This window comes from Cavia porcellus, unplaced genomic scaffold, assembly GCF_034190915.1.
Source record: "Cavia porcellus strain 051 isolate PalLab524CR breed Dunkin Hartley unplaced genomic scaffold, mCavPor4.1 scaffold_2, whole genome shotgun sequence".
Lineage (NCBI taxonomy): Eukaryota > Metazoa > Chordata > Mammalia > Rodentia > Caviidae > Cavia > Cavia porcellus.
Window position 1 is genome coordinate 82,839,962 of NW_026947485.1, and position 72,089 is coordinate 82,912,050.

Consider the following 72,089-nt stretch of genomic DNA (forward strand, 5'->3'; position numbering starts at 1 on the left):
GAAAGAAAGAAGCATACACATACTCGGGAAATGACTGATACAGGCAGCGTAAGAACTCAAATATATTTACTCTATGTGCTGCTCCCTTCGTATTAGGGTACTTGATTTCCTAAAGTATGATCTGTCCAAGGAGGGAATTCTTGGTGAATGTGCTGAAATACACAGCCATAGATCTCCTGTTCACTGATCTACTAGTGGTTTTTAACAGTAAGATCAAAAGCTCTTTTCCTGTAAGGACTAAGATGAAGTGGTCCTCACTTCTCTCATGCCCATGGCTTGACGCCAAAAAAATGGATAGTAATTAACTTAGTCTTTAACTGAAAAATTTTAGAGCAAATATGGTTTTTCATTTGGCATTTGGTTCAGTGAGGGTTTCCTAGAAAGAAGACAAATAATTAATATCTAACAGAGTCCTGGGATTGAAAAGGATATGTATTCCAAGTTAGTTCTTAATACCAGCTATCATATCATGAAACAACTGGTTAGCCAGTTGAATAATGTCTAGAAACATAGATGGTCACAAGGTAGAATTGTACACAGAAGGTAAAATGTAAAGCTATATTTCATTGATGATATCACAGGCATCTATAAATTCAATGAAACTCACTTCTGTACACTGCTGACAACATAATAAATTGTTATAAATGCTTGAAAGAATACTCTGATAAGCCATATATATGCGATACTGCTTGACCTAGTAAATATATTCCTTCTAGTGACCATAAAAAATACACAAGAATACAATAAGAACAGAAATAGCAAATATTATCTGTGTCTTTTATGTAAGATCTTCTTGGCTTATGTCTTACACTCTGAGTAACTCATTTGAAAATAATGACTTACAGTGTAATAACTATTTTTATCCTTTTATTTGATTATAAATTTTATTTTTTCATAAAATAAAAATTTTTAAAGGAATTTTTAAAAATTTTTAAAGCAACTATGACTGAAGCAAGTCACTTATTTGACAGCAGGATAATAGCTATACCTATTGTCTTAGTTATTTTTTACTTGTCGCTGAGACAAAATACCTGATGCACCAAGTTGGGAAAGGAAAGGTTTATTTCTTACAGTTTTTGGAGGTTTCAGTCCATACTCAGTTGGCTCCAAGTCAGAGTGACATGGTGGGCTGCAGTTCATGGCAGCTGCAAACAGCAAGGCAGAAACAGGCAAGAGAGCAAGACACCCCTTCTTCCTGCCACTAAATCACATCCTGGCTCCACCCCTATGTGGGTGTAGCACTGACACCATCAATCCAAGCCCTAGACAATGAACCAATCACAAATGCATAATGCAGATGCATGGGGCCTGGGGCCACCGACATAAACCATGACACCTATCAAAGTACAATTGATATGATTGAACACTATCACAAAATTTTAACTATATTAGAAATATATAAACATTGACTTACAATATGACACCAATTTAAGAGCAGGATACTAAATCAGCCTGCATGTTAGCTACAGATGGGAAAACAAGGTTGAGAAGCCACACAGCCTGGGAAGTGACAGGCTTAGTCTAAAGAAAGCACCATGCTTCTGTCATTGGATGCAAATATCCCACCTCCATTTCCAGCTGTAGCAGCTCTGGAGGCTCAACATAACCCAAAGGAATGCTCACTGCCTTTCAGAGAATGAGATATAATTGTCCCAACAGCTTTATTGCCATCTCCTTTGCAGGAGTTTTATGCAGTTTCTGCAACATCAAGTCACCAGTTTCTGATTCAACCCAAGGCAGGGGTTTCTGGCTGCTGATGGGCAGCACCTTGATGCAGCAGATGCTGTGAAAGCAAAGATGGCATATTTCCAGCCACATAGTGGCAGGAGGGCTGTGTCCGATAAGACTCTCCAAAGGAGAGGATTAGATGCCATTTATTTAGCAATAGTAGCAAACATCCACAAAATCACATTTTACTGTAGTTACAATTAGTAAATCTATTCATATTGTGGAATATCTGGAAAGAAATCAAAATATTACTTGGATTCATACATTAACATTTCAATCATCTTTTACTATTTGCTGGTACCATATTTACTTCCATATGCCATCAAAATACATGTGATTCAGGGATTATTCTTTCTTCTGTTAACACAAATACGAAGTTTCTGATTCTAAGTTTTGAATATTTCTTTAGAAACTAAGTATGTCTTCTCCCAGAGTACCTTGAGGAGACTCAGTACTGTAAGGCTCTAGGAAATATTTGAGGAGCGATTCACAAAGGAAATAGGAGGGAAGCAATCAGGAAAGAGCACATGAAATAAGAGAAGCATACATAAGTGAATGACCCATTGTGGAGTTAGAAAACCTGGCACAAGCCTTTCAGGTATTTTCTACCTGTCCTTATTTCTCCTCGTCAATTTCTGTTATCATCAGCATCAGCATCATCATTGTGATCATTATCATCTACTTCATAGAGAATCTGACAAATCAGTTCTGTTCATTTATCTCTATCATACTTTCTTATAAATTTGCCATATAATAAATATAATCTATAAGTCAAAACAAATGGTCCTAGACTCACAGTCAAATTACAACAGTTTTTATACTCCAAAAACACATGAAGAAAACATTTTTTTCATTAAAAATGTTCATCAAGCTATTATAGTAAATAAATGCTTCAATTGCCCTTAAGAAAGAAGCTAAGTATTAAACAAAGTAAGTAGGCTGTTAGTGAAGATAAAATTTCTCCAAGTCACTACTTCTCATCTCTAATTTCTTAAAGTTTACTAATAACAGAAATGGTGATCTCAAAGGACAAAGAGTGGGACAGATTTACCCTTTGATCTGGTGAGGTTTGGACCTGAGCTCAAATTAACTGTAACAGGAGGCCCAGAGAACTGCACCAGTATCTGTGCACTGCCCCTCAGTCGGAAACATTTTACACAGCATGCCCTCCCCAAGCAACGAATCTCAAATGCTCGCCCCTTCATCCGTCTTACCCTTCACTGTGGGATGCCTTTGACTCCACATGAAATTCCCTGAACTCCCAGTGAATCTGCCATTCAGTTCCTGGGTGCCCTCTAGCCAGAGAAACTCCTAACTGGGAACAAAGCTCTGTGGCACAGGGAAAACTGGGAAGAAATCAATCCATGCAATTGATGTGCTCCTCACTGGTTCTGGGCAACCTCAATCTGCCACTAAAATCCAACTCCCAGGGGGATCAATGTTTAACCCCCTAGCAATTACTCTTGGTAAGCAAATACCAACTCCAGTGTTTCACCTAAGTGTACACACAGTGTGTATGTGTCAGAGCTCCTGTTGTTGTTGCTGCTGCTGCTATTTTTTTAAATACTAGCTCATCTGAGATACTATTTAAAAATGCCCTAAAATTCAAGAAAAAAATCTAAAACAAAGATTTTGTATGATCAGTAGAAATGTATATTTAGATGCATACAAAACTTTTAAAGATCAGCTTTTTGCCCTTGAGGCATACACAATGTGAGTTGTAGGTTTAGATAGCACAGTGACCTAATATGGCATAGAGCAATAGTAAAATAATTATATACATATACATACATACACATGCACATGCATATGTATATGTACACAGTGTTGTTCTAGGTGAAATTATGCCCCTGACCACAAATGACATCTACACCCTAATTCCAGAACGTGTGAATGGGCTACCTTATACTGCAGTGTGACTTTTCACAAATTACTAAGGATCTTGAGAAGGCTAAATTATCTCAGAAGAGCCAGTTGAGCCAAATGAAACCATAGGGGTCCTTATAAAAGGAGCAAAGAGGGTCCTTGTCAGAGAGATAGAAGGACAGAAATGAAGGTCAGGGAAGAGTGAAGCTGCTATGCTGCTGGTTTTGAGGACTGAGGAAGGGGCCATCTTCCTCCAGTCTCACAGCCTCCAGAGAAAGAAAGGATGAAGGAAGAATTTCTATCCTGGAGACTCCAGGAGGAGAACAAAGACCTTTCAACACCCTGAGGTTAGCTCCATTAAAAACTTTTCTAACCTCCAAACTCTAGAACTATATTTGTGTGGTTTTAAACCCCCCAAAAGTGATCATTTATCACAGTAGAAATAGACAACTAATATATCTCCTTTTCAGTAATTTGGATCACAAAGACACCATTGTTTACCTAGAAGTCTTGAGGTTGATGGTTCCAGCATCAGGAGAATGACTTCACGGTATCTTCAAAATATCAAATTCCTCGCATTTATTTCTGCTTTTATGGGCAAAGTATTGATTTTCTTACATATGCTTTAACACTAACCAACAAAATATAGCTTATAAAGCCCCTGAAACTTGCAAGGATTCATTCTTTAAAAAAATATATAAACAACCATCATAAAAACAAATCTGAGAAGCAAATAAATGCCTCTGAGTTTGTCAAAACAAAATTAAGAACGTTCTGTCTTCCTCCACCAGGAAAAGCCGTATTCTCCAAAACTTCATCCTTTAACTTTATCCGATGTCCTTTCTTCTTATGTTATCCAACATGGGGTCACTAGGTCATCACTTGCTGCAAGGGACATTAGGAAAATGACTATCTGGTAAAATTCCTAAATATTTCTATTGCCTCTTCAACACCCCCAAAAGGCTTGGTGTGCCTGCAAGCATAAATCAGATGAAAAAATGTCTATGAACAGAAAACTGCCTACCACACAATCATCTTGAATCCAACTCTCAGTGACCCAAATCCTACATTTGGATGATGACCTCATGATATTCTTCTCCATAAGTAATAGTCATGCTCACACTTGACTCGTTAATTTGAAACACCACACAAGGAAATGAGTCTGCTAAACATTTTTTCCCAACTAGTTTTCTCAGAAGGCTGGCCTTCAAACACAGTGAAAGGTAAAAGCTTTTATTTATTAGAAAAAGTAATAATTTCTCAGTGAATGTGCATATCAAAAGCATTGCTAGCCCCTGAGAATATATTTAAATCAATATTTAAATATATTTATTTAAATATATTTAAACCATTATTTACAAACCAATTTTTAAAAAAATTTACAAATACTGTATACTGTCTATCTAACACAATTACTCCCTTGACTACACTTTCAGAAAGTTTGGTAAATGTCCCATAGGAGGCAGACTCTGATCAGATATTTAACATGCAGGCTGGGAGATCTGAAGGTATTGCCTGCAGCCCAACTCACTAACTGCTGCGTGTGAAAAACAGCCAGTGTGCATTCTCCACCCTCCAGTCCGATAAAGCAAGATTAGGCTTCGATGAGAAACCTGCCTTATAGCCTGTCAGTGAGGAAGGCTCTCACAGACACTGATGCATTTACCCCAGCAGAGGCAAAACTGAAGAAGCAGTGCAGAATCTTGAATGGTAACAGGGAAAATGTTTGGTCAGGTTGGAAGATAGGATGGAAAGGGTTGACTGCCAGTCTGAGTGGTGCTTATTTCAAGGGATGCTATACTTAGTGAGTTTAGAGGAGCTGTGAAACTAGGTCCTATTATTTTACCGCCCCTCTCCGGACCCTGCTCAGTACTCTCTACTGTTTCTATAATCAGCCTTCACGTGGATTTAGCACAGCTGCCTGGCCTGTCTGAGGCTCAGAAGCACCCACCCCAGCCCTTGTGGCCTACGGCTGATACACACAAAATGTCATCTTTGAGTCTTCTAACTACACCCCAACATGTTCCTCAATGTGGAGGGAGAGAGATTAAAAGCCGAACACAGTCATCAGGTCCACCATGGACTTCCTGACATCCTGCATTCCCACAGAACTAGACAGCCACACCTCAGTACTCAGCCATGGTGGGGAAAACACGACGAATCCTTTCAGCAGAGACAGCTCAGTGCATACTGAGGCAGGACAACTCCTTTCTAAAACTCATAATGTTCCCCTTACCACTAAACTTTCTATAGTCAAGAAAACTGTGGTCTCCCAACCTCACACTACTGTCCTTCAGAGGCCAAAGCAATCGGGCCAGCAAATGGGAATTTCCAAGCTCTGACCCCATATGTGGAAACTCATATAGCCATTCATTTCCTCTGGAGACCTGGAGTTCCTAGGATTTATCAAATTTGCTTTTCACTCTCCTGTACCTGCACTGGTCACATTGAAGCTGACTTTGGGCTCTGTGGCTAGAAGCCATGAGAGCCTGGAGGGACATTCAGTGGTTGACAAGCATTAGATGTAAAAATATTAGTAATATAAGAATCCAGCTCTTGCTGCCTAAGTGACAAACACACCTGTACATCATTTACCTTTTCAGAACAAATCATTTACACCGTGACCTTTAAACACGGATACCTAGCTGCAAAGTGTAAAACTGAGGTTTGAAAAAGATCTGTTTGCTTAAATGCAAAAACTACCTGTGTTTTTCACAGCTTCAAATAGCAGTGTTTGTAGCTTACTCTAGTAAAAAGTGGCTTGGCATTTTTAAGGCAGGAGACCCAAGATTGATCACTGATACTGGTCCAACAACAGTAAGAGATATCATATCCTTTAAAATGTAGACCCCCTTTTGGTTTTCAGACAGGACAGAGGTGAATGAAAGGTCACCAGTAAATGTAAGGTAACTAATACTGCCATCAAAATGAAAACTTCCTTAGCAAAGAGGAAACCTGCCAATGTCACCTTTGCTGGAATACATATCGGAAAAACAGATTAGAAAAAGACAAAAAAAAAAAAGAGTCTAATTTTTTGCATCCTAGAAAACTATAGATTCTTAACAGGAGCAGGATATTTTCTAGAAGACAGAAGATGATAGAAGAGACTTCCCCCAGAGAAAACTCAAGTCCTTTTCTGCTTGAGCTGCAAAGATCTTAGCAGGTAACCTGGGGTGAGACCACATTTCAAACCCCACTTCAAAGGCCATTTACTCTCTGTGCATTTCTTGCAATCCTATATCTTTGGACCAACATTATCAAGGAACGAAATTCAAGCATCTTCCTCACAAATGGCATCAAGGATTTGGATCTGCTATGACTATTTAATTCAGCTGTCTCACGGGACACTGAGCTAGCCTGGTGCTTTTTGCAATGTGTTTAATTCCTTCCCATCTCTGCTGCCCCAGCTCATTTCATCACCTATAAATTACATTTGTAGTTTATCCTTAGGTCATCTTTAATGACAATCTAATGAATCAAACCTGACTTCTAAACTGGAGATTGTTCGGAGTGGCTGCCTTTCATAACTAGACCACAGTCTTCTTCCATCATCCCAAATCCCATAAACTAGAGAACAGGTTCAAAGATTGTCATCATCACCAGGAAGATTCCTTCCCTCTCCTGGGTTCTCCCAGTTCTTTCATATGTCCGTTTGATGTCATCTATAATCTGTTCAACCTTAGAATTATCTATTTATAGCTGCTCTTCTACTACCACATTCTATTCCCTAGAAATGCTTTTTGTTATCTTTTTTGGTTTCCTCTGTGTCGAGACCAAAGTCTTACACACATTAGAAAATTTTAAATTGTATGTGCATTAGAACACTAATTTAATCTATTCTTGCTAAGTGAAATGTAACTTTAAAAATTCTCAATATTTTTGTAACAATAATATAGAACTAAATATCATCTAAATAACCAAAATCAGAGAGGAGGACTATAATGTATTCATATATAAAAATTAAACATTAGGACCAGACAGCTCAGCCACCTACTAATCATGAAAACCCAATGAATAGGTATAAAAACTCTGTGTCTTAGTTTCTTAAAATCTATAAAATGGAGGTACTCCTGAGACATGCTTACTAGATCTTTCTGTCAAATTTATTGGGAGTATGCCTGTTAAGCAGTTCAGTGTAGCAAATACTCAAGAAATGTTACTACTATTTTTCAGTCAAAGAAGAAGGTATCAATGGAGATCTCTCCCTCTCTTTCTCTCTCTCTCTCCCCAATTCCTCTCCATCTCTCTCTCACTCTCCATTTACAAATACAAAATTATAAGCCAGTTGTCCTTCAGACAAAGGACTTACACCTAGAACACATATTTTTTTTAAAAAATTGGGAACCCCAAGTTCAAAGACCCAACCCAAAAATGGGAATGAGAGATGCATACACACATTTCAGATGAAAAATACAAATAGGAAATAAATATATGAAAAAATATTCAATATCATTGGTCATCTTAGGGATAAAAATTAAAACAACTCTGAGATTCCATCTCACTCCACAAAGAATGATTGTCATGAAGAAATCAACCAATATCAAATGCTCATTTGATCTAGCTATTCCCCTTCTGGGCATCTTCCCAGAAGAACTAAAAAATCAGACCACAGCAATATGTGTTTATATTGCTGTTTATAGAAGCACAATTGGTAATAGCTAGATCTTAGAAACAACCCAAATGCCCATCAATCAAGCAATGAATAAAAAGATGTGGTTTTTAATACAATACAATGGAGTACTACTCAGTCATAAAGAAGGGATAAACTTGAGACTTTTGTAGGTAAATAAATGATACTCAAGACCATACTCACAAGTGAAATAAATCAGACTCACATGTGCAAACATCATGTAGTCTCACTAGTGTGAGAAGATGAACAAGTAAAAAGGATCCAAAGGTAAAATAGATACTGTGAACTGGGAAGAAGCTGTTCAAAAGCAAAGAGAAACCATGATGAAAAAAGGGAAAAGGAAGAAAAAAGGAATATATATATATATATATATATATATATATATATATATATTTATAAATCATATATATATATATAAAGATAGTTAAAATATATTGCTAGTTTCTCTTAGTTCTCTAAGAAAGGACAATATTTCATGCCTATGTTTTGCACTCTGAGTAATTACTTGATGATTAATGCAAAGAATTAATTATTGTTACTCTCGTATTACCTTGTCTTGAAATTCTGCACTTTTTTTCTGTTAAAAATTTTAAAATGCACTGGGTATTTTATATGCAGCCATAGCAGTAAGTAACGAAATACCACCAAAAGATTAAATATTACATTTTAGCAATGCTTGACTCCAGATTTCTGTCTGAAAGTTGCTATCAAAATGAATAACAAATCCAGCCTTAATTAAGAGAGACATTTCTCAGGATGAATACTGCCACCAGGAGGACACGGGAGGCTCTGAAAGTGCCTCAAAGTAAAGCTGAAGAAGTTTCCTGTTTTAAGGGAGAGTGAGTATATTCAGCAGTAACTTAATGGAGACAAGAAACAGTCAGTGGGGACAGGAGACAGCAGGGACTGAGTGGTTCATTAAGAAATGTTCCTCCCCAGTGGTGGGTTATCAGGATGATCTGCCAGTGTAATCCCTTTACACAGGGAACCTTCAAGTTATCACTCATACAGGAGCATGGCAAGAGTATTTTATGGCTAAAGATTTCAAAATCATATATTCTTTCTAATTTTCATTAAATTGGGCCACAGACTGAATTATTTGAACTAATATTTTCTTTTATAAATTTTCAACTTCAGTAATGGCTATAATCGATCAATAGTAGACACTAGACAATCTTTATTTAGCCATAAGGTGCAATTGGCATTTTTCTGCATAAACACAGTAATGCCATTGCAGTTCGCAGGTTGACAGGAACCAGTATTTTCTACTAAAGGTGGTAGATTAAAAGCACTAGATATAAAATCTGGAGAAGCCAGCTGTTCTGTTTGTGGAGCATAGCAGCCAATGGAAGCATTCTGAGCCCAAAGCCCATGACCACAGTAAGTTCTGACTACAAAGAAAAGTGAAAGAAAAATCATCAAAAGCAATTCTTAATTTCAGGAGGAGCAAATATTCTGTCCCTTCCTTCCTACCTTACTTCTCCCCGAAGTCAAGAAACAGTGCGCTCCTAGTGAATCATTGCTTGGGATCCTACAAAAAAGGAAGTCTACTGTATGAAGATGGAGGAGTTGGGAGCAATGAAAGGAGCAAGTATGTTGAGTAAAAAAAAAAGATGAAAATTTACACGTTCATTTCTTTATTACCTTGAGCCCTAAATACCCCTTTGGGGGTCTGTAACAGCCCTTCACTCTCAGGGATTAATAAGAGATTAATTAGGGTATCATTCCTGCTTAATGATAGACCACTGCTCATAAACTTTATCCTACAGATACTTGTTTCTACTAAAAATTGAAATAAGAGGCCATTCTTTCCCTGGAGAAAACCAAAAGAAGGTGTTACTCCTTGGTGTTATGAGATACTCCATGTTTCAAAAAAATTTCACTTGCAGATTGGAAGCTGGATTCCTTGGTATGAGATAATTTCTTCTTTATTATAAGACACTCAGGCTTGTTTGCACATCATACACACACACACACATGCACGCACATGTGCACACACACACACATACACACGCAGTGGCACTGGCAGAAATGACATAACCAAAACGGTTGTACTTCCAAAACTGCTATACAGATTTAGTGCAATCTCAAACTACCAAAGTAATTTCTCAGAGCTGGAGACAACAATCCTAAAATTTACATGGAGTCAGAAGAGACTCAGAATGTGGGGAACCACCTGGACGACTTGTCTTGAAAGAAGACCAACTGTCTCTCCATTTTGGATAAACTTGGTCCTATCTCCAAGTATTGACAGGTAGAGAGCTGGCTAGGGAATTTCTATGTCCCTTCAACTGACTTTAACAATGTAAATTGGGCTGGCTGAGGAGCTGATGAAATCAGTGACTCCTGAGAAAGATCCGTGAGCCAGGTGGGAAGGAAAGCCAAGCTCCAGGCTGGAGCTGAGCCTTGAGATAAGAAGCTATGAGATAAGGGCAAAAAAGATTATACAGTAGAGCTGAAGCACCAACTCCAAAATATTAGTTACTACCTCTGCATATTGCAGAGGTGATCTCAAGCCTCCTACCCAGCCAACTCATGGCTGACACATATTTCCCTCCACTCTCACTGTCATTCATCCTCAAGCCAGTCTCCTCATGAAGGATTAATAAAATCTGGGTTTGGACTTTTGCTATGGTAAATCACCATCTTGGTTGTACTTAGGTCCCCCTTCTCCCTATAGCAATATATATATATATATATATATATATATATATATATATATATGTTTTAGTGACTTTATTCTCACCTTGGGTTGCATTGGAAGGGGTAGATTGGTACTAGAATTCCAGTGACTTTTCCATGGGATTCCAAATATAAACTTCCCAGACCGAGACAAGTTCAAGAAGGACTCTCTATACCAGAATAGCAAAAGCAATCCTGGGTTACAGGAACAAAGCAGGTGGCATCGCAACTCCAGACATGAAGTTATATTATTTTGGAACAGTGGATACATTGGTAGTTTGACAAGCTCAGTCCCCCAAATATCAAATGAAAAAGTCATTCTTTATAGTATAATGAGTTCTATATATAAGAAATTGAATTTGAAGTGTGCTATACCTGAAGCAGTTTGCCTACTTCAATTTTCAGTTTTTACGTTTATAAAATAGATTAAAGTATCTTTTTACAAAGTAGGTGAATAAATTTGACTCAATATGATGCTGCTTATAAAGACATTCAGCTCAATGACTTGTACATAAGTGGAACACTCAGAAATGCTTTATAAAGTGTGTAAAGTCCTAGAACTCAAACTTGTTGACAGACAGCTGCCCTCAGGCCTTCAGTCAGTGAGATTTTCTTTTTTTTTAATTTTATTTTGAAAGTAGTAAAATACAACAGAACAAGACAGAATAAAGCCAACTAAGATCGTACAGTGAAATTGGTACAGAACTTCACAGCAGGTTACCAGGATTAACAGTAATAGGTATCACAGTATATTTCATTATCTTTACAATAGTTGTTCTTTCAATCACAAATATCAAAATAAAATGAAATGCAGAACATTATAGAACTTATCAAAACAGAATATTGAATAGAGCAGTACCATTAATCAGAATAGAGCAAAACAGTAATAAAAATATTTGCCTTCAAAGTGATGATAGAAGGAAATCCCCTTATTTGCTATGGTCAACCTCCCTGGAGATGCTCAGATTTCTGATTCCCATTTGTTAAAGGGGGGACAGAAGAAGGAGGGTAGGGAAAGTGGGATGTTTAACTCTAGGCTGTGCACCAGTAAGTTCACTATTGCTTAGCAGGCAGGCAGGCTGGTTGCTTGGTTTCCCAGCTTTGTAAGTTCCAACATGGTGTGGATCTCAGAAGACACTGGTGGTTCCTCCCCTGGAGGGGCTGTAGTCTGCCACACTGCAGCTACTTACCAGGGAGGGGAGATGCTTGCTTGGTTTCCGAGCATCCTAAGTTCCAGGTAGCACAGACCTCAGGAGACATTGGTGATTCTCCCCCTGAAAGGGCCACAGTCTGCCACATGGCAGCCACTTACCAGGAAGGGGAGCTTCTTGCTTGGTTTCCCAGGGTCCTAAGTTCCAACATGGCACGGATCTCAGGAGACACTGGTGATTCTCCCCCTGGAAGGGCTGCAGTCTGCCACAGCACAGCTGCTTACCAGGGAGGTGAGCTTCTTGCTTGGTTTCCCAGGGTCCTAAGTTCCAACATGGCGCAGATCTCAGGAGACACTGGTGGTTCTCCCCCTGGAAGGGCCGCAGTCTGCCACACCGTCACCACTTACCAGGGAGGGGAGCTTCTTGCTTGGTTTCCCAGTGTCCTAAGTTCCAACATGGTGCAGATCTCAGGAGCTGCTGGAAAGAACAACAGCAGAACTATTTGGCAGTGATATTTCCTTTCCACCTAGCTCCATGACCAAATTCACTACCCATGTAGTTTTTAGTTAAGAAATCATGGAGGACATTGTACAGTGGGGACTTTCCACTGTCATTTCTCAGTACTATACCTAACTCTTCAGGCTCCCTGTCAAGGTAAGCCTCCTTTCCTCCACCTTCTCAAAACAAAACTTTCATTCTCTTGGTACAAAAAAGAAGTGCCACCGTGGCCCTCATTTACTGCTGCATGTGAACACTAAGACCTGGGGCTCTAGTTCTTGGAAAGTAGTATCTGACCAGCACCAACAAGAAGAAATGAAAATTTTCAAAAATGCAAAATGTCGTGCCTCAGCCCAGATTTATTAAATTAGAAACTCAGAGTGAAGACCAGTCCTCCAGATGGTTCTCATGCTTTCCAAAGTTTGAGATCCACACTGGTAAAGGAAAACAATTTGATTAACCTGATTGGCCTGGAAGTGTGAAGACATGGTTAACACTCTTTGCTATTTAAAGAAAGCAATTCAAAATAAATTTCCTAGCCTCCACTTCCCGCTAGACTATTGCTGTTTTTCTGTGATCCATGGCAGAGAGCTTTTAATGCAAGAGTACAGAAATTGAAGTGCAGTGTCTCCATACTGTGCTTTGCTGCCAGAATCAAGAAAGTGATACAAGGACTAAGTTGCTAAACTAATTGCTGCCTGGTTTTATATGCTACAATCCAGTTGGGGCCCACCAGGGAAAATAGTTTAACACAATTTTAAATTAGGAGTCTTCATGACTTTAGCTATGGTAGAGTTTGCATAGACTCTGATTATAGTAATTGGGTTGGTTTTCCTCACCTTTGAAATTGCAAATAGGATGGGAGAAGAAAGGAGAGACAAATGGTTAAGGGAAATTTAATTGGGGGGGGGGTCCCTACTGCAGCATCCACGGAATCACAAAGGGCATGAAACTTCAATGCACATTACAGTGCCATTTTGATTTTCACACATTTGTTTCATGGAAATTTGATATCTTTTATTATTGTCTCAATGAATATACTTTGCCAGGATATAGATATGATGTGTCCAAAGAGGTATGGCTTGAAATTGAGAAGAATAAAGATGATATGCTCTGAGCGCCCATTCATAGGGCAATTAAACACGCATCATCCTAACCAGGAAGCTCAAGGCAATGAATTAGAAAGTACCTGATCACTTACAACCAGAGAAAAAAGGTGCTGCAGCAAGAGATTGATCTGGATCCCAGGCTCTGCAGTTGAAGTATTTCATGACCTTGAACAAGGGATGATCTCTTAAGACATTCAATGAAGATGCCACTCTACAAGCTACTGCTGCTAGGTGTACACACCTGCTAATATATCTATATTTATGACTATGTCTATATCTATATCATGTATATCTATGCTTATTTCTCTATAGCATGCTCCCTTTTCTTAGCATTTATTAATAATTTAAAAGTAAAAAGCATGAGATAGCTTTCATTCATTACAAAATATTGCAGTTATTTGTCCACTAGTCTTGAGACTGATGAATAAAATGACTATAAAATAAAGGTATTTATTTATACTTAGTGAAATGGGGAAAAGCATGCTTATTTCAACTTCTCTGAAGCATAAGTCTTCCTTAGAATTGAGTTATCATTTGATCTACTATGCCACTCCTTGGTATATACCAAAATTAACTAAAGTCAGCTCCTGTAGAAATAGCTGCAAACCCACATGTATTGGAGCATAATATACAATAGCCAAGATATAGAAATATATATATATATATATATATATATATATATATATATGTGTGTGTTTTATATATATATATTCAACCATAAAAGAAAATTTTGTTATTTTCAGGAAAACAGATGCATCTACATATCATTATGCTGGGCAAATTAAGCCAGAAAGATAGACAAGCATTGAGTGCTCTCTATAAAATGTGAAATCTAAAACATAATGACAGTAAAGTAGGAGAAAGACTATTTTTAGACAAGTAAAAGGTAATAAAGAGGAGGAAGAATTAGGGTGTAAGCACGAGTAGTGGGGGGAAAGAGTATGATCAAAATACATTGTATAGATTGAAACAGCCTTGAAACAGTGAGACTAGAGAGGGGGTGTGCTTGGGGGTGACGAAAGGATGATCACAGGTTGCTATGTTGCATGTGCAGTTCTGAAAAAACGAAGCTAAGTCTGTATAACCAATGTATGCCAATAAAACTTATAGAAAAATAATGATCATCAACAAAATGTCCATCAAAATATATAGAAAGTGTGAATTCTATTCTACCCCATCCCCCCACACAAGTGGGATAACAGTGTGTGGGTGGAGAACCAGTTCATACTTGGCACTTTCTTCTCTTTTTTGTTTCACGGGTTTCTGGGAAGATGTATCAAAAATCCATTTCTCATGATCTAGGAGAGCAAGGACATTACTTGAAAATGTGATAATCACAGACCTTTAAAATATTTTTTGTCTTAAACCAAAGGGAAAGAGCAAAACCTTACACAAATACACAATGTACTCATTTTAGCTAAGCCTTGAAGTAGTCCTACAAAGTATTATATAGACATGTTATGAAGTCTAAACCTTAGGTATGAAAAAATAATGCTGTTTAATAGTGTATTCAAATGACAATCTTCATCCAAAACATGAAAATAAAACAAAATTACACATTAGTTGTATCCTTTCAGTGCAGAAGTTTTATCTACCAAGCCTAACTAATTATTGCTTAATACCTACTAACTCCCTTCTTTGTTTGATTTTCTATTTAGTATTGATTCAGGCTTGGATAAAAGTTACATATTAATTCGTAGATATTTAATTGGTAAGGATGGAAATTTGAGACCAATAGAAAAATAGTCACAAATTAAATGGTTTTCTTTATCTTCAGAACACTATCCAACACTTCGTGCATAGAATACTTCCTGACAAGCTGGAAGATCAGTGGCCAGGATTACTAATCCAAATTCTAATCCATTCCTAATGTTTCACTGCTTCTAGCTAAGAAAATAATTCAGACTACTGAAGGAACTTTAAAAAAAAAAAGTAAAAAGCATGGGGTGGCCTTCATCTGCCCCTATGTGCATCTCAGAAGTACAGTAGGGGTATGGGCCACCTACAAGGTATCCAGAGCCTGGAATGTGGTGGAGATGAGGAAAACACAAGACAGAGACTGTTGGTACTGGATGTTGGATTGACCTGATATCCCTTTCACCTTGGTCACAAAGCACACTGCCATATCATACTGACAAAACCTCAGGTTTTTCAATAGAAAAATGGACACTTGCCTGAGGGACTTTAATGTGAGTTTTAAATGAGATAATATGTTACTGCATTCATCACAGGGTTCAGCAATAAGAATAGTTATTGATGTTATTATAATTAGTTTCACTAAATTACCAAATTCACCACTACTGCAAGAGTTTTAGCCTTGCTATGCCAGCTCCAAACATTCTTAATTCCTCCAGAGACAGCAAAGGGTGCCACATCTTGATTAACTCTGCTTTGACTAAGGGATTCTAGGTTTGTTGGTAACTTGGCTGGTTAAATTGCTTGTCTAGTAGCTTTGCGGGTAGATCTGTTTAGGAAGATGGTGATTTCCTCAAAGAACCATGCAAGTAGAGAAACTGCAAGACAGCAATGGAAGAAGTATGATTTCTTTTGAATTACATTTCTGTGATCTGAAGCACTGTTAATAGGGACTGCAATTCGGAGAGAGGGGTCCAACAAGACGAGAACCGATACGTAGCCCAAGAGGTATGTTTCCTTAAACCAGAGCGAAGGGGGCCTAATACAATGCCTTTGGCATGTGGCAAAAAGAGATTTTGTTTGGCAAGGAACACAGGAAGTAAAAACAATGACTCAGCTTTGAAAGGCTTTTAGTGAAGGTTATATTCAGTTCTTTATTGAGATGATTTCTTTCTCCAGTGTTAAATTCACAATACTCTGGGAATGTTCTATATATATATTAGTTTACTTATTGCTATGTTCAAAATTTTGGACTTTGATGGTTTCCTGGGATTAGTTGATGACTCCCAATTGGTTGCAAAAGATGTTAGGCTCTTTCCCTCAACAAAGCAGAAGTAGGAGAGCACATGACTGCATCTAGCTGTTAATCCTCCTCAAGAGTAAGTAGACTCCCTAACAAACAACTGTCTCTCAACGCAGAATCACTCTGAGGTACAGCATCCTAATCAAGGAATTGCAAAAGGATTAGCATCTGTTTCCATGAGATTAAAAAATCACATGTAGAGCAGCAGCTTTTGATACTAACTCAAAGGGTTTGTGTCATCATTTGCCAGGAATATACAAGAACAAGGAATGTTCTGGATGTGAAGCACATTACTGCACATTCCTAGACTATGGTCTCAAGAAGGCTGGAGGTCAGGATGGCAGAATAAGATGACTTTTGAATTTTGCAGACAGATTTTATTCTGGCCTTGCCACTTGTAACCCTGTGCCACTGAGTAAATAAGTCTACCCCTTGTCGGCTCTAGGGTCTTCATAATTTAAATGGCCTTAATAGTATCCACATAGATGACCTATTAAGAGAATATTTATGAAGAAGTTCCCAAAGTGTATATTCCACACAGAAAACCCTATTGGTTTATGGAAGTAAAGTGGGTTCCTATCAAAGTTTAAGGAAAATCAAACAATATCTTTAGTGACATCTCAAAAATAACAGTATTCAAATGCCAGTATTAGGGATACTGCTCTAATCCAAAGAAGAATTATCTATTCCACACATATCTACTATTAAACTATTTCTGTTATAGAGATGATATAAAAATTAATATGTAGACTTCTGAAAACATCAAACAGATTTTTGTGAAGAAAGATGTACATAATTCATTGTAGGAAAAATTACACTCAATTTAGGAAATGATATATAATTATGAAATTTTGTCATAAATTATTAAAACTATTCTTTTTCTTGATCAGCAAATCAAAAGCAAAGTACAAAAAAAGAACTGAAGTCCTCAGTATTCATTTACTGGCCCATGACAACAGGCTTCTTCTTTAAAATGTCATTCCTACTGACCTACACCATTGGTTCTACTTTCTGATGAATTTTGTCATAGGAAATCAGTGATACTTGCTGACTTTTGATATAGTAGATTTCAGCAAGAGTTACAAATTTTAACCTATAAATAATCCAAATTGAGAAAATACTATTTGGGTCATTTTCTTCATTGTTGTGTAGTAAGGCTGGACCTTGCTGACAGCACATCCTCAGAGGCTTTGTTTGGTTTAATATTAAATAACATAAATGATTGGTCCATGCTATTCTCCTGGGATCTCAGCCCACTGCATAAAGAAAACTGAATCTTAGAAAGTACTTGACATTAGAGTTATGGTGTTTGATTTCTTCATGTATGTTCTTATTTTCAATTTCAAATCCACAAAGAAATACAAAATGGAAAGAAGGATAGAAGGAAGGGAGGAAGAAAGAAAGAAGGAAGGAAGTTTAGACAGTTGTAATGGTATGGAAGGTGTGGTGAGATTGTTGGCTGATAGAAGAGAGCGGAAGCAGAGAGTGAAAAACACCCAAAGAAAGGACTAGTGGTGGTAGAGTGGGCTGGGCTGAGGGTCTGGCAGAATGTGACTGTTAATCCTGCTATATCACCTTCATTTGGTTAAGAAACACCTAGCATATTGGTAAAGCACACGTATGAGTATATCCGGGTGGGTCATGGAATAGTGATTTGGATATTTTGGGGTATATGAGTCCTCACCCCTCCTCTGGTGTTGTTCCCATACTCTGTTTCTGAATCACCATAAAGTGAATGATTGTGCTCTGCCATGCCCTTCTGCCATCTGTTTTTGCTTTGGAGTTTGCTAACCACAGATTAAATTCCTTCAAACCACAAGCCAAATTAAGCTTCTCCTTCTTCAAATTGTGGATGTCAAGAATTGGGCCCCAGTAACTAAACAAGGTCATTGCTTTCATTATATTTGATCATGTCACTTAGAAACCTTTAGAACTGGTTTCTAGGAGTTTGGAAAAGTTTGAAGATAGTAGTTAGAGAAGCCTGAGAAGGATGCAAGCATAGCCTGGCTGGTGATTCTGGTTGGAGCTCAGAAGACCCAAATAATGACAGGAAAGCAGACAGTAAAGGTCAGTTTCAAAGTTTCAGCTGGGTATGAGAACTCCCTTGGCAGTAAGACTACAAGAGTGTATGCTTTTCTCTCCCAGAAAACTTGCCTCCGGTGACTTTGCAGGAGTCTGAGATTAAAGGCTATGAACTAATTAATCCATAAAAGAGTCCAGACAGCCTAAAATTCTGGCTGTGGCATGGTCACTGTTGGCTGTTTTTAGCCAGATTTATAATTAGAATCATAGGAAAAGCAGTAGAAAAATTTTTAAATTTTTAAATTTCATCCTAGAAGGAATCACATTGTGAATTTGGGGCCAAAAGAAGTTGAAGGATGAAGAGATTGGTGGTATTAAAAAGAAATCAGATACTTCCTTTGTTAAGTGAGATAAAAGGAAAGATGTCTCATAGGCATTCAGAAGTCAGGAAGACTTTACCTTTTATGGGTTCCAGCATGTAAAAGTGTAAACCTTTCATTTGAAGATCTATCCTGATTGTAGATATGGTAGCACATACCTGTAATCTCAGCACTCAAGAGGCCGAGGCAGGAGGATCACTGTGAGTTTAAGGCCAGCCTGAACTACATAATGACACCCTGTCAGAAGAAGGAGAAGGAAAAAGAGGAGGAGGAAGAAGAAGAGGAAGGAGAGGAGGAGGAAAAAGAGGAGGAGGACGATGAGGAAAAGAAGGAGAAAGTAGAGGAAGAGGAAGGAGAAGAGTTGAGAGGAGGGTAGGGGAAGTCTAAGTAGACTTAAAGGAAAGGCCTGGGAAGCCAGGCAAGGACAAGGTGAGAAGGCAGTGCCTGAAGCTGTGGGAAGGAAGCAAAAGAATTGGGAAATGCCAGGAGCATGGAATGTCTGCCAGGAAGAGCTACAAGCCTTTAGTGGAGCCATCTCAGGAGTCAGACGGTACATGCCGAACAGCAAAGGTCACAGACCAGGGCTGCACAAGCCAATGGGAGCTCACACTTTGCCACCATGTGCAGCAGAGGCCACATATGGAGCTATAAGATTTAATGTTTGCCCTCCTGAGTTTTGCTTTGTTCCTGTTCTTTCCTATCCCCCTTTCCTCCTTTTGGGACTAGAAATGTTTCTCCTATTCCACCGTACCTTGGAATATTGAGATTTGCTTTTGATTCTTACAGAGATTCACAGCTAAGAATTTACCTTATGTTTCAGAAGAGATGTGGCCTGAAATTTTGAAAAATGGTGGAACTGTTAAGACTTTAAGAAAAGAATTATCACTTTTCTGGTTGCATGCCAGAGTCAAAGTGGGGGCCACCTATTATGCATTTAATGCCTTAGCTTCCAAGCCTGATGACAACTCTAATTATGATTCTATCCTCTCTGAAATTCTCCTAGTTCTTCAAAGTCCTCACCGCCATCCACCAAACCCTGCCTACTCTTTTCCTTTTGTCTGTCCAACCTTGTCCCTGACCATCTCCTCTGCACCTTATGTCCTTGGTTCATCATCACCTGCCTTGAAGGTGGTACCTTTCTCGGTGCCTCAGTGGTCAGTACATGCTGCAGTTCGCATAGCTTTGCAGTCTTTCAATACAGTCCTCTTTCCCTGCTTTAACCCCAATTGTGCTCACACTATTGCTCAGTTATTCCAACTTTGTGGAAAGCTTCACTCCCAAGATAGGCCAGGACCCTGTCATTAACTTCACAGAACTTTGCCTCCACAGCAGGTATAACTGACCACACAACCAGGGAATACACAAACAAGGGCGTCCACTCTGCTGGACTGTAACCACCACGAGGACAGAGATTCAGTACACTAGGCTCACCGATGCACCCTAGAGCCTGCTAGTTATTTGTGCAACCATAAATGACTCCTTTCTACAGGAAAAATGATCATGTAGGCTACAGCCAGTGTTCAGAGATAGTTCTGTTTATAACAGGGTGTGACCCCTGTAGAACACACAGCAAGTGTCTCTAGGATGCAAGAGACTGTGGCAATTAGAATAAGTAATAATTACTGTTTTACTTGGGTAAAAGTCACTTTCTCCATGTGGAAACTTGTTTGTTGCCAGTTTGAGTCTTCAAAGCACACTCCAAAGAATTCACAGGTACCTTCTGGTGAGTCTGTGGGTTGATAAACACATGATTAAGAACAATGCAGCCCTCTATGCAGTTAAACCATCCTAAAAGTAATTAACAATCTCCTGGGGATTTTATCCATTTTTCTACTATACTTACTGTAACTTCTTAGAAAACATTATTTTTCTGATTTAAATTTTAATTTTTGAGAACTCACCATTGCTTTTTCATGGTAGTCAATGCCCTGGTAAATAATGCTTACACTCAAGCTTAAGAGTAACAACCAAAGCATACATCTTGGGAAAATTAAGAAGAATTTAAATTTTTTTTATCTTATGTGGAGAATGAACTGTGATGTTCATTTATTTATTTAAATAAAGAGGGAAAAAACTCGGTAATATTACTAGATGATACAAATCCTCAACATCCAGAAGATGTATTATCCAAAGAGATAATAAAAAGACACAGTACATGGGAAACCTGATGATTGCCAGTCACACGTAATAAGCTAGCAATTTGAGGGAAAGAGGGAATTGTACCCTCTGGTTAGGAAATGGGCCATGGAGACTTGAACCTTGGGAGGGAACAGTGTTCACCAGGAAGTGTCTGATCAGGACTGCGATATTATTCTTGCGTGGTGCTAAAGCAGAATGGCTGACAAGCCTTCTGCATAGTCCTGGCCACCACAGGAGAGTGAAAAAAGTAGCATGGAAGGTGATGCTTATGTTCCCAATCTTCCTGTAAGTCCTGAGTAGAAACATGAAGAGATCAGTAGCAGATGATATTACAATAATCCAAACAGTGTCTGCTAGGGAGACCCTTGGTCAAGAGGAAATGACGAGGAAGGGACAGAAAGCCAGGACCTTACCTTCCAAATCAGGCCCCCGCTCATTCCCTCAAGGATCGCTTGTAACCCTCACTCCACTGCTCCTGCTGTTGTACCATTCACCCAGCACTGGAATATTGATTCTGGTAACCACTATCCTTGATACAGAGCTGCCTTGGCTCTGTAGATAGATTAAGGAAACTTGGCCCATCCTCTACCACTGTCTCAGTCACCTCTGTGTATGACAGATGTGGGTGTTGTTCAAGTTTACATCTAAAAATAATCTTGCTTTTTATGCAAATCACATATGCAGAAACCATCAACTTTCTCCTGTCCATTTGTTTTGATATTTCTTTTTTTTTTTTTTTTTTTTTTTTGTCTTTCTCATTTTTATCGGTACCAGGGATCGAACTCACAACTGCCTGCTTGCAAGGCACGGGCTTATGCCGCTGAGCTAAATCCCCAGCCCCGATGTTTCTTTACTGCAAACTGACCATTACAGTTCCACATTTTCAGACCTAGCTGGTTCTGTTACATGACCTCTTGGAACATGAAAGAGGCCACAGCATGCTTCCTTTGAAAACAACTGCAACAGTAGAATTTTCTCACCTTTTGCTTTCCTTTGGTTTGACCACTGTACATTAGCAATACAGGCAGCCCCAGTCATTCGCTGCCATATGCTTTAATTAGCCTTGTTTCTGGGTCATGTTGTTGGCATCCTGACCTGTGTACCTACATACTGAGATATGTGGTTTGTCTGTGTTTCCCTGCTGAAACTTAGGTAGACACTTTAAGGAAGGATTTTTTTTTCAAAAAAAGCTTGATGGCTGGGGATATAGCTTAGTGGTATAGTGCCTTCCTGGCAAGTGTGAGGTTTTGAGTTCGATTCCTGGTACCAAGTAAATATTTAAAAGAAAACATGTTTGAGTCATGTGGGCTTGTGTGATTCTTGCTCCTCTATGAAATACATATACAATTCGAGCTTTCTGGCTCTCCGATTATTTAAAATTTGGTGCACAATTTTATACCAAGATGAAATGGAAAACAAAAAGGTCCATTTTCATTTCTTTTATTAAAAATTTATCAAGAAGGCACCCACTGAAAAATTCTGACATCTCTAATTTCAGCTACGGGGTGGGATAATAACAGAGTGGTGATGAGCTATAATAAATTCATTATTTTTTGCTCTGTTACTAATGACCTTAAACATTCATCTCACCTTTCAAGGACACAATGTCTTTTATAAAATGAGGGAAATGCACAAAGTGAACCATCTAACAGGCTTTCCTGTGAAGAGCACAAATAATAAGGGCTTAGAGAGAAATGTAATGCTCTAATACAGTGGAAGATTCAGGAATGACTAATACCAGACTCACGAGGAATTCCAAAGCCAGTGGTGATGTCCTTCCTCTCCTGCAATGAATTGGATTCTAGTGCATGAAGCCCCACATTCAGTGCAATTACAGGTGGCAAAGAAAAGAGAAAATAGCAAGAGAGATTAAAAAATAATCAAAGTACTTACTTCCCATAGTAAAAATAGGTAGTTTTAACTACTTTGTACATATTTTCTTACGATAATTCCCAATAACTCCTTCATTACAGATATTATTATCTTCATTTATAGTTGAGAACTGAGGCTTAGAGAGGTAAATTGTCCATGGTAATATGAGTGGTAACTATGAACCTCCATAGATTAAATCCAAAACTTTTTGATTCCCTGGTTCTACTGCTTTTTGACCAAAACAAAGCCAGTAAAATGAACAAAAGCGATAAAAACTTCAAAACTCTGGTAAATATTTACTACAAATGATTCAAGTTACTCTTCAAAAGATTCTTTTTTTATTTTGAAGAGATCAAAACCAAAATAAATAGAATAGAGTCAATCAAAACAAAACAATGAACATGGTACATGACTTCAAAACAAAATACAAGGAAATCAATAATGGCTACCATAATGCCTCTTGTTATCTTCAAAAGAACTGGCCATACCATCAGGCATAATAAGATCAAGCAAAATAATGTAGAATAAAACCAATAAAAAGAAAACAATGGAAGCAGTATAGGAATAATGGATATTATGGTTTATGTCTACATGCCCCCCCCCCACCAAAGTCTCATGTAGTTTTAGATAGAACTTTTGTGGTGGTGGTTAAACCTAGGATGTCTGATTGATTGGTGGTGCAAGGCTGGGATTAATGCTGAATGATTGCTGGGTCAGCCCACTGATTGGATTGGCATCGACCTAATTCCAGTAGACTGGGTACAATATAAGAGACAGAAAGAGTCTCGTCTCCTCCTTTTCTTGCTTCTTTTGCTGCCTTCTATCACCATAATGTTTCTCCTCTGGGATGCCCTTTGTCCAGGCCACACTGCCTTGTACCCAGCCAATTACACACTAAACCTCTAAAACCTGTGAGCTAATTACACCCTTCCTCCCTTAACTTTGGACATTGGGGGGTTTATTTCAGCAGTGAGAGTAAAGTAACTAAGACAGTGGTCAAGCATATTGGTGGTGTGGAATACTGCAGATGATATCTTTCCAAAGGAGGCATCCCAGAGGAGAAACAGTTCATGGAGATAGAAATCTGGAGGCAAAACTAATCTATTTTAGCTTACAAGATGAGGCAAGGGAAAGATGGCTTTTAAATGTCCAGGAGGTGCCATGATTATTAATGCTGGGAGCATACCTTTCTCGTGGTGTTTTATTCTGAATAAGGATCTAGTACTATGACTAAATTCAAAGCAAGTACCTGCTGCAGACTCCACGTGTGTCACTTGTTCTATGACTATCAATTCACATTTATTTCATCCTGTTGCTGTAGTTGTCACCTCCCAAGACATTAATTAAATAATTCCAAGATACCTGCCCAAAGACCAATCTGCAATCCATATCTTTCCTCGAAATGTGCTTCCTATTATCTCACATCACACATTTAATTATGCATGGGCTAGGGTATATTTTTCAGTTGATGTGTATCTGAAAAATATGTAAGGAAACAGACTATAGGGTGTTTGATATTTAATCCCTAAAATTCAATTCAATAACTGTTTGTGGTTACTTGTTAGTATATTTAACTTTTACATATCATTCATAATAGTAGTTACCTTTTTGTGTACGCATGCATTGACTTCACAATATTTCTCTTAACAATGAATATTTTATTATAGACCTCTGAAAAGATGCAAAGTTTAACAAGGTCTATCAGTATATTTGAAAAAATTTTAGTAAAAGTAATATATTTGTGTCACAAACATCTGTAATTGTGAAAAGTTCCTTACATCTTACCCACTTTCAGGACAGAATTTGAGGCTGCTTACACAAAATGTAAAGAGCAAGATAAAAGAGAATGAGATATAAAGAGATAAAACTTCTGCAAATGGAAAGGGGACCAAAAGATGGAGGGAAGAGGAAAGCAGGGGAGGGGAAGATGTACTGTGTACTTGTACCAGCTCTCCATGAGGAATGTAAACAGTATGTCCTAAAAAAAGTGTACTAATAAAGAAGAGAGGAGGATAAAAATCTCAGATATATAAGACAATGGTTATAGAGATTTGATCTTTTTTACCTTTATGCTTCCAACATCAAGGACATTTGTTGGCAGTGACACCAAGGGTGTTACGGGTTTTTCAGTGAGTTATTATAGGGCTTCACTATTTTCCACTGGACACATAGAGAGGAGCCCAGCAATGCACCAAAGCAATTGCTGTCCTCCTGGAAGCATTGCTATTATGAGGAAAGATTCTGCTCTTCTCGTTCTCTGAGTAAATAGCTTACTAAATATGTATTTACCTTAAGACAATAATTTCCTCTGACCTGTATTGCATCATATGCTGACCTTGCAAAACAATTTCCAATAATTCACAACTTTGAAGACAAATCAGACCTCACAATGGGAGGCCAAAACCTTCTAGAAGGCAGATGGTAATATACAGATGACTGTGACTTATTTCTTAAATGACACCTATTAAAACCTTTTAAAACAATACCACATGCATGTACTCAGCTTTACTTCATCTGACATAGATAAAAATAATATGAAAGTCCCAGACATCACCCTTTCTTCTGTTTTCCCTGATGTATTTGTTCTAGGTTGCATAAAACACAAAAAGTGCCAGAAGTTACGCTGTATTCAAGACTCATCACAAAGCCAGCTCACAGGACCTTTGCAGCTCACGTAAAAGCTGAGCTAATACAAGTAGCAAGAGAGTAGAGTCTTTACTTCTTCAATCAGCCTGAATCATCTTCTGACTTGAGATCCTAGAATCTTAAAAACTCGTGCAGTAAGTGTGCTGTTCTGTTCCACTTAAAACAGTAGCTCCTTTTCCCTTCTGATTGTGTGACTTTATAGCACCTGCTTGCTGGCAAGTGATATGGAAGACAGTTGTTTTGCCCCATTTTTCCTGGGTGCCTCTTCAAAACCTTCCTCACTCTGTCTCACTGATTCAACTCTTCAGCCTCACTTCCTTACCCTATTTATTCTAGACTTCAAAACCTTCCTGTCGCTTCCCGTACTGCCCACTCTTTTGTCCTTGTTTGTCAAGTAATTCTTCAAAGATGAAGTTCTCTTAAGAATGCATTGGTATCTATTCTTAGATGCCCTATAATTGTGGACACATCTTCAGATGCTCTAGTTACTACTTTTCGTACATGCAATTGAATCCATAGCTCTAACCATTGCCTACAGGGCCTCCCTGAATCTCCTGCCCTGCCTACTTTCATGCTTCATTTCATGAATCCCAGTCCTATCATTGGTTCATGAGCCACCTTGTATTTTTTCTGTGTCTCAAAAGTACCAGCCCTAAGAGCTTTTATTCAGTTTTTTCAATCTGACTGTAGAAGTAGTTCCTATTCTAAATTGTAGAATATCTCCTCGGTCTTATGATAGAAGCATAAAGACATGTAGGGGCAGCACAGCAAGATGGTTTATAGTATGTTCTCTGAAGGGCAAATAGCTGAATTAATGTCTGATTCCCATGCTTACAAGTTTCTTCTTTGGGGAAACATAATCAACCTCACTATAAAATAGCAACAATAAAGGTGAATATTTTGAAGGGTTGTTATGTGCATTAAATTTGATAATCAATAAATCTGAGAAGGTAGCAATTAAATCACATTTAAATCTCTCCATAAACTCTGGTAAAATTAGAGCAATTAGATAACATCAAAATCTCATTAAGTGACAAGGTATCCTCATGAGTGCCAAAATACAAGCAAGTCTGATAAATGCCAATGGCGTTAGCAAATCTGCTAGAGAAAGCAAATAGCAATGGATCATTTAATTAAAGGGATGTCTCTAAAGTGGTAAATTAATATTCACTGAAAACCTCAGAGGACCACCTTGAGATGAGAAGATTTGAACACTCCAATAGCAGAAAATTACAAATAAAAAGACATGAAGGGCTGGATTTCTTAAGCCTTATAACTTCTCAAAGATCTGGATTGAGTTGGAAGTTCTCTTGAAGGATATAGTTCTCAAGTGTGACCATTAATCATCTATCAACTTGACTGAATGAAGAAGTGCCAAATACTGGTATGTAGGCCAGCAAACCAAGGGGAAATACCTACCTTGATTGTGGGTTGCACCATCCAACCTGGATGGAATAAAAAGCAATGAAAGAGAACATTGATGTACACTTAAGGTGTTCCATTCTCCACCAATAGGTGTTTAGAGGGCATCTGTTGCTTGTGAACATCAGACTCCAAATTTTTCAGCCTTCCAATGTACACTAATACCAGTGATTCTTCAGGGAGCTTCCAGGCTTTGGTTTCAGGCTTCTGCTGTATCTTTGATTCCTCTTGTTCTGTGTCTCCCAGATTCTGGGTCCTCCAGCTTTCTGACGTGCAGATGGCTAGTATCAATTTTTCCAGCTGTGACCGTGTAAGCTTAAAGCTACCTAATGAAATCGCATAGATAAGCAAATAAAGTATGATAGCTAGCTAGACAGACAGAGAGACAGACAGGTAGAACAGAGTCTATCAATTCTTTTCCTCAGAAAACCTAACCAGTACATACTTTGGTACTGGCAGTGGTTCTAAAGAAACAGAATTATAAGGATGAATATCTCTATAATCAGTTTAGTGTTCCCTGGAGTTGGCTCTCTAATTTGATGAGACTTAATGTTACCATAATCTCTCCTTCTCATGATGTAGAGTCCTGATAACTTTTTGCGAGAGCTATTAAAATAAATACTCAATGCAGATCCCTGTGGTTATCTTAATTAATCACTTATGAGATGCAAGGACTTTAGTGACCCTATATACAATACTTTTGAACATTTTTGAAATACTAAGAAATATAATAATGCTGGCTGGTTATTTTTGGCATCTCTGGACAAAGTAATAAAAGCAAAGAATAAGCTCAAAGATTCAATTTCCTAGTTCCAGACGTGAATAAAGAACCCGCAGCATTCTAGGCACATCCTACCTGAGAACATTCTCTCCTGTAGCCGTGGGACTGATGTTGCAAAACACCAAACATAAGCTCACATCATGCAATTAGCTAAATTACAGCACAAGTTGAATTCTCAGCCTCAAAGTCTGTTTGCAGCTAAAGAGAGCACTGATCATAAAATAATGAGATCCCAAAATTGGGATAGAGATGTTTGAAAGAAACCTGCTGAGGCTGGGGACACTGAACTTCTGAATTCTTTTTTTTTTTTTAATTTAAGAGGAAAAAGAGAAAAACACAAAACAAAACAAAGCGGTGTAAGGGTACACGTAATACAGAACTACAAAAAAAGAAAAAAAAACATAACAGTAAGAAATCACCTGATAATAGATTACATATTATCATCTTGAAAATTGTTGCTCAAATCACAGTATCAAAGAATACAAAGTGGACATTCAAACAGGGAGACTGCAAACAGCTGTGTTCAATGATACAAAAACATTGATATAGTCAGCTATTTAACACCCCTAAACACACTTGCTGTTATATCCGTTAGAGCTCTTTTTTTCCCCTCTCTTTTTTACAACAAAATTTACACATTTTGGATTTTATTACTCCTTATTTCTTATTACTTTTTTGGGGGGGAGAGAATACAGTCAAATATGGCATAACAAAGCTGTCAGTCAAAACCAAGAATAGACATAGCACATGGTGTAGAACAGAGTACAAGGTTATCAACAATGGTTATCAACGTTGTCTTTTGTTTCCTTAAAAAGAATTGTCTATCTCATTAGATATTATAAAGTTGGACAAAACAGTAGAGAACAAGACCAATAAAACTGAGGCATTGTAAACATTACAGGACTTCCAAAGAAGACAGTAGTCAAACCAGAATGGGCATCTTAGTGAATCTTATTGCCTTCAAAGTAGTTGCCTATATCCTCAAACTTGATACTATCATACAGAATGGAACCGAGTCTAATCAGTCAAAAGAAGATCGTGGGAGTATTACAGGACTTCAAAACAAGTTAATAGGAAATCAAAAAGAGTTACTATTATATATCCTAATTTTTTAAGTTTTTTTCCCTTAATTAAGACAAACATAAGAAATAACTAAATAATTTTTTTAAAGAATAAGGGGGAGATTGAGATAAAACAGGACATAACAATATAACAATAGAGGTCAGAGCATGACTGTTTCAGCAACCTAGTACTTCACCACCATATAACCCGACTTAATAGTAGTTACCATAGTGTCTGTCTTTTTCCTTGAAATATTTGGATAAAACTTCATATACTCTAGCTTCAACTATTTCCACATCAAGAAGCCCAGAATAAAGCCTTTCTAATTAATGAGTGAAAACTTTATAAGGCTTCAAGGCCACATAATGGGGAATCATGATTACCACATATTTTTATATATTTGAATCATTACTTACATTAGGGAAACTATTTGGTATTCACACATGCGAGATTGATTTATTTCACTTATGAGTATGGTCTCAAGCTGCGCCCATTTATTGATAAATATCGCAATGTGATCCTTCTTTATAGCTGAATAATACTCCATTGTATAGAAATACCACAACTTTTTTATCCATTCCTCAGTTGATGGACACTTGGGTTGTTTCCAAGATCTGGCGATTACAAATTGTGCTGCTATAAACATAGATGCACATATATCACTGTGGTATGATGCTTTCAGTTCTTCTGGGAATATGCCTAGAAGTGGAATAGCTGGAATAAATGGGATTTCCAATCCCAACTTTTTGAGAAATCTCCAGACAGAGCTCCACAAAGGCTGTACCAGTCTACACTCCCACCAACAGTGCAGGAGAGTTCCTTTTTCCCCACAGCCTCTCCAGCATTTGTTGTTGGTTTTCTTGATCCTGGCCATTCTTTCAGGAGTGAGATGGTATCTCAGTGTGGTTTTAATTTGCATTTCTCTAATGACCAATGATGATGAGCATTTTTTCATGTATTTATTTGCCATTTGCATTTCTTCATCTGAGAATTGTGTATTCATCTCAGATGCCCATTTTTGGATTGGATCTTTGAATTTTGGAGGTCTGAGTTTTTTTAATTCTTTATATGTTTTAGACAAGAGTCCCTTGTCTGAGAGAGAGTTCACTAAAATCTTTTCCCAGTTTGTGGGTTTTGTTTTCACTATGCTGGAGATTTCTTTTGACATGCAGAAACTTTTTAATAAGAAGTGGTCCCAGTTATTGATTCTGGGAAGTATTTCCCGTGCGGTTTGAGTCCTGTTCATGAATTCTCTACCTACTCCTATGTCTCCAAGGTTTCTACCTAATTTGTCTTCCAATAGATTTAGTGTTTCTGTTTTAATATTCAGATCTTTGACCCATTTAGATTTTAATTTAGTACATGGTGATAGACATGGGTCTAGCTTTAGTTTTCGGCAAATGGAGAGCCAGTTTTTCCAGCACCATTTATTAAAGAGACTGTCGTTCTTCCAGTGAACCTGCTTGGCTCCTTTATCAAAGATAAGATGGTTGAGTGTGTTTGCAGTTGTGGTTGTATCTTCTAATCTATTCCATTGATCTTCGGTTCTGTTTTGATTCCAATACTATGTTGATTTTACTACTGTTGCTTTGTAGTATAACTTCAAGTCAGGGATTGTGATGCCTCCTGCTTTATCTTTGCTGCTTAGAATTGCCTTTGCGATTCTAGGTCTCTTCTGGTTCCAGATGAAATTTATGACAAACCAACAGCCAGCATCATACTAAATGGCCAAAAATTGAAAGCCTTTACTTTAAAATCGGGCACAAGACAAGGATGTCCTTTATCACCACTCCTATTTAATATAGTACTGGAAGTACTAGCCAGAGCAATTAGGCAAGAAAGAGAAATAAAAGGGGTAAAGATAGGAAAAGAAGAAGTTAAATTATCATTGTTTGCAGATGACATGATACTCTACATAGAAGACCCCCTAAACTCCATTGAAAGACTCTTAGATACAATATATAAATTCAGTAATGTGGCTGGATACAAAATCAATACTCAGAAATCAATAGCATTCCTATACACGAACAACAAAATCACAGAGAGGGAAATAAGAGAAACTGGACTATTCACATTAGCAACCAAAAAAATGCAATATTTAGGAATTACTCTTACGAAAGAAGTGAAAGACTTATACAGTGAAAATTATAATACACTGAAAAAGGAAATTGAAGATGATCTCAGAAAATGGAAAGACATCCCTTGCTCATGGATAGGAAGAACAAACATTGTGAAAATGGCCATTCTCCCAAAACTGTTATACAGATTCAATGCAATCCCAATAGAAATACCATCAACATACCTTATAGATCTAGAGAAATCACTCCTAAATTTCATCTGGAACTTCTGAATTCTGATGCAATTGTCCTGCCAAAGGAAATGTCTCTGCAGTCAGCATCAGAAGCATTACCAGCCCCAAGCCCTGGGACAGTGTCAGTGCCTCCTCCCCTGCCTGAGCAAAGCAAACCTGTGCTGCCTACAGAAGCAATAACGCCTTTCCCTGATGCAGCTTCCAAACAAGACAAGTCTGAGGCTCTTCAGGAGCCAAACTTATCACCCCCTTTTTCCCCTAGGCCTAGACAAGGCTCCAATGTCAGAACACACCAACAGGAAATATACACAGCATCACCCTTGAGAAGCATGCTGCACTCCAAGAGAAATTCTTCAGTTTTCCAATTATTATAAGCAGAGGTCCAAGAGATAGGTATGAGATGGATTTTAAAGGTGTGAAGTAATTATAGAAGGAATATAAACCTGGATCAGGATGAATTTCTTAATATGGTGCATCCAAGCTGAGTGTGGTGGCTCACGCCTGTAATCCCAGCACTCGGGAAGCTGAGGCAGGAGGATTGTTGAGAATTTGAGACCAGCCTGGACTACAAAGTGAGCTCAAGGCCAGCCTGAACTGCATAGCGAGACCCTGTCTCAAAAAGACAAAAAAAAGAATATGGTAAGTGCTGTTTGGTTAACTGAATTATGGCTCAAAGAGGGCCCATTGTGAATGAGCTAGAGATGTCTGATATTCCATGGTCACTGTTGAGTAAGCTGCTCAGTGGCTCAAAGAGACAGCAAGGCTGGAGGGGGTTTGTTGAGTAAGCCTATCTCCCCACACAGAAAGGGTCCAGAAAAACATACTCTTTACCAATATCTTAAAAAACAAGTTGGTGAGGGGAGCACCAGCATCTTTTAAAAGATCTGCCATTGCTTTTCTCTGTACACCAGACCTCATAGTGGTGACTGCCATCAGTCAGTTAAGAAAATTCATGTGATGAGAAAAATTAGATTCCAAATGGATTGGGCCATGGAACAGTGCTCAGCTACCAAAGACGAGGCGAGCACACTTATCACAATGGACATCAGGGGAACTCAGTGGTCAGAGTGGTCTGACCAGCATAGAACTAAGGCTTTGGATACTTAATCCTGGTGTTCCCATAAGTAAAATAAATTTTTATGGATTTATATAAGCAGAAGATTTTCAGAGCAAATGAACAAAAATGTATCTCAAATCTTAGCAATAGAGAATCGTAACTCCTCAACTAATTCCCAGACTTGAGATTCACTCTACAGACTTACACTCCCTTGAATAGAAAGGAGGCCAGGTTCTGAGGACCCAAGAAGTCTCACGGTTAATATCCCACCATCCTTCCCCAAAGGCAGTTACAGCAATTTTCCAGGGAAACCACAGAACTGGAGAGAAGAAACTGATCAGACATCCCAGGGACTGATGGGCATTAGCACTGACACCAGAAAGCCCCCCCCAAAAAACACTGTGGCCTTCCAGTAATAGCACACATGTGTTAAGCAGATATCTTTTCTTTCTTTCTTTGTAGCATAACACTAATTGACTTAATATGGGTACTTTAGTCTACATTACAATACTTCAGTTATGGAATGTCAGGAAAAGAGTCAACAAGCATCCCCTAGTGAATGTGAATTCCCATGTTTCTAACCCAGTGGGCCTATTTAATAAATCCCTCTGCACTATATATATATATATATATATATATAGAATGCAAAAAATATATAGAATGCAGAATAGAGCAGTACAGGTATATAAAGACAAAAGGAAGGAAGATTCTGAATAAAAGAGAAAATGGGAACTACAGTTAGGGTATGATGGGAAAACAACATATAGTGAAAATAAAAATAACAGGAGAAAGAGCACTCAAAACCACAATGTGAGATGGGAAGTTTTGTAAAGTTGAGTGACAGAAAATGACTGATGAGAAATTCCATATAAAGTTACTATGAAATTAAAAGAAATCTAATGATATTCCAACAAATATTGAATGCATGCTCTTAAGTAGAAGGGGGAAATGGGAATATGTTAAAGTCAAAACTATTGAATCAAAGTGGAGACGATATAATGACCTGGGTGGTCAGTGGAGAACAGCAGCCATGGGGCTTGACTTACAGAGGGTTTTGTGCATGACTCACATAAATCATCATCTCCAGGGAATCTATAAGACCTGAAGAAATCAAGCATTAATAACCAAGAGGATAAGGAACATGCTCTTAATAAAGTTACAACCTCTTCCTCAGCTTCTGAATCTGAGTTAGTTTTCAAACCTAGAACAAATAACTGAAGGGGAGGCCTAATTCCAAAAGAAATCACACAGTAAATGTAAATGATAGTACCCCCTCATTTTTCCTCAAAGGGATCTATGGCCATTTAATTGAGTAATCATACACCAGGAAAGAGGAATACCCGCACAACTCCCAAACTATTGGACATATGCTTAAAATTAACATGAATATTGGATACCCAAGAAGTGGGGGAATGTCTCACCCAGTAACATAAGCACCTAGTCAACACATGGGGTCATGACCTAGACCCAGCTCAAAGCTAATCCGTTGATACACTGAGGTCTTATACAAAGACCAAAGATATACTGAGGTTTATTCCTGGCCTACAAATTTATCATTGGAAGGCAAACCTGCTGGTTGGTAGAGCTCCCAGAGTAATTCCTTGTCTGATAGAGTAAAAGCTATCGTAGTGGAGAAACCCATGTGAAAAGCACAGATACAGCGCTGTTATGTTCCTTCACTGACCTCCATGATGAAAGAAAGGCTGCTTCTCCTCATATCTCCACTCAACTTATGAGTCTGTAACTACAAAAATCAGCTGGAACCTAGAAGATGAGTGTGGACTAATATAAACACAATCCAATGACAGCCCCAACTGCAGTTGTGGCAAATGAATTTTCTTTGCTAAAGCAAGCTAAGGGCCCCATATGTGAAGGAAGACAAGATAAGAAAATTTTCATTCACTTGGGGTGGACAGCAGCACCTGTGCACATGCAGGAACCACTTAATTAGAAGACCACTACATCCTTTGTATTTCTGAGATTCTATTATTACATCACAGCGAGGGAACATTTTATGCAAGAATGGATTCAACCTTACTCTTGCATTATGACACAAAACTTCTATCTGATCCCAGAAAGAATTCTATTTTTTTGCCAATTCCTGTTGATGATACTCTACTTTGAATGGAAAGGGAAAGAAAGAAAAAAAGAAAGAAAGAAAGAGAGAGAGAGAGAGAGAGAGAGAGAGAGAGAGAGAGAGAGAGAGAGAACCACCTGATACACTAGGATACAAAAAAAAAAAAAACTAGTTAAGGACATTTAAAGATTACTGTGGGATAAAAACCAAAGTATCTCTGTTTGTTTTAATTTTAAGATCATGTGTTTTCCCTTTTTGTTCCTGTCTGTGCCTGATATGCCTTTTTATCATTTTTCCCTTCTATTTTATGTCTGCATTGGACACACAAGGCAAAAATGTCTCATAACTTGGAAAAGCACTTTGTATATTTCCTCTGGGAAGATGTATTAGAGTTTTCCAAAGAAAATTGCAGAGATGTGAGCACAAATGATGTGAGAATTGCCCATCCATCAAATCTCAACTTCTGATTTCTGAAAGAATTCTGAAACAATATAGCTGGAATTTTCTCTTCTGCCAAGGTCTATACTACTAAGCATCTTGAAAGGGACTTTATGGGCAGTTTCCCTGTAGATTTGTTGTTTACATACAGGAGCATCAATCTCCCTAAATGTTGGGCAGAGAGAGCACAGGTTGTGAATTAGGTGTGCTGCTTGTCCAGAAAGAGAGCTAATACAATGACTCAAAGGACAGATGTGCTATTCTGCAGAAACCCATTTCGTATTATGATTTATCTTAACATACAAGCTTTACTGTTTCCTATGTTGTACCTTACTATTTTAGAAAAATGTTTCTAACTTTTAAATTCTAACCCTGAAAAAGCACAAGAAAGACAACCTTTAAGCAAAGTGGAAATAATAAACTGAAAATTTTAATAGATGACACAGAATACACTAGCATCAAAACACAGTTTCTATGTATCAATAAAATTGAACAATTGATGCATATACAATAAATGTTTAAAAGGTATATGCATACATGTGAATGTCAAGTTCATAATGTACATACATTCAAAGATTAAAATGTAACAAATTATCAAAACTGATAGTCTTAAAAATTATTTTCTAGTGATAACACAGTATATGTTTATAACCACATTTCTATGTATGGGTATAATTTTTCTGAAAAGTAGTTTGTTGAAAAGTGTCCTTTGCCTTAAAAATACGCATATCACTTCACAATGCCTCCTCTAAGACTCTGGGGATGTTGCTGTAAATACACTTAAAGTTGTTTATGAAAATGATCATAAGAACATTATTTATATTTTAAGCAACTGTATAGTGTAGACAAGTCATGTAAATAATTCCTACTGTAGACTTACAAGCAACTATTACAATTATTTATATAGTAATGTAAAGTGTAAGAGAAAATACTTGGTGTCTGTGTCATGCAGAGAAAATGCTTCCATGAGGAAATGCTGTTGCCCTTCTGATCTACACGACTTGGGTGTGCTAGTTGCTTATCACTCTCATGTAAGCTTTACAACACAGGCAGAACTTACGTGTGAGAAGCAACCCTCTCCCTGAAAATGACCAGACAAGGAATGTCTCTAAACAAATGTACTCACAACTAGGGAATCCCACAGGCAACAAAGTAGTCCTGTTTGCTCCTCTCACAGGTAAATAGCTATCCTGATTCTTTGGCTTAAATGAACAAGGGACATGGTGATTGAAAAGCAAGTCATTTTATTTCATAATTATAATGCATCTTACAAAAACAGATGAAAATTTCAATAAGCATAAAGGTACTCAAGCCATTTCCCATAACTTTAAAGTGTCTGAGAGCATCATGCTATGAAAATATGGAAAACCATATATTTTATCTATTTGACTGCATCCCCATTATCTTAAAATCAAACAAGGTTAAACATAATCATTAATTTCCATCCTCTTTTAATATATATGAATCTATAAAATATATTATCATATACACATATATTTTTTTTTTTATTTTAAAGACATTAAGATGAAAGAGGACATAACAAAACAGATCAGATCAAAACAATGCACAACACATAATTAACAATAACTACCATAATGTCTCTTTCTTTGAAATAGTTGAGCATAGCTTCATATACAATAGTATCAAATGTAACAAAACAGTAAAAATTCTTTAAAGAGAATGAAAACATTACAGGGCTTTCAGAACCAAATAACAGAGAATGAACAATGGCTACTATATTATCTCATTTTTCATAGAAAATTTGTTTATACTATCACACATAATAATATCCAATAAGATGTAACAGGATAGAACCAAAGGAAACAGAAAAACAAAAGCAGAGTAGGACTTCAAAATAAGATGATACTAAATCATCACTGGCTATTCTAATGTCTTGTTTTCTTTAAAATAGCTGTTTATACTATCACAGATAATACAATCAAACAAACTAGGATGAAACCATTCCAACTAATGAATGCAGACATTATAAGCCTTCAGAGCAATGTAATAGGGAATCATGATTACTATAAACTCTTATGTACTCTTACTATTTCTTACACTAGGGAGACAATATGATATTCATACATGTGAATTTATTTCACTTATGGGTATGGTCTCAAGCTGCGCCCATTTATTTATAAACATCTCAATGTGATCCTTCTTTATAGATGAGTAGTACTCCATTGTATAAAAATACCACAGCTTTTTTTATCCATTCCTCAGTTGATGTACACTTAGGTTGTTTCCAAGATCTGGCTATTACAAATTGTGCTGCTATAAACATGGGTGTACATATATCACTGTGGTATGATGTTGTCAGTTCATCTGAGAATATGCCTAGAAGTGGAACAGCTGGATCAAATGGGACTTCCAATCTCAGCTTTTTGAGCAATCTCCAGAGGGACCTCCACAATGGTTGCACCAGTCTACACTCCCACCAACAGTGCAGGAGAGTTCCTTTTTCCCCACAGCCTCTCCAGCATTTGTTGTTGGTTTTCTTGATCCTGGCCATTCTTTCAGGAGGTAGATGGAATCTTAGTGTGCTTTTAATTTGCATTTCTCAAATTATTAATGATAATGAACATTTTTAATGCATATAAACATATATTAATAAGACATTTATGTATGTGGATAGGGAGGTTAGTAATCTCAAGCAGCCTTTTCTCATTGCTATCCGGGATGTGATAATAACTATTTAATACAAATACAATACTGTTGGTGCCATAACTCATTTCTGGATTTCAGTATGGTTTTACTGATGAGTGACATCACGGGCTCCAGACCTCAAACAGTATGCACAGTGGCATTACTCGCTTCAGCTTGACTGTAAGAACATCTCTGTCATTAGCATATTACAGAGTATAAATATGTGCTGCATGCTACCCACACCCCTTGAGGACAATGCGATGCAGTTACCCGCCTCTTTCCCTCATCCTGCTCCATTTCAGCACTGATCATTTGTAGACTTTGATAAATTTCTCCCACATGTCAAGGCCTTTATTTCTGCTCTGGGGAAATAAAGTCCAGTTAGGCCTCTATCTCATAAGCTACACCTGTACAATATAGATATTCTGTGAACAAATATCAAACCTCATGTTCTCTCTAAAAGACTTTTGAACTTAAATATTTTATTAAATTTGATCAAATCCATGTTTACATGGATTTAAAGCATGGTAAAGATACAGCGTGAAACTTCTTAATTCATGGCTCAGAATTCATAAATTTTGAATCTGGTGTTCTCCCTAAAAAACATCCCATCAAAGAATAAAATTGAACTGACCGAATACATAATTTAATTCCCCTAAAACACCCACCACACAAGGATCTGCCCTTTTTATAGATACGTTATACAATTTTAATAAAATAATGTACAAAAATATAGATGCCAATACTTTCAGAAAGTTAATAATTTCTCACCTTAGAAAAGTGAAGAACTACATAAAAGACTGTAAAAAAGTATGAGGTCTGGATGAGGCCAACTTAGCTTGCTTTAATTTATGAAATACTAGAAATGGGAGGTCTACTTCAAATTTCAAAACAGGCAGCCTTCAGACAGGTGAAGATAATTTACCAAAGCAATAACATGATGGACAATCTAGCCCAGTAACTGGGAAACGAAATTATAAAAGAGAGTCCAGAGGTACCCACTGCCACAAGATTCACAGCTTTTGAAGCTGAAGCAGGACATGAGGAGGAGATTCCAAACGACACAGCCTTTCTGTGAGTGAAGCAGAGTCCTAAGAGTGCTGAAAGACTAAGGCATGATTAATAAATGCTAATGATTAATAAATACTCTCTGCCATTATCACCAACACGATGAGGAGAACTGTGACAGTCACACTAATAAAGTACATAGTGGAAGTAACATCTCCCTTGGGGCAGAACCTCAGCCATTATAATAAGAGTTTAAATGAACCAGCTCTGAGTGGGAGCACTTCTCAAGGCAACAGATTCCACTGAACCCTAGAAAGAAGATCTAGAAATCCAAGAGGGTGTTTGGGTTCCATGAATCACTTTTTCTCATATCCACAACACCTGTGGTCTTATGCTACCTGGGACTCAAGCAATTTATGTCCCATTTCTTCGACCTCTGTTGTCCTTTTAGAGTCCTCTTTTGCCATCCCATTGCCTACGTTTCCCTGTGTTTTGTTTTCCAGCTCAACTTCTAGCGCTGGAGAGACTTAGATTTTTATCTTTCTCTTGTATCTCTGGTGACTCTGAAGAGAACCCACATAAAGAAGTTCACATAGTGAACTTTTGTCCACACATAGACACATCTATTGAATGAAAGCTAGGTTAACCCATAGATGAGAAGATTAGTCACAATTTTATTTATAGATCAAATTGTAAATGTGTCATAAATGGTTTCAGCACACAAAAGCATGATGCCTAATATAAGGCCAAAAGTATAGTGATTAAAATGAGCAGTGACTGTGACACCATTGCAAAGACTTGCACACTTGACATTTTCACACCTCTCCAGTTTATATCCCTGTTACACCTTCCCAGAGATGAAACCACTGTGATATATTGCTTGTCATTCCCATGCCACTCTTCCTTTCTTTACTAATTACATATATCCCTAAGAGCTTACAATATTATTTTTGCACGTTGATGAATGTTATAAGACATCATTATATGTGTTCTTCTACAATAACATTTATAATTAAGACTACCCAGAGGGAAGTTAATGTTGATAAATGTGTTATTCAAGCTGGCATCAAGAAAGCAACTGATAACAAATGTTGGTGAGGCTGCAGGGGAAAAAAGGAACACTGCTCCCCTATTGGTGGCAGTGTAGACTGGTGCAACCACTATGGAGATTCCTCAAAAAACTAGGATTGGAGGTTCTATCCAAACCAGCTATTTCCCCCCTGGATATTTTGCCAGAAAACCTGAAAAGGTCATGTCACATTGATATATGTGCACCCACATTCACAGCAGCATAATTTGTGATAGCTCAATCTTGGAAACAACCAAAATGCCCATCAATTACAGAGTGGGTGAAAAAGATGCGGTATTTTTATACAAATGGAATATTACTCAGCTAAAAAAGGATGATCTTGAGGCCTTTATAGGTAAATGGAGACAACTTGAGACTATCCTTATAAGTGAAATAAATAAGAATCACATTTATAAATATCACATTTTGTCTCTAGTGTAAAAAGTAATAAGAACTGTAGGAGTAATAAAACCCCAAATGTGTAACTGTTATTGTAAAAAAGAGAGGAAACGAAAGTGCTCTAAAGCATATAACTGCATATATGTTTAAGTGTGTAAGATAGATGACCATATTACTAAGTTTTGTTGGATCATTGAACAGACCTGTTTGCAGTCTCACCGTTTGAATTTCCACTTTGTATGTTTTAATTTTGTAACTTGAATGACTATTTCTAAGATGACAATATGTAATGTATCAACTAGTGATTTCTTACAGTGTATTTTTTTGAAATTCTGCATTAGTTCTGCCCTTTATCTGTTTTGCTTTTTTCTCTTTAAATAAAAATTTTTAAAAATAAATGTGTTATTCAACATTGTGTTAATATAACAATACCTGAGATCATTCATTCATAAAGATAAGAAATTTGGGCTCATAATTTTAGAGATTTCATTGCAGGATGGGTGAGCTCCATTGCTGTTGAGTCTGTGTCAAGGAAGCACATCATAATGGGGGGTGAATATACAGCAAAGTCACTTACTTTAGCGACAGCAAATGTAAGAGAGAAAGCGGAGGAGACCAGAGTCCTACTGTCCTTTTCATGGATACATTCCCAGTGACCCTCAAAGAACTAAGCCCTCTCACTGGGCCCTAACTCCTAACTTTTCTACCAACTTCCAAAAGGAGCAAACTGAAAAATAAGATTTCAAACACAATGGCCTTTGGGGACACTTAAGATCCAGACTATAGCAAAGTGCATCATTCTAGTTCAATGAATTGTATTTCATATACCACAATTATTTCTCCTTCATATGTGGATGGAAACTGGGTACTTCTGAAATTTTTTTTACATACAAAGCAGTTGTGCACATTCTTGTCTGTGTCTCTGAATGCACAAGTGAATGAATTTTTATGGAATGCATCCCTCCGAGTGGACTTGCAGGCCCAGAGAGAATAGATACTGTCTATTCTACTGGCGATCACTGGACAGAGCTGCAAAATGAATATGATAATCATTCTCCCATAACTATTCATTTTATAATGATACCCATTCCTGGCCATTTGAACATTGGTCTATTCAGTTGGAAGAGCTCCAGCCCAGCACAGTACAGAGGAATTCCTTCCCACAACTGCATGAACCCATCAGTGTGTTGACTTAGTATGTGAGGCATAGGGTTTTTACTTCTAACGCTTAAGTGTTAGATCCTTTTCATTTTAAACACAAATTCCCAACATGATGGAATACTATCTGAAATTGAAAAGAAAGAAACATTTATCCAGGTGAAATCTGTGTTAGCAGAACTGACTGCAATCCCATACATACGCTTCTGATCTTTCTGTGTCCTAATAATGTTAACATCCATTACATCACACTGTGGGATCATAGCACCCCCAGGTATAAGCATGACTGCTGAGATTCACCCTCACTTTCAATCTACTGCCCCCTCTTGAAAACTGGTTAAATGTGTGTGGCTTCAGTTTAATTCAGTTATTAAACCTGCAGGGTCAGAGTCAATGGGACCTTGTGGTAGATGATTTTTTCCATTATAAAGTTTTGCTGTCCAGAGTAGTTCATCCTGGCTTGTTGCCATATTATATTAGTACTGGTGTTTTCTTTTTTCTCATCTATTTATCTTTGATCTGTGTTGAAAACTACAAGTCCTTAGGAGGTTTGAGGATGTGTGTGTGTGTGTGTGTGTGTGTGTGTGTGTGTGTGTGTGTGTGTTTGGACATGAGCTCAGTATGGGTACAGGTGGCTTCAAACTCACAGCAATCTTCCTGCTTCTCCCTCCTGAGTGCTGGGATTACAGGTGAGTGCCACCATGCCCAGCTTGTGTGGTTTTGAAATGTTTTATTCTTAAATTTTTTGCTAAAAAATTTATTTGAGGTAATTATAATATTTTTGATTTGCATTTACAAAGATAAAAAACTACATTTCTAAAAGTACACTAATGAAACTGTATGTAAAATTAGTCCATCAGCACCATATGGATCAAGAAATAGGTCACTGCACTGGGCACAATGGTGCATACCTGTAAATTTCAGCTATTCAGGAGGCTAAGCCAGGCAGATCCCAAGTTTAAGGCCAGCTTGGGCAACTGAGAAAGATTCTGACTCAAACTTTAAAAGGGCTGGAAATGGAGAACCAAGAGAAAGTAAGAAAGAGAAAGAAGTAAGACAGAGAGATAGAGAGATACAGGGAGAGAGAGAGACAGAGACAGAGACAGAGACAGAGACAGAGAGGCAGAGGCAGAGACAGAAATAGACACAGAGATTACAGAGACATAGAGAGGAAAGAATTGCTTGAACCACACAGAAACTGTTCTGTGCTTTTTTGGGGCACACCACGGGATGACCACTATCTGTGGGTATGCTTTTAGCTAGATGGTTTAATGTACCATCTCCACAAAACTACTGCTTTTCACATGAGTCACTCGAGGTCAGACAGTGTACATGAAGTAGGACTGTAACTCAGGCCTCTTATGCCCCATCCATTTCTCATTCTGTGTATGCAAGCTACCATTATCCATACCTTTGCTTCCATTGAAAAACAGCCAGAGATTCAGTGAGTCATTGAATCTCCATATTCTCATCGATGTCACATTTCTCACCATTATTTTGGGACTCTCCAGCTTGGGTTTTGTAACCTAGGGCTGGTTCCCTTCTACTGAAGTACCACTTGACTTCTGGAATTCTGGAATCTGGTGTCCTTTACTCGTGTAAAACTATATTTTTCTCTAGCATGTGCACACACACACACACACACACACACACACACACACACACACACACATAGATTTATGACCTTCCCTAGGTAAAAAGAAAATATGAGAACATTTGAGCCACAATTCATCTGGTAGCAGCACCCACTTAGACGTTTTATTTATAAGTCTTCAGTCTGAAGAGAAGATATTCTGTAAAAGTCAAGCTTATAGCATTAAAAATCAGGATCTATGTAATCTTAAGTTCAGAAACTCTCAGAATATGTGCTAAAGGTATTGGGGTAATTACAATGTACCTACACAATCTACATCTATTGTAGTCAGGATTTTCAAGGGGAATAATTTAATAAAGGAAATATATTTTATAATAGTCACTCACAGAGTGAAATGCAAAAGTTTCCGGGGATCTGTCCCCACACTAGAGACCCAAAAAATCCAGCTGAGGGCCTGGATTTTGTGGCAATGTATTGCAGATAAGACCTAGATAAGATAAGACCCAGAACCCATGACAGTGCCCCCAACAAATCCAACTGGAGGACAAGAGCCAACAACAATGTCTCATGCAAGTCTGTTTCACAGATCTGACTGGGAAGACTCAAAGGTCAGTGGTGGAAGTTAGAAAGTCTGTGCCAGTAGAATGAAGGATCTGTGCCAGCAGGCACTGAAATCAGAAAGCAATGCTTAAAGGAAGAACCAGACCTCCCCCATAAAATACCACAGCAGCCATCCTCAGGGACAGTAAGGTCCTGAGCTCCTCTGATGATGAAAACCACCAAGTTCATATTTTAAAAAAAGCTCCTCTAGTAGAACCAACAGCACCACCTCTTCCTCTCCAGCTCTGCTTTTCATGCCTTTGGCAACAATCCTATGCCGGACTTCCACACCCAAACCATGCTGATTCAGCTCAGCTGGGGGTTACAAGGTGACCACCAGTTGCGAACCCACCACAACATCCAAATCAAAACCCTCTCCATGACACTAGTTCCTAAATATTCTGCCTAAGTCCAGCTTCAGCATAGTGTTGCACAGTAAAAAGAATGTGAAATTCTGGCATCAGGATGGCACAGTGTTTGAACTCACATCACTTTCTAGGAATTATCAGGGATTGAGTAGCATGATGAGCTGGCATTGGCTCGCATTCCACTGTGGCCACCCTGCAGAGGCTTCGCGACGACACAATCTGCCACCCAGAAAAGGGAACACTGGAAGAGCCATGCAGTCCTTGCAGACTTCTCTCCCTCAGCTGGCTGCAGCTGTGGAAGAGAAGGCAGAGCACAGGGACATCTCAGGGTGTACTGTGCAGAGATTTTGCCCACAGCGAACGGCTCTCTGCCCCATCATTTCCCACCCTTCCAAAAAGACACTGACTTCCGGAAGTCCCCATCACCCTGTCTAGAGTTGAATTTCCCCACACCCTATTGTCAAAAGTAGATCTCTCTTCGAGAAGTAGGGTCACAAGATGTCACACATGGGATGAGAACCCCAGCTCTGCCCCTTACTGTCTGTGTAGAAGGGAAACATGTTCAGCTTCTCCAGGGCACCTGTAACTCTGAGAGAAAGACCCCATATAATTGAAGTACATGGTAATATCTAGTAGGTAATAAGAGCTCAGGAAACTCACACTGGCCCAATTCTTCTTCCTGGTGGTCCCTGGCATCTCACATATATATGTCTCTCCTGCCTGGTGCACAGCCACTCTCCTAGGTACAAGCTTCCTTCGGCTCTGCCCCAACAGGACAGTCTCTCAGTCTCTCTTCAACCAATCCAATGTCTGCCTCTCCTCAGGGTTATCCTCATGTGTAAAACTCTCTCCAGAGCCCCCAATCCATACTAGCTTCTTCCTCTGAAAGGTATTTTCCATTCACCTGGGCTAGCACTTATGCATCAGCTAATCATTTCAGGTGTCACTATTTGATCTTCACTGTCTACTTTAGGAGGACAGTGACATTTTGAGCTTCTAGCAAACTCCCCAGGAGGTGAGAACAGCACAAGGTTATTACTATTACTCAGAGTAAAACCTAGGTGTTGTGTTGACCAAAATCTTAAGGGTGCTGCAGGTTATGGTCATTTTCACTGATAAGTGGTATTCTTCATTCTACCATTTTACACATTTACTTATTGTTTAAGTTCCTTCCAAAGTGATGCACTGGGAATAAATAGATGAAGAAAAGAGATGCATTCCCTGCTCTTGTGTAGCCTGCGCCTTGTGAAAAACAGGCAAGTGTCCCAGACAACTGATGTTAAGGACTCAGCCAGAAAACACTGCTGTGAACACAACTGGGAAAAATAACTGGAATTGTGTGAGCAGGCTTGAAGGAGGGAAATAAGAAGAAATAAGAGGACAATAAGCACCAGCAGAAGATGGAAGGAACCACAACGGGGCTTTTCTATGACCCACGCTCCCGAGCAAATCTCTAGTGATACTTTGTATGACATGGGTGCTTGTGATGGGACACTGTTTCTGTTGATATCTTGTTGAAACCGAGCCCTGACATGAGTTCTGCATTGAGTCTGCCTCCTGCAAGGTGATTAGCCCCCCGCCACATCATCTTCTGCTGCTCGAGGGTCAGGAACAGCTCCCCCAACCCTTCCCTCCTCACCTGAAAATGCCAGGAGGATCCCCGCTGGTATTAGTTGGTAGCCTAGGGAGGGATTAGCTGGATCTAAGAGGCCCAATTGTACCTCATGATGCTGTGAGAGTATAGAATGTTGCAGTGGGTTCTGGAGTGCAGGGGACTTCAGGGAGGTGAGATCAGCTGACTTTCCACAAGAAATGACATTAATATTGAACCTGAAAAGTAAGTACCATAGGAGGCAGGTAAGGTGAGAAATAAACTGAGGGGATTTTTGTGTTTACTTTCTCTTGAAAGTAGTTCTGAGGGTAAGAGCAAGAAAGTGAATTTGGGGTATAAATGTCAACGGAACAGCAGGGCTTGCTCAGGCTCCCTCAGGGCAACCCTAGTAGTTTAAGGAAAGTAGTGGGGTATTTGAAGATAATGTCCTCAAGAGGATTATCAGGACTTGAAAGTTGCTGAAAATCATCTAAAGGGTGACAAATGTGTTCATAATCAGGAAAACTGCCTGGAACTTAGCCACATTTCTGACAACAGATAGAAAATCTCTAGGGCAGTTGGCAAAGCTAAGATAAGCATTGGAGATTTTTCATAGACGCAAAAATCATCAAAAGTCAAGAATAATCTCCTCAAATCTATCAAATCAGAAAAACATTTTCTTTGATGACCATTCCCCAAATATATGACCTTCTGTGTGTGTCAGAAGTGCCTTAAGCCTCCAACTAATGGTTTGAACAATCCTTCCATCTGTAGTTCTTTTAACCCTATAGTGCATTCTCAGTCATTGGAAAATTTAAAAGATATGGTAATTATTCTCCTCTCTACTGGGTTTCCAGCAGTTGATCAAGGGGTCCTATCTCACTTCTCCGTGTTTGCCTATAGGGACTGCAGTCACAGTTAGAAGGCTGTGGAATTATCCCACAGCTAGAGAGGGCATGCTACTTGTATCACATAGATAAACACTTATTTTCAATTTCTTACCACTTTGACTCAAGACAAAGCCACTCTTACTGGACTGAGCACACATTCACTCATTCATACGCATAGGTGTACACCAAACGCACCTGTAAATGTGTATACACAAAGAGGTACATTCTTGCATCAGGGTAAACAGAAGCCCCGGCATGAACTCGTCAATCCTGCCTGATTTTGTAATAATTAATCGATTCTGCTTGGTTTCTGTCAGGAGTATCAGTTCTAAATTTATACATTAGAGCTTTTCAGCCTAACTCATTTTCTCCTTCACTCCCTAAATAACTTTTTGAGTGGAAATTACATTATACATTAAATAAAATAATTTCTTTCCCAGAAGATCTCAGACTTCAGGCATTTTAAAGCTTATACTATATAACAAAGTAATTGTGTAATTAGGAATACATTTGTCAAGTAGGTAATTATTATGCTTAGAACATGAAAAAATGGCTTTTTAAAGAGAGAAATAAAAAGATGGCATTAAGAGTTTTAATGGATCAAATGAAAATTTCAAGTTTTATTGGAAAGAAATAAATGACCTCAACCAGAATTGCTTTTACAGTCTTGGAAGTGCTTTATAAATAGGCTCAGATAATGAATTCAAGAGAAACCTTAATCTGGTTGGATTCCCATTAATATCCCTTTTCAGTGTCACCTGGCCTTGAGCCAAACCAAAGTCAGTGTCCCTCCTCGCCAGGTTCTCCTCCTCCCTCTGCCTCAACCCCTGCACCAGACTCAGGCAGATGGTTTGCATCTTCTGATCTCTGTCCCCACCCTGCTAACGAATATGCTTATCTCTGCTTATCTCTTCCTCAAATTACTCCACCACCTCTCAGTCAGATCCCCTGTACTTTTTACATGCTTTGCTTTGCATGGCGATGAAATTCACATGAGGTAAAATTAACCCTTTTATTTCTGCACTTTTATGTGTACATGTTTGCAGCCCATAATGATTACATTCCTTGTGGAGAACTAGCACATGCACTAAACACATCCCAAATCTTTTTACTTTCCCTTCCCCATGTTAAGTGTAAAATTTGGTGACATTTACGCATGCACAACCACTCCCTATATCATGTAGCACTTTCCAGCACATTTTCATCCCACCCACATCCGCCCTCCTTCCTTCCTCCTTCTATCTCCTGGCAACCACCAGTCCATTTTCTCTACATATTGACCTACTCTAGCTATTGTGCATAAATGAAAGAAGACAATGCTGTACCTGACATTCTTGTTTCTGACCTCATTGAGCATATTTTTAAGGTTTAACTTCACCCTAGCACTCCAAGTTATTCGTGTTCCTTGCATTTTGTTTATCCATTTCTCTGTTGATGGAATTTCAGTTCCAAGAGCTTGTGTTTAAATATTATCACTAGTGCTTCTAGAAACATTTTTGTAAATGTGTTTGAGTAATGTGTCTGTGTTCAGTTCTTTTGTTTACAGGCATAGCAACAAAACTGTTGAGTAATGTAGTGTTTCTGTGTTTCACTTTTTGGAGGAAGCACCAATTTTCTTCTGACAGACACTGTACTATTTCACACACTTACCATTAGTGGGTAAGGGTCCTAGTTTCCACTTCTTATTACACTTGTAATTTTCTGGATTTTGCCTCATTTATGCATAATCATGTTGGAAGGAATGACACGAAGGGAGTTTCCTGTTGTTCCTGGGCTGGGAACACACCCACCATAGAGTTTCCTGATAATTGAAACTTGTTTATTTTTATTTTTATTTTTAGGATTTCGATTATATTGGCTGGCCCATTGGTATCCCATTTTGCAAATAGGACACGGGGTATCCAGTCTGTTACCTTCAGGCTTCTACACATTTAAAACAAGTAATAGGGGGCCGTAAGGCAGCAGCCAACATTTGCGTTTTATGTATTTGAGTTCCCATGTTTTGGTAAACCAAAATCATTTGAGCCAAGGCAGTAGCAGGTTTTGTATAAAAGCTTTTAAAGCATTTTTGCAGTCTTGGTTTGCATTCTCATACGCTAATTGCTTTACCAAGATAGAGGCTGCTGCTATATTGTCCACCTGGCATTCAATAGCTTGATCTAATCTATCTATAAAGGTGAGAAGAGATTCAGAAGCCTCTTGTTTAATAGTACTAAAGGAAGCTTGTGAGACCGCTGCTTCAGGGATTCTCTTCCAAGCTTTTAAAGCAATTTGAGCCATTTGAGGATGAGCTTGGGGGTGGCAGCAAACTTGTTGGCGAATATCCGGAAAAAAAAAAAAAAAAAAAAAACCCTTACCCCGTAATGCTGTAGTTCCTACATGGAATATTATGATCTAAATTATCTATAGTTTGTGTGTCCTCAGCATCATTATATTCTTGGAGTCACACCTGGTATTGGGTTAGAGTAACAATAGTACACACTAAAGCTTTCCAATTGAAAGGGGCCATTACATAACTGTGATTGATACCCTCAGTAATGCCAATTACAAAAGTACTTTTAAGTCTGTATTCTTTAACAGCTTTTTTTTTTTTAACTCTTTAAACACAGTATTGCAAGCTTTTGAAGCAGGACAAGCAATTAATTCCCCATGTTGTTAAGTTTTTTGGGCCAGCTTTTGCATGGGAAATAGAACCAGTGGAGAGTTGCCCAGAGGTTTTACAGGGATTATATCTTGCAGTGGCAGCAGTGAGGGGACAAAAGCACATGAGGGAAGTACAGAAGCTGCAGAAGCGGTGCCCCCAGGATAACCAGGAGGCCAACCATGCGGTGTTCCATCTGCCTGCCTGCCAAATGTTGTCACAACATCCCAGTTAATATCTCAGGTGCACAAGACAGAGCTAGGAGCTCCAGGCTCCTCATGTAGCAGTGTATCTGTCTCGTCTCAATCCTCCACAATGAGCAGACCTCCCTCAGGATACCAAGGGCACTGATCATGAGTTTCCAACTAAAGTTTCACCACACCATCCTCAGAGGTAACATGGCCCACCTTTCGGAGAAGGAAAAGCAGTTCTGCTTTGTGGGTCTGCTGCACTGCAGACAGAGAACTCCCCATGACTTACCTAATGAAGGGATTTTCAGAAGAAAATGAGGTAAGATGAAATAGAAGCATGTCTCAGCCATGTTCCACCCCAGGAATACAGCAAAGGTAAGTTATCCTCCACAGCAGATGTCTCCACTGCAGAGTCCCTGTACAAGTGCCAAGCTTTTGGAGTCTGTGTCTAGAACCCCAGTCCCCCAAATGAGTGCACAGTGAAGACTCAAAGAAATGAAACACAAGACATGATCCTTCAGACCTCAGCGGAGCTCCTAACTCTGCTAGATGGACAGCTGAATGATGCTGGGCAGACAGTATTTAATCAGAACAAACAAGGAGCTGAGTGGACAATGGAGGAAAATTGAACAGGATCTTGGGAGGGGTTCAAGGACCCTTGAGAGCCACAGAGGATGTTAATTAAGGAAAACTACCCAGAAAGTCTCCAGGTGGCCTCAGCTGTGGCCTATCTTGCTTGCCTTGCCTACCTTGTGCATTAGCTTCCCAGCTTCCCTTTCTAAACTACAACAATTTCTAGGCCACCTTAATTGGACAAGGGCCTGTTTTCCTTCGACCATTCAACAATTACCTCTGTAGGATGCTTACGGGGTCACACACCCTGCTGATGTGGCCTCTGACTCTCCATGTCTACAGCAGGCCCTTCAGAGCACCGCTCACACACTCACCGCAGCTGTGGTGGATCCAGTCCCGAAGGACTGTCTGCTCTCCTTGCTCATTTTTCACTCAGCCCCTTTGCCCATGGGGGCTCTAGTTGCCATCCAGAGCAGCAAGGCATTTATTGTTGAATGGCTGCATTTACCCCACTCACTTGGCAATGCTTTATGCCCATTGTCAGTGTTGTTTCCTCTCTTGTCTCCCGGAGGTGCTGGAGTACCCTTACTCCCTGGACTTGATTTAATTGATACTGTCTTCACCACTACCAAGGCTGACTCTTCCTTTTTGCTGTCCTCTACTGTTTCTCTGCAGGTCACCTTGGTGGTCTATATTGGTTCCATTTTTTTTTCCATATGCCCCGTGATCCTCGTTTGTCACTGTTTACCCCACTTCTCTTTTCAAACTCCTTTGGTTTGTACCCCTTTAAAAGGTGCCCTCCCTGTCTTCACTGATGGGTCCCCTGCATTGTAGAGTTGCAACACACTTTGTTGAAAATACTTGGAAACGTCTGTATTCTCTACAACAAACCTCTGTTCAATGTAGTGAGCAGTCCGCTGTTATCCTTGCTTTGCAAGATTTTTCATCCCAAGGTCTTAGCTTGGTTATTGACTCTATATGTACATAATGTTGTCCTACAACTATCTTCTGCTGTTATCTCTCCTATGGCAATAGATCCACACTTAAGGTCTCATTTTTCTTACATTTACATGCTCCTCTTTCTGCTCCTCATGCCCCTCTTTTTCTTTTACACATCACTAGTCATCAGCCCCGCCCAGCTTTTTAAAAGGTAATGCTATTGCTTATCAAGCACTGTGTATTCTTTATCTTCTTTTTGATAACGCTAAAGAACGCTGCATCTTTTTCACCAATCTGCTCATTCCTTGCATTGTTTCTTATTCTCCTTCCTGAAGCTAAAGCTATTTCTGCCTGTTCACGCTGTGCGGCCACACCTCACTCTTTTCCCTTGGATGCTTCAACCCTCATGGACGCTTCTTCAATGACCTTTGGCAAACAGACATCACACACTGTTCCTCCTTAAAACCTTTTTCATTTCTTTATGTTTTTATTGGTCCCTTTTCTGGCTTCATTTGGGCTTCGTCCCTGTGTGGCAAATCTACTCGACATGTAATTCAACATCTCCTAGCCATGTTTGCGGTCATGGGTGTACTTTTCTCCCTTAAAATGACAATGGTCCAGCCCATACATCACAGGCTTTACTTCCTTTTGTTCCACATGGCAAATTCATCATGTAACTGGGATCCCCTTATTCCCACTGGTCAAGCTATCATTGAACAAGCTCATCATACACTCAAAACTCTTCTTTTTAAGCGATTTAAGCGATTAAACCTGCTTTACAGGTTTCTTCTATTCTCCCATGATGCTACTGACTTTGAATCACTGTCTTCCCCAACAAGGCTTTCTTCTTCACCGGTTCAAGTGCATTTTCACTGAGAAGAACCCCTGCCAAAGTCCTTTGTATTTTATAAAATGCCCACAGAGCCTGGCTGGCAGGGTCCAGCGCCCCTGCTGACCTGGGGAAGAGGGTATAGCTCCATCTTATCCCCAACAGGCCCTGTGTGGATTCCTGCTCTTTGTGTGAGCCCTGACCAGAATGAGTTGGCACCACAGGCTGCACACTCTAATTCCACAGTTTCGCCACTTCCTGAAACAAGCCTGGCCACCTTGGACCCTTTTATATGAGATCTCTGTTAATTAGCCTAGCACAAACCCGACTGCCCAATTTATAGTTGTAAATTCTAAATTTGCAAGAAGCTATTGTAATTCAGTTTGGTTAAGGATATGCTTGAGGAGTGCACTCTGATTTTGTAAGATGTTTGTCAGTCTATCTGTGTATCTGTTATCTGTTTGTCCAGTCTGTAAGCAGTTCCTAGGAGTTGCTGAGCTAGTGATCATTCACACGTGTGGAGCAAGAAGCTCAAGTATCCATATAAGAGTGCCCAAGTGGCATGGAACACTTGAGAAATGCCCTGAGAGCAGTAGGAGATGAGCTAGGTTAGCAAAGGGGCGTGGTATGAGTATATAACCAGGGTTCTCACAGACCCTGACAAGATGTGCGCTTGTTTCTAGGTTTGTTTGAATATGTACAGATTGTGTGTCTATGTTTATCCATTTGTCTGCTCTGTGAACAGCTGTTTCTTTAATTTTGAACTTAATAATTTTTCTCTTTTTCCATTTTTGGGTCATTTGATCAAAAATCTGGGTTATAGATTACAAATCATGTCTTCTTGGCATGGCAACCTTGGTTGCCAGCTGGTCCAAATGACACAAACATTGGGTATATAAGCGTAATGTGTTATTTATCATGAATTTGAAAGTCTCATTATTTAGAAAAGGACAATAATATTGTTAGGATGAGTAACAAAACTCCTTGGGGTGGGTATTGTTGGACAGGACTCTGATCGATAAATAAGAAAGCAACTGCCTGGTAATGTTTTTAACCACTTCTTGTTTATTGGTCAGAAACCCCAATGGCTTTGTAAGAGATGCCCCAACTAAAAGTTATAAAATGTTTGTTATATATTCACATTGATAATTATCCAAAAGAAATAATATAAAACGTTTTTGGCTTGAAAATGCCTGTGCAAAGATTTCCTATGGCACTGAGAGTTGATTGCTGTCAGCTTCGTGATGTGTTGGATATATTCATGGTTCTGGATGTGTAGGTCTCCCAGGTTGTAAAACAGGGATTACTTAGAGTAATAGGCTTCTGTTTCCTGTTCAGACTTCTGCTAATACCAAAGACTTGTGAGATTCACATTCCACTAAAGTCAATGAGTTGGATAGAAACTTCTGGTGTATTAGATGATTGACTAAAAAGGATATTCTATGTCAAAACGGGAATTCTGATTACCATGACAGTGTTATGACTGTCATGATACAATATTATGTATGGTTTTAATTCCTGATTTGCTATGTAAAATATGTAACTATTAATACTATATGTATTCAAATCTTAAAATATACCTAGATAGTAGGAAATAGATATCATTTAATGTTCTAATGCGCTTCATGTTTAGATAAAATAGTAATACTGCCTCTAATATAATGTATTGTTATCAGTCTTTTCTTTTGGTTGTTCAAGAGCTGACATTTAGAGACCAAAAGTTAGAGAGAGAGATGGGCTAAAAGGATAGCCAATATTTTGGCCCCAGCCCTTCAAGGTCAGTGGGGACCCAGGACATAAAAGAACCTCTTCTTGCATCATCCTAAGATACTCAATGAGTCCCTGGTCTTCTGATCAAGTAGAATGTGAGACTACAGAGGAAAGTGATTTAATCAGAACAAACAAGGAGTTGAGTGGACAATGGAGGAAACCTAAACAGGGGTTAGGAGCGGTTCAAGGACCCCTCAGAGCAACAGACAATGCTAATTAAGGAAAACTATCCAGAAATGCTCCAGGTAGCCTCAGCTGAGGCCTATTTTGCCACCTGAGGTATCTCCTCATTCTCAGTTCAGCTATGCCAGGCCATGCCACAACCCTGCACATGTGTTCAGCTTCAATGCTCTTCAACATAGTTGTGACCATTTTAGTGCACAGGAAATGAGGTGTTATAGTTTTGATTTGCATTTCGCTAATGACTGATCATACTGAGCATCCTTTAAAGTACACATTGTCCATTTGTATATCTTCTTTAGAGAGATAACTTTGTCAATATTTTACCTACTCTCTCGTACTATTTGCAAAATCTCTTTATGGATATAACCCCTAACACAAATGATTTGCAAATATGCTATCTCATGTGTCAGTTAACTTTTTACTTTCTTGAAATCTCCATCAATGCATCTAAGGTTTGTTATGATTATCGCTGTTGTTTCTTATGTTAAATGTAAGAATCTGTAGCAAAGCAAAATACTGCCAATCTGCCCCTGTATTTTGTCTTAAGAGTTTTGGGATTTTCTACCACACACTTTTAAGTCAATGATCCATCAGGTCTACTTTTTTTTGTGGTGCAAGGTAGGGAAATAATGTTTGGCCTGCCCTCTAAACCCAGTCACTGCCTTAAAAGTTCTACTGGGATACCACTGTGCTCCATCATTGGTGTGTTATTTGTGGCTGCCTTAAAGCTGCAACCATGCAGCAGACTCATGGATACCAAGAACATGCGTGCCACAGAGCCTGAAGTAAGCATTTACTCTCTGGATCTTGACAGAAAGCATTTGCATTCTTTGGGAAGGGAATCATACAAGCAAATATGGAATTGCAATATGACAACCTTTAGGTTTTTGCTAATTCTCATATTTAATTTATATGTATGTTCCACTTGTATCATCTCTAAAGCTGACAACTTTTGTAAGTTTCCACAAACACCCTCCCAAATATTTGTGATAAGACATTATTTCCAAATACTCTATAAAATAAGATTTTCTTTTATTTGCCACACATTTTTCTGAAAGAAGGTGGCCCTGGGCCCATGGGTAATCAATGGAAAAATTTGTTTTTACTGAGTAGTGATTTTTGCTTTTATTGTAACTAAGATAAAATCTGTATGAAGACTATAACTTCACTTAATTTTAGTGATTTTTAAAATACCTAATTTTGGAGGTCACACAGTTGGGTAATCACAGACCCTGGGAGTTATAAAGAATCTTACAATTTACCTAAACTAATGTTGATCTAATGCTCAAATCTTAATACTTTCCAAGTGACACCAATACCTTTAAGTATGTCCCCTGACCAAAACCATAAACTCTTGAGGAAAAGTGACCCTTCCAGCCAGTTCAGATTGACATTGTCAATTTTTAAAAATTTGCCAATATCTCAAAATAATGTATTTAATTTATCTACCTCATTAGCTCATTGAGCAATGACTATCTGACGACAATGCTGTTCTCTTAATTTTTTTTGCTTAGAATAGCAGCATATTACTAATCTCCGTTAGTTCATCAAAGTAATAGTCTGTGCTTTCATTGTTTGATCATTTTTATGCATGAATTTTGTAATCTGAACAACTACTTTGCAGATAACAATTTGCAATTAATTTGTTAATTAATTTGTTAATTAGTGTTACTTTCCTATTATTTTGTTTGAAATTCTCTATTATCATTTCTATCCTTTTTTGGTTGCTGTATTGTTTCTAAAATAAAAAAGAGCAACAGGATAATGCAAGAGCTTCATGAATACTCTCTGAGAATTTTGCCCATATTTTATCATCAACAACTCACAGTGACACTAGAAGAATAAAATTATCATGCCCTTTTAAAAAATCTTTACTGGTATACATTTGCAGTGCATAGTGATTACACCCCTCATGAGCAACTGGTACATACACATATCACATCCTGAGCATCACAGTTCTCATCCCTGCTGAAGAAATGTGCACTCCATGGTCAGTGCTGGTAAGAGAGGCAACTGTGATTCTGATAGCTTCCATTATAAAGAGGAATATTTCCTATCTTCTAAAGCTTTCCCTTCCGTGTTTTATATTCTCTCTCAGCACTTCTCTTCATAAGGCAGAAAGAGAACCCTTTCATCTGTTCATGCACACATGCATGCACGCATGCACACATGTGCCACATACATAACACTACATGATGTTTATTTTCCATCATGTCCTCATATGACAACTACAAACCCTCAGTCTTCCAGCCATGCTTCCACTTCTAGCACTGAGTAGCCCTCTCTCTTATCATTTGAGTGCTGCTCGTTTAATCGCTGTGTCCAGAATGCTGTGTGTAGGTCACTTGCTCACTATATAACTTTAGACAATTATGTCTGGGAACTTCTGACTTCCAAATTGCTCCTCAGTTTCTGTGCATTAATAAATTATATATAATATCTATTCCCTGATTACAGTGAGGGTTAGATAGTTAAATAGCTCATTAAAGAATGAAAGTCAAGTACTTTATTATTACTACAAGACTACTGGAAATATGCAATAAAATCTTCCCTATAGAAATTTCTCTCAGAAAAAAAATCTTCCAATTCCACAGCAATCAGGACAAAACATCCTTGTAAGTAATATAACATCAAAACTTACTGTTTTATTATTGAAACAAAGACATACACTTTTCAAAAACAACTTGAAGATGAATCACATAAAAAATTGCATTTCACATACAAGTTCATGCTATTAAATTCAGGACATAATGTTCTTTTCATGGTGTAGATAAATCAGGATAGCAAAATTTCTCTAAAGTAACAATTATTATCTAACCCTAAAGATGAGAAAACTCTTTAACAGGACCCAAGTCCATCTAATGAGCATCATGGTAGCTGAGCTGATTCATGAAGTCAATGTTATAAGAATAAATAAAAAATTTTGACATTCGGAAAATAACCAAAGTTAAACATTCTTTAATCTGTTGATATTTGAATTTCCTTATTGTGTTTAAAATTAGGTAAGTTTATCAAGTGACTATGAGCAACTTGTTTAATTTCTATAAACCTCAGTTACCTTAATAAAGTAATGAGACTAACTTCATTTACTGTGAAAGTCAAATGAAAATAATACTTTCCTAGGATTCGAGGCAAGTATTCTGTAATCGGAAAGTGAATAAATGTAGTGGATACAATGATTATATGCCTTATTAGTTGTGGGACCTTAACCAAGTGCTTTAACTTAATTTAAAGAACACATCTATAAAAAAGGCATAGTGATATTACTCATAAGGTGGTAAGGACAGTGAAAACCAAGTAGCACAGGTAAAGCACCAGAATGGTGTCTAGGGTATGGTGACTACTTAATAAATAGCAGTCATTGTCATCATCATCATTACCATATTAGCATTCCCATGGCTAGGACACAGTGCCTGGCTCCCACAATCCAAAGAAGGAGAAGTTTAACTTGACTCACGATTTGGGGGATTTAGTCCAGGCTGTAAGGCAGAACTAGAGTGGTAAGAAGGGAAAGTGGAGGAAACCAACCCTTCTCATGGCAGCCAGGAAGTAGAGAATGAAGGAAAGAGCCAGGGAGGAAGATTCACCCTCCAAAGGGACACCCACATGACACACTTCTTCCAACAAGGCTGCACCTCCTAAGAGTATATTCAGGAATGAACTCATCAATAGGTCAACCCAAGATCGATATCCCCCCACCATCAGCCAATCACCTCCCCAGCTCCCAGCTCTGAACTGGCCAACTTTTAGGGGACAGTCTAGGTCTAACCCATAACAGTAACTAAACAAAAGATAATTTTTCCCTTACCAATAAATTTCAGCTAAATACTAAATTCTTCATAGCAAAAAAGACTTTTGATTGAAGCTTAACATGACATAAAGTAGAAATTAAAGCTGTTACCAAGAGAAAAAAATGTGCCTTTAAAGTAAAAGTCACAGTGCTCTCTTAAACCATTTCTGATGCTGCTGTCGACTCCTGGCTCCCAAGTCCCAGACACTGCCTTGTAAGCTGGATCTCTTTGTTAACTCTAATGTGCTACACTGAAACTGAAGCCATCACACAAAACTCTCAATTAAATGGCTGCGCAGTTTTGGCAGCTCATGAATTCACTGAAATATCCATTTAGCTATGTTAATATAAACCTTCTTAAATTCCCTCTAAGGGATATTTGATGGCAATATTAATATCTACATGAAGTATAGCAAACAATCTTGTGGGAAAAAATTCATAAGTTGACAGAGTGTAATAATCAGACTACCAAAGACATCCTATTTTTGCAGTCATTGCTGTCTCTTCATTTCAATGGCACAAGCTGTCATAAAGAGGGTAAAATCTACATCTCCACTAATTGCACCATGACAGCCTGTTTTATAGGAAAAGTAGCCATGGACTCCGCTTTCTAAAAGGCACAAAGTCCATGGCATTGCTTATGTGAGAGCTTACACACCCAACTAACAGAAAGCTTCAGTGCCAGTGAAACCAGATCTTCTGCCCTCATCAAAGTCTTTTTAAACACCTGGAATGCAACTCACAGGCATAAAATCTGAAATGATTTGTTCATGACCACAATACCAAAGAAACTTCCCACCAACACTATAAGTTTGGCTTATTTGTGCAATTTTCTGTTTTTTACTTTCTCATGCACCAAACTGTGGAGCATATATTAAACAACATCTTATGACTGCTTCGAGATCTGTATGTAGCATCTCTTAAAATTCTCCCAGTTACACACATAATTTGTAGGAGGTCTGTGTTCTGCCCTTTCATTTGCCACATCATAGGACTGGCTGGTTAGTTTTCACTTTAATTTCCCAAATGCTCATTTATGCTCAGGCTTATTCACCTGGTGTGAAGGCTTCTTTTGGGGTAGTAGTACCTGATGCTTCGAAGTATAAAGAACATTATACAAAGAGTAATCAAAAAATATAGGGGATGATAAATATTTTTAAAACTTAATCCTGAAAAAGACATATTCCAAGAATGATGAAATAAATATGTTCAAAGCTAAAGTGTGCATCTGAAGCAGTGTGAAAGAGATAAATTAGAGTGTCTTTTACTGTAGTTTTTTTTTAACTTAAACAGCTGCAATATTTTGTGATCACAGTTTGTTGATCAGCCATTTTTAGCAATTCCTAGCAAATAAAAACAGGACACTATGTCCTCAACCCATTTACTCACCAGAGCCGGCACTGTGTAACTCCAGGCAAAATGGCCATGAAAGGGAGATAATCTGAATTGATTCAGGGCATCAATACAGCCAAACAAAAGAACTAAAAACAGTCACAAAAGAGAATTTCCAGAATTCCTTCAGAAAATGGCTCTTTGAACATGGGATAAGCATGTTCAAAGAGAGGAAGATTAGCTCAGGAGGAAGGAGCTGCCCTGTAGAAGCGTGCTCGGGTCTTACCAATGAGCATGTCTCGGTCCATGGAGTGCCACTGCCCCAGCCAGCCTTGGAAGGAGGGAGCTGCCTTGTGGAGGTCTGTTCAGGCCTTGCCAGCGACCTTCTCTGGATCCAGGGAGCACCGTAGCCGCTGCTTCTGTCTGGAGGAGGGAGCTGTGCTGTGGAGAAGGTTTGAGGCCTATCTAGGCCATGCAGGTGACATTCTTTCACCCCGGGGAGCTTTGCCACCAAGGAGCTGGATGCCAGCACAACAACCAATCCCAGGGAGAGTTTGAAATCCTTGCTCTGGGTGATCAGGGACCCAACCAGCTTGTGACCATATTAGACTGGGCTTCGCAGGATTCTGGCCTGCCTGGACTTTGTCTGGTGGCCTTCTTGCAGTCCGGGGAGCTTTGCTGCTAGAAGGTCCGTGGCTTGACGAGGCTTTAAGCCTGCCTCAGCCTCCCCTGGTAACCTTCTTTTAATCTGGGGGCATTGCTGCACAAGGAGGGAGATAAGCTACCAGAGGAGACTCAGGAGCCCAGGACATAGGAAACAATTTCCAACACCCCCAGGTGAAGCCTTGGAACAACACTTGAAACATAGAAATACAGAAAAATGACAAAATGAAAGACCAAAATGCAATCTCAAACAGCCAGCCCATCGAAAGAAAGCCTAGGAGCCATGTACATAGAAGAAAATATATGCCATACACCTGAAATAATAGTAACTGAAATAAAGAAGCAACTCCAAGAAGCTATAAAGGAATTCAAACTAGAAATAATCTCCCAGGTAAAAGAAGAAATGACAAAAATAATGAAAGAGATGCTGAACACATCTAAAGAAAAATGCAGTTAAAAAATTAGAGGAAAAATACAAAATACAAAGAGATAGAGTCCCTGGATGAACAATATATGAAACAAACAGAATACATAACACAGATTCAAAGAGATATACAGGAAATCATAAATTCCATTGACAGTTGTCAAAACTGCTTCAACGAAAGTGAAGATAGAATTTCAGATCTCAAAGACAAGATTACATCTAGTGAACAGGAAAGATATCTTAAAAATAACAAGGAATCAGGAAATAACAGTCCAACAGCTGCAAGATGATGCAAAGAAAAACAACATAATATTGATAGGGATAAACGAAAAGAAGGGGACAACACAAATAATATCAAGAGGCTATTCACAGAAGTAATAAGTGAAAATTTTCCAAAAATGAGAACGGAAACTGACATTGGGATTAGTGAAGCATATAGAATTCCAAATAGCCATAAGCAAAACAAAACTGCACCCAAACATATAATAATCACCATCCCAGAAATCCAGCATAAAAATAGAATATTAAAAGCTGTTAGAGAGAAGAGACAGATCACCTATAAAGGAAAGTCTATCAGAATTACATCAGACTTCTCAACACAAACAATGAAGTCAAGAAGAGCATGAAGTGAAGTATTTCAGATCCTAAAGGAAAATGATTTCCAACCTAGACTGGCATACCCTGAAAAACTGTCCTTCAGAATGATCGAGAAATAAGATACTTCCATGACAAGGAACAGCCAAAGAACTTCATGATCACCAAGCCAACCCTGCAAAGAATAATGAAAGACATTTAGATACACATAGGAAAATACCACTAAACAAGGCAGACAATTAGAAAGAATGGAAAGATAAAGATGCAACAGCAAAAACATAACATGTCAGCAATAAACCAATATATAACAGTTATAAACATTAATGTAAATGGTATCAATACACCAATTAAAAGAAACAGACTGGCAGAATGGATCAAGAAACAACATCCAACCATATACTGTCTACAAGAAACCCATCTAACCCAAAAGGAAACTCACAGACTGATAGTCATAGGATGGAAAACAATACTACATGCAACAGGAACCCCCTCCACCCAAAAAAGCAGGGGTAGATATTCTGTTTGCAGAAAATGTGAACTTCAAACCAAGAATGATCCTAAGAGATAAAGAAGGTCATTACATACTGGTTAGGGAAAAACTTCAACAGGAAGACATAACAATCTTAAATATATATGCACCAAATTCCAGAGTGCCCAGTTATACAAAGCAAGTATTAATAGAAATGAAAAAAATCGTATAAACAATACCACAGTTATAACAGGAGACCTTAACACACCATTAACACCAAGGGACAGATCAACCAGACAGAAAATCAGCAAAGAAATAACAGAACTAAATCACACTTGTGAACAAATGGACTTGATAGACATACACAGAGTGTTCCATCCAACAACATCAGAATATACATTCTTCTCAGCGGTACATGGGATATTCTCTAAAATAGACCATATATTAGTTCAGAGAACATATTTAAATACACGTAAAAGAGTTCAAATTATCGCATGCATGTTATCTTATCATACTCCCATGAAACTAGAAATTAATGATAAAAGTAACTGGGTAAACCCCTCAAACACACGGAAATTGAATAATACACTTTTGAGCAATTGGTGAGTCACAGGGGAAATTAAAGAAGAAATTAAACAATATCTACAAAGAAATGAAAATACAAATATAACTTACTGGAACTTGTGGGATGCAATGAAAGCAGTCCTCAGGGAAAATTTATTGCACTGAGTTCTCACATCAGGTAAACAGAACAAATACAAATTAATAATCTGATGCTACACCTCAAACATCCAGAAAAAGAAAAGCAAGTCAAGTCCAAAGCCAAAAGAAAAGAGGAAATTATAAAAATCAGAGCAGAAATTAATGCAATAGATACTAACAAAACAATCCAAAGAATCAATGAATCAAAGATTTTGTTCTTTGAAACAATAAATAAAATTAGTAAGCCACTAGCCAACCTAACTAAAAAAAGGAAATAAAAAGCTCAAATTCATGCAATAAGGGATGAAAAAGGTGAAATCACTACAGACTGTAGAAATATAGAAGATCATCAACACCTATTTCAAAAACCTCTACTCCTATAGGTCCAATAACACAGAAGAAATGGACAGATTCCAAGACACACATAAAGTATCAAAGCTGGGTCAAGAAGATGTAAAACTCCTGAATAACCCAATTTCTATTAAGGAAATTGAAAATGCAACTAAGCCCTTATCTACAAGGAAGAGCCCAGGCCTAGATGGATTCACTGTGGAATTTTATAAGAAATACAAAGAAGACTTAATTCTGACATTTCTCAAACTCTTCAATGAAATTGAAAGAGAAGCAATTCTTTCTAAGTCATTCCTGGAAGCAAATATAACTCTAGTACCAAAACGTGAGAAAGACCCAACTAACCTACAGGCCATTGTCCCTAATGAACAGAGATGCAGAAATCCTCAATAAAATATTGGCAAATAGGATGCAGCAAATCATCAAGAAGATTATACATCATGACCAAGTGGGATTCATCCCAGGCATGCTAGGATGGTTCAACATACATAAATCAATAAATTTAATCCAACATATCAATAAAGCCAAAAGTAAGAATCACATGATCATCTCAATATATGCAGAAAAAGCTTTTGATAAGTTCCAACACTCATTTATGATAAGAACCTTACAGAAAATTGGAATAGATGGTCTTTTCCTCAATATAATAAAGGCCATCTATGACAAACCAACAGCCAGTATCATACTGGCCAAAAACTAAAAGCCTTTACCTTAAAATCAGGTACAAGAAAAGGATGTCCCTTATCACCACTCTTATTCAATATACTCCTGGAAATACTAGCCAGAGCAATTAGACAAGACAGAGAAATAAAATGAGTAAAGATGGTAAAAGAGGAAGTTAAATATTATTATTTGCAGATGACATGTTACTGTTCATAGAAGACCCCCAAAATTCCATTGAAAGACTCCAAGGTATAATAAATTCAGCAATGTTGGCTGGATACAAATTCAATGTTCAAAAATCAATAGCATTTCTATGCACTAACAACATGGAAAGAGAAATAAGAGAAGCCACAGTCTTCACACTAGTATCCAAAAAAATGAAACACTTAGGAATTAATCTTACAAAAGGAGTAAAAGATCTATACAGGGAAAACTATAATACCCTGAAAAAGAAATCGAAGATAATCTCAGATAACGGAAAGACATCCCTTGTTCATGTATAGGGAGAATAAATATTGTGAAAATGGCCATTCTCCCAAAACTGTTGTACAGATTCAATGCAATTTCAATGAAAATACCATCAATATACTTCATAGACCTAGAGAAATAACTCTTAAAATTCATCTGGAACCAGAAGAGACCTAGAATAGCAATAGGCAGCAAAGGCAAGGCAGGAGGCATAACAATCTCTGACTTGAAATTATACTACAGACTACTGTAATAAAATCAGCATGGTACTGGAATAAACACAGACCTGAAGATCAATGGAATACATTAGAAGATACAACCACAACTACCAACACACTCATCCACCTTATATTTCATAAAGAGGCCAAACATGTTCACTGGAAAAATGACAGTCTCTTTAATATATGGTGCTGGAAAAAATGTCTCTCCATATGCCAAAAACTAAAACTAGACCCATGCCTATCACCATGTACTAAACTAAAATTGGATCAAAGATCTGAATATTAAAACTGAAATACTAAATCTGTTGGAAGACAAAGTAGATAAAAATCTTGAAGACATTGGGGTAGGTACAGAATTCATGAACAAGAATCAAGCTGCACGGGAAATACTTCCCAGAATCAATAACTGGGAAGTAACCTCTTATTAAAAAGTTTCTACATGTCAAAAGAAATCTCCAACATAGTGAAAAGAAAACCTACAAAATGGGAAAAAAATCTTAGTGAACTCTCCCTCAGACAAAGGACTTCTGTCTAAAACATATAAAGAATTTAAAAAAAAACAAACATATCCCCGAAATTCAAAGGGGCAATCCAAAAATGGGCACCTGAGATGAATACACAGTTCTCAGATGAAGAAATACAAATGGCAAATAAATACATGAAAAAATGTTCATCATCATTAGTCATTAGAGAAATGTAAATTAAAACAACACTGAGATTCCATCTCACTCCAGAAAGAATGGCCAGGATCAAGAAAACTACCAACAACAAATGCTGGAGAGGCTGTGGGGAAAAAAGAACTCTCCTGCACTGTTGGTGGGATTGTAGACTGGTGCAACCACTTTGGAAGTCAGTCTGGAGATTCCTCAAAATCTAGGGTTGGAGGTCCCGTTTTACCCAGCTATTCCAGTTCTGGGAGTATTCCCAGAAGAACTGAAAACATCATACCACAGTGATATATATGCACCCATGTTTATAGCAGCACAATTTGTAATAGCCAGATCTTGGAAACAACCTAAGTGTACATCAACTGAGGAATGGATAAAAAAGTTGTGGTATTTTTTATACAATGGTGTACTTCTTAGCTATAAAGAATGATCACATTGAGATATTTACTAATAAATGGGTGCAACTTGAGACCATACTTATAAGCGAAATAAATGAAACTCACATGTATAAATACCATATAGTCTCCCTAGTTTAAGAAATAGTGAGAGTTTAGGGTAATCATGATTCCCCATTACATTGTTTTGAAATCTTATAATGATCGCATTAGTTAGTTGTAATGGGTTTGCCCTTGTTTGTTTGATTTTACGAACTGTGATGGTATGAACTGCTAATTTGAGGAAAACAAGTCATCATAATAGCCATTAAAGGTGTAATATCATCTTACTATGAAATCCTACCATGCTTTTGCTCTTCTGTTTCCATTGGCTCTATCATGTTGTACCTTATTGGATTGTATTACGTGTGAAAGTATAAATGAATTTTCTGTGGAAAATGAGATAATATAGTAGCCATTTTGTTTTCTGTTATTTGGTTCTCAATGCCCTGTGATACTCTCATTCTTTTGAATGTTTTTATACTATTTTATTATGTTTGATACTATTGTATATGAAGTTAACTCAACTATTTCAAAGAAAGAGACATTGTGGTAATTACTGTTAATTACCGGTTGTCTTCCAGTGAAATTCCGTGTTGCTTACATTGTACTGTTCTGATCTGATTTGTTATGTTCTGTTTTGTCTTAATCTCTTTAAAATAAAAAAAAAAACAAAGAAAGGAAGATTCATGGCAAATTGTCTCTGACAGCAATAGTTTTTAAAAAGGTAAGCATCACACTATTTTTCAGTCACACTGGTGTGTTCTTCAGTGTGTATGTTGGAGAACTAACTCTGTATTTACGAAGCATTTCTTCTATTACTGTAGGTGTGGGCTGACTAAAATTTAGATGTTAGTCTATTGGCCAGCAGACTGAGTTACTGAAAACACAGCCTTCACTGTGAACTTTCTGGGTCTCAGTCCCAGTCACACCACTAACCAGCTGCGTGATCTCAGTAGCTATGGGAGAACTGCCTACTCTGGACAGCAGCTCTGGGTTGGGTGTTAGGGAAACTTCAAGATGAGCCAAGAGTGAGATGAGCCAAAGACAGAGCGCACAGGGTTACAAGCAAAGAAAGTAGCAAGTGCAAAGACGAGGATGAGGAGACACACATGGTGACTCAACAGAGGATGTAAGATTGCGGTTTCATGGAGGCTGCAAAGATCTCAAGGCTGCACAGACTGTGAAGAGCTTTAAAGGCTATAATCAGAGCCTCTTTTTTCTCTCTTTCTTTAAGAGCTAATTACTAATGAAGACTGACTTTCCAATGGTTGCAAGAGATCCTTTGGGGGTGATGAAAATATTTTGTAACTAGACCGAGAGTGTGGGGGCACAGCACTAGGTGTCTCTGAATTGCATGCCATATCACTGTTCTTTTTATGTTAGCCAAATGTCATCTCGCTAAAGACAAACTTAAAATTAGTTGTGGTCTTGTAAAGTAATAAATGTGCAGACAGTCAGATGTCAAAACAGCTGAAAAGGTACACACCCTACTCCGGATTCCTGGTCACTGTTTCCTCCCCACAGACACCTACCTGAGCTCTGTCTTTCAGGTACAGTGAGTGTGTGTGTGTGTGTGTGTGTGTGTGTGTGTGTGTGTATGATTAATTTTCTTATCCAGTTGGTAGCATTCCATACATGCTATTTTTTCTTGCTTCTGTTACTTACAGATCATTTCATGTAAGTACATAGAGCTGCTTCAGCCTTCCAATAATTTCATTACGTGATTTTGAACTTCTAATGTCCAGATATTTGGGCTACAGTATGGGAACTCAGTCCAAATTGTGGAATAAATTCTATCATCAGGCTCATGAAAAGAATCATGAACTGAGGTTCCACTGTATTTCTAATCTTCTGTTTTTATAAAGATGCTGCAATAAAAAATATTACAAGTGTCTGGACTGGCTATATCTTTTTATTTACCCTCCTAGTTTTTAGCTACTACTAGGCTAAAATTCTATTCTGAAAACAATAATGAAATTGTTGGTTTTTTCCCATTATGTCTCCACTGTTTTCCCTCCATACTCATTACCTGGTGTTATTGGATTATACAATTTTTAAAGGGGTTAACCTTAAACATTTAAGCTTCCTTATAGCTGTACCACAAAATCTGCCTTAAAAGCTTTTCATTTCCAAATATACAACTTTCTACACTGCCTCCTATTTTTTCACCCTAACTTAATCTATTTCTACTTTTTCAGGATTACAGGTTATTTGCATGCTATTCTAGAGCTATATTCCCTACACTTATTTTGGTCATGCTTCTAAGTCAAATAAATTTGCCAGCTTTGCTCCATTCACCTCTTCATCCACTGAAGTTTTCTCCATAGAATCTCCTACAAAGATACACCCTGGACCCACTGGGTTTAGAGTCCTGGAGTTGTTGGAGATGTAGAGATATGCATTGCTTTTATAACTGGAGTGACATAGGGATGACACAGGGACCATAAATAGCATTCTGGCTACATTTTCTCTTTCTCTGTGGACTTTCAGCATCACTTTATCTTCTAGTATGAATTCTAGTTGTGGAGGAGTCTGGAGAAGACTGATTTTTCTTTCTTATATAAGAGATTTATGTTTTAGTCTAATTTCACAGAAATGTGATTAATATTTACATTCTAGAAACTTTTTTTAGAATGTGATTTTGGCATTGATCAATCTGGATTAATTTTTATGACATATTGTGGTTTTTAATATTTTTTGTTTTATTTTAAAAATTCTCTAATTACATATTAAGGTTGTATTATGTTGCTTTGGTCTTGCAATCTGCAAGTATTCTTGTTTTTCCCAACCAGAGCTAATATGACTTTGCTCTGGTTCATAGTCATGGCTTGAGGTTGTTAGGGTTGTGACTGTTTATATTTCTCCAAAGACAATGAAAATGAACTGGTGTATGACACCACAAATATGTTCTTCTCTTCCTCATATTTCCAAGAGAATTCTCCTCACAGATATGGCTCTTAGGTGGATTTCCCTGTTCAGCCTCCAGCATTGCTCCTTCTTCTTAAGTAAGAGGAAGGTTTTTCCCACTGACATTGGAACACAGCATTCCCAGGATTCAAAACAAGGAATCACTGGTTTTCCTTGAAGTGTGACATCTACTGTAGAAAATCTTTTTCTGCCAGTTATGCTTGGGAAGCACAACGTTAAACACTCTCTGTCCTCTCACATCCTCACCATAACTGCTTTGAGAAGCCATATTTAAAATGTCTTAGGGTTACAAATGCCATCTACTTTTCTTTCTATTCTTAGCAGCCTTCTGAGGTTTATTTAGCATTCAATAAATCACACAGCCTTTTTGTGCACAACTTGGTGATTTCACATATGCAGACACTCATAAAACCATCACCACAATCAACACAGTTGGCATCGGCATCGATCCAAAGTCATCTGTGCCTGCTCAGTTCAGCCCTCTTTCCTGTCCATATCTCTTCTCCCTTGGCAAGCACTCATCAGCTGCATGTGGATTATTTTGCATTTCTGAGAGGTCTTCCAAATCAAATCACACAGGAGATGTCCCTTTTTATTTTGGCATCTTTACTCACCATAATTATTTGTAGACGTGTTCCTGTTGTTGAATGTATCTCCAGTTAACTCATTGCTGAGTGCTTAGTCCATTGAATGGGAATACCACAGACTTTTTATGCATTCATGCCCTGATAGATAATCAGGTAGCTCTCTATTTTTAAGTGTTACAAATAAAACAGATACCCTTTTTTTCTATGAAAGGAGATGGATATGTTTCCTTTATTCTTGAGGATATAGGGCCAGGGATTTAGCTCAGTGACATAAGTGCCTGCCTGGCAAGGGCAAGGGGTCATGAGTTTGATCCCTGGTACCACTTCCCCCCCAAAAAAAAGAAAAGGAAAAAAAAGAGAATGTACCTAGGAAACGAATGGTGAACTTCTGAGGAAACTGTATGTCGTGTGCCAGAATGGTTGTGACAGTTAATTACAGCCCCATCAGCACAGTACGAGAGTTTCAGCTCCTCCATACACTTGCCAATAATTGGTATGATTAGTCTTTTTAATTTCAGTGATTATAATAGATGTGTAGGTCATCTCAGTATATAATGATGGCAATCATTCCATGTACCTTTTCATTTTCTTACTAGTGTCTTTTTAATACAAGAAGTATATATACTTTTTAAAGTTTTAATTTAAAAATTTTTCTTATAATTTAACATTTGGTAAATAATATTTTATGCTAGAGGTAAAAATTGTTTCACTGTGTCACAAAACTTTTCTCCTACATTTTCTTCTAATTTATACTTTTCTTCTAATTTCTTCTAATTTATACTTTTTCTTCTAGTTTATACTTTTTAGGTTTTTTATTTAGATCTATGGCTATTTTTAATTCACTTTTATCTACATAAAATGAATTTAAAATGGGTCAACATTTTTACATGTAAATATCTAATATTTCCAGTATTATTTGTAAAAAATAATACTTTTATTCCATAATAAACCTTAGCTGGTTATCCAACCAGTCTCTTGAAAACTAGTCATTCACATATGTTTCTTGGTCATTTAATATTGGCAAATAAGCAGGGCTCTTGTTTGTCTATTTTATCTGGAAGCAGAAGTCAGGCTTAGTTTTGAAATCTGTTTTTGTAGTCTTTTACAGGCCTTATAAACATGGCATATGCTACCAATTTGCAAACCAAAGTTCAGGGAGGTTAAGGAATTTGCACAATTCACATAGTTCCTCCAGTGATTAAATGAAAAAAGATTGCAAAACTATAGTATTGTCTGTGCCCATAAATGAATATGACACTATAAACAAGAGCCTTAAGTGCATTTATGATTATTTATCAAATTAAATACACTATCATGACAAGTGTCTCCTTTAAGTATGTCTAACATCCACTGATATCTTCCTTGAAAACTCATTATCTTTATTATCTTCTCCATATACTCTCCAGGGTCTCTTCTCAGCCTGATCCTGAGTCCATCTTTACGGAAGCACCAGGTACCGCTGATTGCTCTTCTCAGCACCCTGACTGGTCATTCATTAGATGCTAAATTATCACTCCCAGAAATAAAGTGACTAGGATATTTCACCAGCATAACAATGACTCTGTAAATATAAAAGGGGACTTAGAGAAGGAGGAAATGGAGAAATCCTAAATAAATATATATTTCAGGCAGTCTGTGTGCATCATAGTGTTAAGATAAGTGAATCAGTGTTAAGAAATAAACAGTTTTAGTTAGAGGAATAGGCCATTAGAAAAATAAAATAGTTATCATCATTTACATAAAAAAGTGAATCTATTATTTTTCAATATAATTTCATTAACGTAATTTGTCCATATTAAGATGTTCCCCAAGCTGAGTCTTTGATTATAAACCAAAGCCTGCAGGTGGGTGTAGAATGTTATCTTTTCATCTCTGAAATTCTTTCAGTAGCAACCTGACTAAGGCACAGAAGGGTATGAGGGGCTAATTCATGAGACAGTTTGCTTATGTGGGACTGCACTGGCATTTTATAACCAGAAATGATGTTTTGAGCTAAACCCCAAGACATTTCAGTAATGATCAGAAGCCTAATCTTCTGTGCTTTTATGAGGCAAGGTAGATAGAAGAAACTTACAATATCATGAGCTAGAAACTGTTTGTTTTAGTGGGAAATGTACTTACTTCTCTTTCTCTTATTCCATCTCTCATAGACAAAGCTTTAGGAAAATTCTCTGTATCTCATATCTTAATCACCCTAACCATTCCCTAATATTACATGTTCCTTAAAAGTGTGCACAGAAAGATTGCTCCATGCTCTACTTTTTGGTACATTTTTTCCTTTGGTTTTTGTATTGATCACATTACCAGTAGTCCGAACCAAATATAGAATACCTATAATTTATAAAGGAGAAGCTTTATTTGGCTCATGGTTTGAGAGGTTTTAATTATGGTTAGCTATCTTCAAAACAGAAACATCATAGCAGAGGGATGTGGCACAAGGAAGCTGCTTAACTCATGGCTTCTGGAAAGGGGAGCACTGGGAAAGCCCAAGAAGAAAGTGACCAGAAACAAGATACAGAAATAGTCCTCAAGGTTCCATCCCCACCATGACCCAGACAACCCAAACGTGTGCTTTATTAATCTCCTAGGGATCTCTCAAGTCAATCAAGTTAACAAGATTAATTACCACAGTTTCAATGAGCCACATTACACTAGCTATTCCTTCTTTTTCTTATTTTTAATGTTTTTTTTTTATCAATACAACCACAGGCACATGCAGCTATCTGATCCTTGACAGAGGCCAAAATCTTATACTAGAGAAAAGATAGCTTCATTAATGCCTAGTGCTGAGAAAACTAGCCATCCACAAGCACATGATTGAAACAAGACTCATGCCTCTCACCATGTACTAAACTAAAATAAAAATGGATCAAGATCTAAATGTTGAAATAGAAACACTTTGAATCTGTTGGAAGAGAAAACAGCTTTCTTTTCTTCATTTTGCCCTCTTTATTTCTTTTTAGATTCATCTTTGTCTACACTCAACCACTAATTGCTAATGAAAGCCAGCCAGAGGCTCTGTGCTCACACTCTGCACCCTCCCTGAAGGATTGTACCACACTGAGAGCCTCACCTGCCATCCAGTCCTCACATTCCTCATCTGAGTGGTGGCCTTTCACTAGCTGTCCCACTGGCTTTTCCACCTGATCCTCCAGGAAATTTCACATTCACATGACCCCATTCACATTAAAACAAAAGAGTTCTAAAAGAAAAAATCAAATCTGACATGCTATCTCCGTTTTTCCAGCCAAAATCAAATTCCTCAATGGTTTCTTTTTGTTCTTTGGTGGAAACAGTGGCACAGCCCTTCACAGTAGCCTGAGTAACGCAAGCACAGCTCATGTTCTCAGCCACATTCTACACAGTGATTTACCTCCTCTCACTGCTGTAAGCATAGGAGTTCTGCTTGATACTCTTTTTCCTTTCTCCTGCTGTAGAACCCCACCCAATCCACTGTATTCATTTGGTGTGAGTTTCCTCTCAGGGTGGACATCCTCTGATGGCAAGGGCATTTCAAATTAGCATGGTGAATAATCACAGAACATTCTTGAAGATTGTGTCAAATAATTGTGTCCCCGGTCTTAGTTTCACATTTATTGACTTCACAAACTTGAACATAAAGGGCTGCTGTTTGGATCTAAGAAATCCCTGTCCCTGTATATCAATACACTTACAAAGTCTACTTGCTGATCAGTTCTTCAGCCATGCATTCAAGATGCTTGGGAAGTGCAAACTGATAACACTTTCATATTTCTTCTTACTCCCAAGTTTCCTCCCTCGTCTCTGCAAATGCCCTGAGGGGTATGGTCCCATAACTAAGCTTTATGACTGTTTTGATAGGGACAGATGCCTGCATCTTCCTGGGGATTGGATGAATGTAGAAAAGTTCATGGTTGATTTTCCTTTGAGGAGGCTTAGGGCTTGACCGTGTTGCTCTAGATTTGGAAAACTTGAAGGAAATCATTCAATGTAGGAAATAGGAAAACTATGAGAGAAGACAGTGCATCCTTGGCTAGTAGCTACCTGAATTTCAACTCTATCAATTTTCTCTACTGAATCTATTGCTGTTAACTGCATTTGCATCCTTTTTTTTTAAAGGGAAAAATACCAATAAAACAGAGTTTCAAAATAAGTAAGAGAGTTACAATAATTAACACATTGAGTATTGTTGTCTTCATCATAGTTATTTAGAGTACAAGCCACAGGCACGATAGCTTATCCAAGCAATATTAGCACAAATCTTGCTTTTCAATGAACTAATGAGAATCAGCTGTATAATTATCTGAACTATCTTCTGTATAAATATATTTTTTCTTTTTCCCTTTCTTTCTTTCCCCTTTTCCCCATCACAGGCTGTGTTCTCTTTTGAACAGTTTCTTGCCAATTCACAATATCTATTTTACATTTTGGGTGTTATTTACTCATTCAGTTTCTCAGTATCTCATAGTGAGATAGTACCACGCTGACACGTGTGGATCTGATTTATTTCACTTATGAGTATGGTTTCAAGTTGAAAACATTTACTCATAAAAGT